This window comes from Coenobita brevimanus, chromosome 29, assembly GCF_032717465.1.
Source record: "Coenobita brevimanus isolate Jiangsu-jjx chromosome 29, ASM3271746v2, whole genome shotgun sequence".
Lineage (NCBI taxonomy): Eukaryota > Metazoa > Arthropoda > Malacostraca > Decapoda > Coenobitidae > Coenobita > Coenobita brevimanus.
This window is the reverse complement of record NC_136982.1, coordinates 42853175-42925263: the sequence shown is the minus strand read 5'-3', so window position 1 is coordinate 42925263 and position 72089 is coordinate 42853175. Positions and strand designations below refer to the sequence as shown.

Below are 72089 nucleotides of genomic sequence, written 5' to 3'. Positions count from 1 at the left end.
TCTGCTTGTCCTAATCGCATATCTTTCAAACAGTTTAACCCATTTTGTTTTTATTTGTTTTGAGGCTTAGTGCATTTTTCTGAGGCTTGCAAATACTGTAAATAAATTTGTGTTTTATCAAGTAACATTGTGTTTGTGCACAGTGGGAGTTACAATGAAATATAGATAAAAATGAAGCCGAAGCCAGGTCAGATCACATCGCGACGAGGTAAACAAGCTGCGGGCCTGACATCATCTCCACAAACGGCATGACCACCCGCCTCAGCCAATGCCTCCTACACTGCAGTAGGGCGCTCGCACGACTCTCTTTCACCCGGCCGGTAACGCGTAGCAAGATGCCGTTTTACGCTGTTGCAAGGGGCACGGTTCCAGGCATATACGAGTCCTGGTAAGTTGTCATGTGATATTTAATGTGCAAATAAGGGTACTTGATCTTAGTTGGATCTGGTGAAAGTTGGTTGCATTCCGTGGGTGTCACTTTTAGCCTTCAGTTTCTAAGCGTGCTGTCACTGGATATATGGAGTAGCAGTGACTGTGGTACACGAGTTTTCTTAGTAATGGGCATGATGTTGCATTGAGTGTCGTTTTTGTGTGCTTTGTTTATCAAGTTTCACCTCAGATTTGGGTATTTCTGTATCGACCTCAGGACCTTGACCCGATTGAGGATGTTGAAAAGCAGTATCTCGGTAACTGCAGTCAGTTTTCCTAATACTACATCAGTTGCAGTGTATGATACTAGTGATCGTATTTAGGGATAAGAAATGATGCAGAAACCTAGCTGTTGTCAGCTGGAGGTGTTTTCAAGTTAGCTGAGGGAGGGTCTGAATAGGTATGTACAGTAGGTTATTGGAGTGATATATGCAATTTGTCATCCATTTTTCTATATCTTATTTTTGATGGGGTTGGGAAGGTTATATTGCCTGAAAATGCTTTAAAATCCACCTGCTAGAACTACCTGAAAATTTTGAAGTTAAGGGTATTTATAGCACTGTTGTTTGCAAGTGTTAATGTACCATTATTAGTGAAAATAATTCACCTGCTAGAACTACGTGAAAATTTTAAAGTTAAGGGAATTTATAGCACTATTGTTTGTAAGCGTTATTAATGTACCAGTATTAGTGAAAATAATTCTTTTCCCTTGTAATGTCATCCTTGATTGTGAACCTGAAGATCGTATATTGTGTTAACTTTTGTTTTTGTCCAGGCCTGAATGCCAGAAACAGATTTTGGGCTTCAATGGTGCTCGCTACAAGAAATTTGCAACCAAGGCTGAAGCAGAGGAGTTTGTTGAGGAAAACAAGGCGAATAATCCTGTTGTTGATCGACGACCAAAGAACGAGGAAGCTGCAGGTGAAGGGGAAGCCAAGAGTGAGTCAGGGGAGAATGCACCAGTAGCTAGTTGTAAGTAGCCGCATAGAATGCCCAGATAATGAAAGCAGTCCTCATTACAAGTCGAGGATGAGTCCCAAAATATCACACCTTTTTTTTTTCATTATTTGCTGAGAGTTGTAAATTGGGGAAATTGACAAATTTGCTTCAGGGTAGAGTTGTATCTTCAGTAGGTAGTTTTTCTGTACACTACAGTAAATCCTCTTTATAATGAATCTCAGTTCAATAGAGTTTGGCTTTAATGAACTGTCCTGTCGTATACTGAATAAGGTTCAGTATGCCAGTATAAGGCAGATCCAGCTGATCAACAGCATCAGTTGTTCCTTGCACGACATTGTGTGAGCCCTTCCATCATCACCTGACCAGTTACTTAGTCACTGTTATTGTCGGACTGGTGTGTAATTTGTTATTGACTGAAAATTTTTAGTGGTTTATAGTAGTAGTAATGGTTTATAGCAAAAAAAGTATGTATACAGTATTGTATTGAATTCTACAGTACTTACCATGATGAATCCAACAATATAGGGGAGGTATGTATGTAATGAGCCTAAATTATGTTATCTGCAGTATCGAACCTTGGATTTAATGTACTTTTGGGTGTAATGACCCACTCTTCTGTTCAGCTGATTTGTTGTATAAAGGATTTACTGTACTACACCATGGACTCAGCAGCAATAAAGAACACCATAAAAAAAAAAAAAAATGACTTATAATGAGGACTTCCGTACTGTTGCTGGGTTCTGAGATGTTTGCATTTGGGTGTACACATGCCATACAGTACAGATGGTCCCCTACTTACGAATGGTTTACTTACGTTTTTTCAGCTTTAGGAATGTAGAAACCATACTTCAGAATTTGATTTTTGATCTTTTCCCAGGCTAGCAATATGCGGTACAATGCAACGGCAACGAGCCAAGTCCCAGTCTGCCCGGGCGGCTGTTAGTTATACAGTCTATGCTACAATGCTCTACAGTGTTCTGTGTTTTTCTTTTTCTTTTATACCCCCCCCCCATATCTATGTTGTGTTTTGTGCATCCATCATGTCTCCAAAATGCCCATCTGTCTTCCCTGCTACTGGTGAGAAAAAGAGGAAGACAACTACTCTTGAGATGAAACTCAATATAACTGCCGTGCATGAAGGTGGCAAGTCCGTATTGGCCATTGCATGTGGACTTGGACTTTCGCAGTCTGTGATCTCAGTACAGTATTCAGTAAATGAGATATTCAGCACATTATAATAAAATAGGGTTTATGTTAATGTCTTTGCCCAGCAGTAGGCTAAAGTAAGTGTTCAAAGCATGTTTAAGGTAGGCTTGGCAAGGCTATGATGTTCAGTTGGTTAGGTGTATTAAATGCATTTTTGACTTACGAAAAAATCAATTTCGAGCAGTTTCTCGGAACATAACCTCTTAGTAAGTGAGGGACCACCTGTATAACATTGTTGTGAATTGTGTATGTATTATGTTGTGGAAGTACTCAAAATATTGTTGGGAAGTTTTTATTGTTTTGCTTGTAGATACGGCATAGAATTTGGTTGATGTAATTTTATCTTCAGAAATCAATTATTCTTTTAGCTTCAGTTGTCAGTTGTTGCTTGCACATCATACCTGTTTAGGATACATTTGGAGGTTGGTGCTGCAGTTGGAAAATAATGCATCTAATTTGATGATGATTGGTGTAGCTAGTTACTGTGCATATTGCACAGTTGATTTTGGTACTTCATACATGTACTACACTCAGTGGTAACCATATAACAAATTGTGGCACCTGGGGATTTAGTGGGTAATTAAGATGCTGCAATTGGATTTAGCAAGTGCTGGTTTATATCCAGGGGTTGGTTGGGGTTTATTGCTCATATAATGCCACTCAGGGATGAGTGAGGTTGGTCACTTTCATCTTAAATGTCAGGACTTGCTTAGCCCCAGGCTTCTATGCTCCTCTTGAACAGCACTGGATTGGATGATGAATGAATGATATGTGTATGCAGTACATTATGTGCATTATGTATTATTAATGTATACATTTTCTTTACTACATTTATTGTAGCATGGTATAACAAGAATCTGCTGCAAGAAGGTACGGTAAGTGTTTTGCTTTGGGGATTGACACTCTTTATGTCACAATCTGGCTAAATGATAACTGTCTATGCTTTGTCTAACTTGTACTGCATATGTTATGTTTGTGACAATAGGATTTGTGTTTTTTGTACATCCCATTTAGCACCTTGAGTGTGGTGAAGTAACTTTGCAGTTTATTCTGGTTTCCTAAAAACCATGTTATTTAGCTTAATCAGAGAAGTCAGGTTGGGAATGGCTTAATGGAGACTGTTTTTAATCCTGTCTGTACAGATTATTTCTCTAAATTAATGAGAGTTCAAAAATACGTGGGTACAGTGATGGAAAAGAGAGGAAAATATGCAAAAGAGGTGGGAAATACAGTGACACAAGGAAGGAAAGTAGCTGGTGCTATGAAGGCCTTGATGAAAAACAGAGGCTTGAGTGTTGCAGCTGCATGAGGCTTACATGAAGGTGTGTTAGTGCCATCTTTAACATATGGATGTGGGACTATGGTGTGGCATGAAAATGAAAAGTCAGAAGTGAGAGTAATGAGATGAGACTGCTGAAGAATGTATGTTGAGTACAGTGAGTGGATAGGATACAAAATAATGTGATTCATGAAAGATGCTGAGTGAGGAAGTCTGTGGACACTATGATCGAAGAGAGTGTACTGAGATGGTATGGTCTTGTGGAGAGAATGAATAACAATTGAATGGTGAAAAACGTATATCTGAGTGAATTTGAAGGTGGGAGGAGGTGAAGTAGACCAAGGAGAAGGTGAGGGGATCTGGTGGATGAGTGTGTGAGCAAGAGAGGTATGGAAGTTGCTGAGGCTAGGGAACTGACAAGAAATCGAGCTAGCTGGATGAATGTTGTGAGAAGAAGTGCATGGTCAGGGATTTGGTACCCCTCTTTAACATGACAACTTTCAGATTGACTGTATTGGATACGTTTATGTAAAGCAGCTGAATGTGGTGAAAGCTTTTGGCATATTAGATAGAGCCAGGATTCATGAGTGAATGGAAGCATGGCACATTAGATTGGGCAAACTTAGGCTGTCTGGATGTTGCTACTCCTCATCCTGCCCTAGGGTGGGAGAGGAGGTCTGGATGATGATGATAAGAAAATCACCAGGAGGTAGTAAGAATAAACTAGAACAATATGTCATTGGATTTAAGGAGTTACGACGACACTTGAGGATGGCAGAGAACTTATGGTTGTCTATATGTAAATACATGATATTCTTTCACCATCAAGCCCTGCCTCTGGCTAGAGGATAGTCATTACCAGGGTCACACTGAGTAATAGGTGATAAATTGCCTTATATACGCTAACTGTATTCTAAAACAGTACTGACTCCTTCAATATGGTGACACATTTTATTGGTTTATTCTTACTACTGTATCTCCAGACTATTCTGTTGATCCAAGAGATCTCTAGTAGTGAAGGGGTAAACAAAGGCTGTATAGCATGTTGAGAGAATGGAGGATGATAGTTGGGTGCAGAAGGTTTGAAATGTGAATGTTGGTTGTAAGATTGCAAGGGGCAGACCAAAAAAGACCTGGGAGAAGGTCATAGTGTGTATCTCAGGAATATTTGACTGAATAGGGAGGTTGCCGGAGAGTGAGCAGCATGGAGAGCCACAGTTAGGTGACCAAGGCCAACACATTCAAGCATGATGAAAACTTTATAAACAATTCGAACGATACTATACGATTGCATCTAACTTTTCTAGTTCAGAAAGTATCTCTAATTCGGAAGAAAATCATCTGGTGAAACCAAGAACAATGAAAAATAAATCTTTGAATTGGAAGGGGTTAATCACGACATTAGTTACTGGCACTTTGACTGTCTACAGATCTGTCTTTCTTTTGCGATATTCACAAAATATTAATGGGGAATTTTTTTTGCGTTGGAGGGAGAAAATCAGGAGGAGAAAGTATGCTGTTCATGTTGTTCCTTCATTAATAATCCAACTCAGAGTGATTGGAATTTGTCATGAGAATATTACGGTCATCAACAGAGTGTTGGTTCACTCATATGCATATGTTATAAGACGTTTCAGGAGACCTTTGGATGCTTTGCCTTTGATAAGGAAAGAAACTGTTGTGTAACATAATTGGATCTTACTTTGCAGGTAAGTTACATTTATCTGATGTTCTAATCCATGATAAAGTTAATGCAGTGCTAATGCGCATGTTTCCCTGTGATTGTTGCATTTTCCATGCAAGTTTGTTTAACTGGTTAGTTCATTGCATTCTTAATATGCCAGCATTTGTCAACATATGAAATTTATACTGTACTGTCCACATACCCTAATATCTTCTTTGTGTATAGTTTGGATAAGTAAATATTATAGAAATATATACACAGTAATTTAACATTAAATTTGGATTTTGTTCATCTGTGCTTTATTGCTTATGCTACTCAGAGGTCATCTTCATGTAACAATGTAGGTGGTATACACTAATTTTTTTTGGCAGGGAATATAGTTTGGATGAGAATGATATACTGTACATTGCAAAAGAATGTTGGTCAGAATTTAGAGGTAATGCTGATACTTTAGGTTTGAAACAGCATTAACAGTATGCTTACTGGTGATTAATATGAGCTTCTTTAGCGTATTAACAGAACTAAGGAAGGAGCAGCAGTCCACAGCTAATGATGAGAGCATGTGCCACTTGTTTCCACAGCCAGCTTTCATAATGGAAGGATCAGTCCAACCCTTATGAAAATGCAAAAAGAAATGAAGGAGCTGCAGAAGCAGCTTTCCAGCCTGCGAACACAGTTTGACCTGTATGTGTCTCAGAGAATGGTGGGTCAGGACTTACCCTGGTCTTCCTCCGCAGCTGAGAAGAGGAAGCATGAGGATGATGATGAGGAGACTGAGAGTGAAGGGACCAAGAAGAAACTCAACACAGGAGAATCGGCCACTGGTGATGACAAAAACAAGTTTGCAACAGACAGCGAAGGCTACCTTATAGTGTACACTGATGGCTGTTGTCATTTCAATGGGAAGCACGGAGCACAGGCTGGCGTTGGAGTCTACTTTGGCAAAGACCATCCTCTGTAAGTATATTATCATAAGTCCATTTAAGCTCTGTCCTTTGTTAGTGCTTTTGCTTCATCATTTTCCATACTCTGCTGTCTCACACACAATTTAACCACATGGAGTGACATTATCATATGCAACCAGCCAGTGCATTAGATGCCTTTCATACCCAAGGACACTAATAGAAATTTTTGTGAAATTTTATGTTCGAAATTTCTCTCAAATTTCACATTTGGCTTTCAGACTGAGGTAAGTATCAAATACAGCACAGTATTGTTTTGTGGAATATCTGTGAAAGGTAACATGTATTGCATAGTGGAGGACTCTAAACATATTCCATTTGTACTGTACTGTTGGGGCTGGAGAGGAATGCCTGCATGCAGTGGCAGTGGCATAATCAATCAGCAGAGACAACCCTCAGCTCACTCCCAACTCTCCCAAAGGAGGATAATGGACTACAGGCGAGGGGCAACTTTAGCCTATGGTATATTGTGTTCATGTTCAGATGAGTTTCGGGCCACAACAAGCAACAACAGTTTTACAGTTATCATTGGCAGGCTTATTAATTTAATTAAAGCTTTGTAAGTGTGGGTTACTTTAGGTTTTGATGGAAGTGTTGTATTGGAGATGCCAACATTTAGCAGTTAGAGATTTAAATTATTAATAGGTATATAAGCAGGCCAAGTGTTACCATAGTTATGACAGCATAATGGGGTATTGCTGTTTGTTTATAGATGTTTTAATTATAATATCTGTAATTCACAAAAAACAGTTTTCTTCATGTACATAGTATAAATTTATTATCTTGTGGAAAGCTTATAGGAATTGCTTAGTTAGGAATGCTAAAGCGGTGTGTGGTGTGGCAAGAAAGGTACGGCATAGTGGGATGAAAAGGTTAAAAGAGCAGTGGAGGAAGCGAGGAAGAAATGGTTAGAGTGGATGCAGGACAGGAGTTCAGCTGAAAGAACTGAATATATTTAGAGCAAGAAACACGTAAAGAGACTGGTGAAGAGGAAAAAGGAGGAGGTAAATGAAGATCTAGGAGAAAAATGAATGCAAATTACCCTGAAAATAGGAAGTTATTCTGGAAAGAGGTGCAGAAATGTTGTAGTGACAATGGAAGGAAGTGTGAAAGTTTGAATGATGTAAGTGGTAGATTATTAACCTATGGGGATGAAGTAAGGACCAGATGGAAAGAATATTTTGAAAGTCCTATGAATGGGAGTGGAAAGAGCAGAGCAGTTGTAAACATGATTGGTTTTGGGGGTGGGCAGAGAAGGAATGCAGTGCCAAGAAACTTAACACTGACAGAAGTGAAAAACATTGTGAAACGGCTGAAAAATGGGAAAGCAGCTGTTATGTGTTAATGAGATGATTAAGTGTAGTGGAGAGACCAGAATGAAGTGCATGTTGGAGATATGTAAGAAGGCATGGATGAGTGAAACTGTGCCAGTAGATTGGGAAAAGGCTGTGAATGAATCCTTGCACAGAAATAAGGGTGGGCGAAGTGAGTGCAAGAATTATCGTGGCATAAGTCTATTGAGTGTTGTTGGGAAGGTATATTTTAGAGAAAGTAAGAGAGGTATCAGAAGGCCTACTAAGTGATGAACAGGGCAGCTTTATGAATGTCAGAGGTTGTATGGATAAAATATTTGCTGTGAGACAAATAATGGAGAAGGCTTGTGAGATGGACTGTAAGGTGTTTGTGGCATTTATAGATCTGGAAAAAGCATACGACAAAGTAGACAGGGAAGGATTGTGGAAGGTTTTGCTTATGTATGGTGTAGATGGTAAGCCACTAGGTGCCATCAAGAGTTTTTATCGTGGTAGTGAAACGTGTAAGGGTAAATGGGCATCCAAGTGAATGGTTCACGATCATTGTGGGCATGCGGCTGGGTTGTGTGTTGTCCCCGTTGTCCCCGTGGTTCTTCAACAGAAATATGGATGGGGTAATGAGTGAAGTAAAATCACGAGTAATGGAGAGAGGAATGGCATTGGTGATGAATGGTGATGGATGCAATATCTCAAATCTGATGTATGCTGATGATGCAGTACTACTTGCAAATACTGGACAAGAGCTTGGTAGACTAGTGTAGTGTTTTGTAGATGTCTGTGAGCGTCGTGCCTTGAGAGTGAATGTAGAAAAGAATAAAGTGATGATTATAGAGAGAGAAGGTGACTCCCAGTGTGATGTTACAGTGAATGGAGAGAGACTGGAATTGATGAGAGAGTTCATATGCCTGGGCATAGTGATAGAAAAGAGAGGAAAATTTGCAAAAGAAGTGGAAAGTAGGGTGACAAGAGAGGAAAGTAGCTGGTACTATGAAAGCCTTGATAAGAAACAGAGGCTCGAGTGTGGCAGCAGCACAAGGCTTACATGAAGGAGTGTTAGTTCCAACTTTAGCATTTGGGTGTGAGACAATAGAGTGGCATGAAAATGAAAAGTCAAGAGTAAGAGCAGTAGACATGGGACTGTTGAGGAATGTATGTGGAGTACGGAGAGTGGATAGGATACAGAATACTGTAATGTGGTTCGTGAAAGATGCGGAGTGAGGAAGTCTGTGGACACCAGAATTAGAGAGAGTGTACTGAGATGGTATGGTCATGTGGAGAGAATGGATTACCATAGAGTGGTGAAAAAGGTATATCCGAGTGAATTTTAAGGGGGTAGTAGGCAAGGTAGGCCAAGAAGATGGAGAGGTATGGTGGTTGAGTGTGTGAGGAAGAGATGTTTGGAAGTTGGCGAGGCTAAGGGACTGACAAGAGATCGAGTTGGCTGGATGAATTTTGGGTGGAGAAGCACATGACCAGGGATTTGGCACCCCTTTTTAACGTAACATTGTTCAAATTGACTATCAGATAGGTATATATAAAGCTACTGTACATGGTGAAAACTTCTGGCCTGTCAGATGGAGTCAGGAATCCGTGGGCTTGAATGATGAGTGAATAGAAGCGTGGCCCATTGAATTAGGCAAACTGTGGCTGCGTGGACACTGCTACTCCTCACCCCGCCCTGGGGTGGGAAAGGAGGTTCAGATAATGATGATGATCTGTACACTGCATAGTGCTGAGAATTTCTTACTGTTGCAGAAATGTGTCTGAGCCAGTGAAGGGAAGAGCCACCAACAACACAGCAGAGATCCAGGCCGCCACCTATGCCCTAGAATTGGCTCAGGCCTCAGGTTAGGCAAGCCATATCTTGTTATTAGTCAGCATCATGGGGTAAAAACTTCATTTGTATCAGTCAGTCTTCGCTGTAAGGAACCAATTTCTGATGTGATGTACTGTATTGTGTTTTGGATTGTGTTCTTACAGTAAAACCTCAAAATATTGGGGAAGACTTAGTCTCACGCAGTAAAGTTTGATGTAGGCAAACTCTCACTACATTGGAATTTTTTTGTTTATAAATGAGTGAAAAGTCCAGTGCAGCTGTGTTATTACGAGATCTATCTATTGCCAGGTGCCTTAATCCCATGAAGGGTGGCCATAAACAAATAGTCTTCATGTTGCCCTGTTCCCCGCCATTTCACTGCCTTGCTCCCAGCTCACACCCCTCTCTTTCATATACCTGTGCACTCCATCTCTCCATCTCATCCTTGGTCTTCCCCCTTCCACCTCACTCACATACACTCTCCTTGTCAGTCTCTCACTCTCCATCCTCTCTCCAAAGCCTAACCACCTCAGTGTATTTCTCCTAACACTTTCCGTCACATCCACACCACAATGCTATTTTATGTCCATTGATTGCTTGGTTGGTTAGAAATATCACGAGACAGTTACACATCTGTGCTCCATGGCAGACAGTCATCCTTGCAGTACACAATGTACCCCTGAGTGAGTGTAAGGGAGGTGTAATATACAGGGTATTCATTGTATACAGTTGTATATATGAATGGGATTATGACAAAGGCAAGGACAAGGGTTATGGAAAAGAAAGTTAAGCTGGTAAAAAATGGTGGGGTAGGAGTATTTCACATATGATGTTTGTTGATCATGCTCTGGTGTTTGCCAATTGAGAATGGGATCTTCGCTTTGGTTCAGACATAAGTGGATGTCCGAGTGTTGAAAACCAAAAACAGTTATAGGTAAAAGTTCTGTAAAGTGATGACTTCTGAAAGAGAGGGTGATATACTGTAGATTGTGTTATGGTGATGAATGAAGACAGACTTGAATTAGAGGAAAAATTTCAATTCCTCAGTGCAGTGATAGAGAAAAAGATAAATGTGGCTGAATGAAAAGTGTCTTGCTGATTACACCTTCAGTCTAATTATTTTGTACCCCATCCATACCACCAGACAGTTTTAGTCAGCTTAGGAGGAGTTGTTTGATAATGAAGGGTTAGTAAAAGTTACATTTGAGACATGTTGAAAAGTTTCTCTGGCTCAGTAAAATTACCAGGCAGAAGTAGAAATAAAAAATAAATGTCCTCTAGATGGAGAAATTAATGACGACGTAAAACAGGACTGATGAGGAGGCTGCAAGAGGGCATTGTGAAAGTGTGTCTGTACCCCAGTCAGTGTATGGTTTTGAGATGTTGGTAATGGTGTGAGATTGAAAGTTAACAGTGTGATTTGTGGGAGTGGGACTATTAAGGAATGTATTTGAGTTGTGTTAGTTGGACAGGTTAAGAAATGTAGAGGTTAAGAAAGGAAGATTTTTAATCAGATCAATTGTCGGGTAGAAGAGAGTGTGTGGTACCTAGATGATAGTCATAGTGAGGAAACTAAACTAAATAGGGTGGTGAAAAGGGCATATGTAGGTAAATTACTGATTTTGATGAGACATGGAAGGTCAAGAAGAAGATGGCTGGATATGGGAAATGAATTTTCAGAGTGAGGTATAAAATTTGAGAAATCTGTTAAGTACTGATGAAGAATAGAGTTGGATGGATGCAATGTGTATGGAGATGCATGTAGCAAAGAATGCAGCTTTTCCAGGTCAGTGTGAAGTTCATCTGTAAAGAAGAAAAAAAAAATGCAGACAGTAGGGTTTGTAAGGATTCTGGGATTGTAAATTGCTTCTTTGGTGCATTTCACTGGTTATGCTGTTGATAATTCTCCCACTCTCATATATCTTCTTTCCTTGTTCCTGGAGCCTACTTCCCATCCTTAGGTGAAAAAGGTTGGGATACTGGTGTTGACAGAAGTCAGTGGGATTGCTGTGTCCCACAAACATTTGAGGATCATACTTATCCCATCTAAAGAACATTTTATACTTAAGAATTGCTTACCTTTACTTTTTACACCCAGGGTTCTCAAAGGTGGCAGTGCATACGGACTCTCAGTTCATGATCAATTGTATGACCTCTTGGTTGAAGAACTGGAAGAAGAAGGGGTGGGTGAAGAGTGATGGGGAACCAGTGAAAAACAAGGAGGACCTCATCACACTAGACAAGGCCATGGAAGGTCTTGCCGTCAAATGGGTCAGTTGTTTTGAATGTTATTGTGGTCAGTCATTGTTGTTGTTGTGACTCCATGCTCATGCGTACATGAACCTGGTGAACTGCAGGCTGAAGTTGCCCTTCCCTTGCAGTCTGCCATCCTGTTTTCAGGGGATAAGGAGGAAGCTGCAGAGCATTTGCCAGTTACATCAGTGTCACCAGATAAAGGCATCCTTCTTCAGCACCTGTTGTGGTCAGTAGCAGTGGAAAACAGTACAGGCATCCCTTGCTTGTGGTGAGGTGCTTGTACTCAAAGACTATTTATAGATAAGATGTTTAAGGAAGTTACGTTCAAGGCTTTTGGATGGTGACTAAGGCATCAGTAATGGTATTGTATCATGATTCAGTAATTTGTGGTGCATACATTTGTGTTATTTTTAGACTTTATTTCATTATACTTTTATTGCTCAGATTTAGTAGTATGGTAATGTGTGTAGGTGAGTAGAAACACTGACTGAGTAATTATACACATACCTTGCAATGGAATTATCTTTTCAAACTGATGACATATTATGTGTAGAAACACTGATTAAGTGATTATACACATACCTTGCAATGGAATTATCTTTTCAGACTGATGACTTATATAAAATATATAACATTTATGTTGTAACACTTAAAAATTATTTTCATGTTGTCTTGTTCAGATGAGAAAAACTGGTATTAGTCAGGAGAATAAAACCTTGCACACTTTACCTTTTATAGACCAGTCACATATGTACGGTATGCTTTTATTCCTTGTGGTTTTACAGTATTTAGCTGAGAAAAGCCTTACAGCGCTCAGAGGGTTTTTATTAGATGGTTACCAGTGTGTGATTGGCAGAGGACATCACCATCCACTCACTAGTGTAATTAGTTCCTCATCCAGGTGGCTCTACAGTGAGTGGAAGGCAAGATGGATTCCTGTTGTTGAGGAAATGATATAATTAATGCCATGGTAGCTGCATGGCCAACAAATGAATGTGCGTTGTTCTAATGAATAAAGGTGCTCCAATTGAATATGTCTTATAAGTGTGTAAATCTAAGGAATGGTTAAAATTTGTTGCCTTTTTTAAGGTCTCTCAAAGGCAAGTGAGTAACACTTTCATCACAGATATCTAGAATGAGTATACTTCCATGATTTGGAGATATGGATTGAATGATGATTGGATGGGTGGATGATAGTAGTAATAATAATTGCCATCTGAGTACTTACGTTTACATTAAAAGAATGAAATGTACCGGCATGAAATTACTTGCCTAGCACTGACCACTGGAAGGGCAGATAGATTGATATGAGTACTATAGATTTAATGCAGAGGTTTCCCATTCCTGGAGACTTGTGTGGTACATAGATGCAGCCTTTATTAACCTCATTACAAGCAGGAGACCCTTGTAAACTGAATAAAATGACCTTGTTGTGGTAAAAAATTAATTAAAAGAAATCCATGGTTTACAGAAAGACAGGTGTATCAGTGATCTTTAGCAATCTTTGTGGAATCTGATTATGAAGCAGTGCATTGATTCTTACAGTTCAATGATGTCTATGACTGATTAACTTAGGAAAGATCTCTTGAAATGAATGGGTTAATTTAGGCCTTATCTGTCCTGTTCTGTCAAAAATTCTCTTAACCCAACTAAAATCACCTGAATGTGTCAAGGATAAAATGGAAATAAAAAAAGTTATTTGAGAGAAAGGCTTAAGCTACTACAGTATTAATTATTGATTTTTTTCTTACAGGTGCACGTGAAAGGCCATGCTGGGCATGAGGGAAATGAAATTGCTGACAAGCTGGCCAAAGCAGGGGCTAAGCTGTACAAGGCTGAAGCTTAAGCCCTCATCCTTCTCATCCCACCTCTGAGCTACTTATCCTGCCCATACTTTCCTCATGTTTTATGATTGTCAAGCATAGTGTCTACTCACTAGGGAAGCTGTAGCCAAGGATTCACACCAGCCATATACCTGTTAGCAGTTTGAAGCTTTTCTAGATTGCACAGATAAAAGTGTCATCGTAAGTTGTTCATTGTGTATTGTAGGAAAGCTCTGAAGTACCTTGTATGTACTTTATGCTGAATAACAAGCCTTCATTTGTTCATTGATAAACTCTGGCTGTGGTATCTTTCTGCCCAGGAGTAGAATTAGTGGGTGAATAGGAACTATGTTTCACAACTGAAATACTTGCCCTTAAAACTTAACGCCTTACATTAGAACCATCTTTCTCATAACTTTTCTTTTTTCGTTTTCTCTCTTCAACCATTCTCTTCTCTCCGCCTCTCTTTGTTCATGCAGATTAATTTGCAGATATTGTATAACCAAATCATATATGAAGAAGCTTCATTTAGACTTTAAAACTATTTCACATTTAGGAAGATATTGGAGCTCAGGTTGTTCATTTGATATTTTTTGTGGTAGTTAGTTTTCTGTGTTCAGGAATAGTACAGGATGACACTGGTTCATATTTTTAGTAGACCTGCTTGCATCTTTTGTGAACTGCCAGCTTTGCTTTCTCTGAAGTGGTACAATATGTTATTTTTTAATGTGATTCCTAGGAATCATTATAAATCAGTCCAAAATTTTGCTCATGATTCATTATCATTCATAAATTGAGCTCGTACTAAACACTACTAATTGTGATGTTTATGCCTGTTTAAGTCTATATCACTGACAAAACTTATCTTTTCTGTTATTGTGTTTTGTATTACGAGGTATCGTTCATATATTTTGGCAGATTTATAATGATATGTCACCATTATGTTTCACAATAAGTGACAAAAGTTTACAGCTTTAAGTTTGGTTGCCAAACTGAGAGACCTGATTGATACACAAAGGCCATAGTCATAATCCGTTTAGTCTTGTGATACAGTTTGTGTTTTACTCTTTCACCAGACAGTTTTATTCACCTTAGGATAGACTGTTTAATCTGGAAGGGTAAGGTATAGGCCTCATTATCATCTTCAATACAAGGAGCCTTTCCTAAGGTGAATAAAACCATATGGAGAAAATAAGGATACAGTCTATAAATACATCATCGGATTAAAGGGGTTAATTAATATACAGTACAGTACTAAGGCCATAGTCTGATTGGGTAAGGAGGCTTCCTAGCACCTCTTCTTTGCTTGTTTAGTTCTCCATACGACACATTATTATTCCATGGGAGATTACTGAGGTGTAAAGGTGTAATATGTAAAATAAATGGCTAAGGAAGCAGTACTAGAAAGCTTCTCTGTCTGATGAGAATACCACTCTTATAATAAAGAGCACATCAGCAACTGTGTTTAAGTGCTGTTGTCAACAGAGCCAAAGTGTGCCTGTAAAATGGTGCTGTTTTATTATTATCATTATTACTGCTGACCCAACATGAGTTAATTTATATGTCGTAATAAAAGTTGGTGACAAGTTGATGTGTTGCCAAGTACTGTATGTACTGTAATATTTTATATTCATGGTGCATATTAATTGCACCTCTTGCCTTATGCCATAGCATAATTTGGCAGATCCAATTTGGGTCATTGTTTATTTTTATAGGATCCATATTTGACATACACAAATTATAGAAAATATTATAAAGTCTAGAAGTACCTGTACTTAAGTTAAACTTGCACCTGAGTTATGGTACCTGTATGCTGATTTTAATTTGAAGTTTTGTTTATTATTTCTTAAATTTTCCATAAGACTGGGAAGTTCGTTTTAGGTCTGTAGTTTTTAACATTATACATGGGAATCTCTTTTGAGTTGAATAGAGTGGACAGTTTATATCATTATTATGGTTGCTTCATGGAGTTTTGTCTGTTTATATTTGTTTTTACATCCATTCTGGTACATTTCTCTTAATATTATTGACTCTTCAAGAGGAAATGTATCTGTTTTTTATGCATTTTGATATAACTTCAAGTCAGGTGTGCTGTTGAGTGAAGATTATTTAAGTTGTTTATGATTAATGAGGGTGAAGTTTTCTGTAAGAGACATACAGTATTTGTTAAGGGACTGTTATATCCAGTTAACCTGAGTAAGTGGACTATTATCTCTACTGAACATCAGTGCCTGTGATTTTTACAGTATGTTTCCTATTCAAGAACAGTTTTTAACCAGTTCACTTTGGTAATGTTTTTTATTTTTGTTCTTCCTATATCCAGATGATTTTATTAAAAGGTAAGACCTCATACTGTAGGTGTTATTAAAGAACGTACCTAACCTCTTTAGTTCAGAATGCCAGTTGTATTATAATTGAAATAATTTGGAGATAGAAAGAATAGGAATGAAATAATTGTTTCCTTGGGCTACAGGGAATGATTGGTCTGTAGTTTGATAATCAACTAAATCCTTTACTTTTTATAGTCATACATGGAAGCTGACAGTAAGGAGCTTATTGTAGTTGTAAAGTAAGTTGTAGCTAACACTCTCAGGCTCGTGTGTTTTGCTATCGGCTGAATAACAACATTTGCCATTTGCTGAAATGGAATACTAAAGTTGTTCTGATCTTGAGAGGGTTAATGGTACCAGTATTAACACTCTCAGTTTCTGTGAATCATTCATATGAATAAAATCATCTGTCATGAGCTGGAATAAATACTGTACTAGAATTTTCTCAACAATGAGCTAGTTAACACACACATTAAAATAACAAATTTATCAGATAATGGTATGGTCATTCAGTAATTTTATTGTACAGTACTGTATGTCCTTAGTGAAAACTAAGGAAAACTCAGTTCTTAGTGAAAACTCTTTTGCAAGTTCTCTTTGCATCACCACAATTAAATTTTGATGGCATGGTATAACATTGATTAATATTGTTTTTGAAATTGATGCTATATTTTTGTAAGCATTCTTTTTTTGTTAGTAGCACTAGTAACTAAAATGTTATATTCCTCATACTGCATCATTAAAGTGGAGATGCAAGCACCTTTTTCTCTTCACAGTTTGTTTTACCTATATCCTTCCTAGGTATGAGGAACTGTTCCATCTAATGGTGATGTTCCATCTAATGTTGATGGCAGTATGACTAGGAGAGAGAACTGAGGATGGAATGTGCTTTTAGGCAGTACTGCATAGTGTTGTAATACTGGATGGTTTATATATTGTGCCTTCCTGTCTTGTGTGTTGTGGAAATGGCACAGCCTGTAGATCGTAAGAAATGCTCACCTTTCGGCTTCTTTAATTTACTGTAATTTACCATATGATATGAGAACAAACAGATTGACCAAGTGTCTGGTTCTAGACTGGAAGATCTGTTCTCCCTCAGGTACAACAACTGACTCCATGCTGTTTTGTGACTCGTCTCGGATGATTAGAAATGTCCAAGTACCCACCCTAGATATCTGGCCTGTGATCTTCATTATTGAGTCAAGCATGTCATATAGAAACACAGTTCATTTGTTTAACAACAGTAAACAGTCACACATGGTACAGAGAAGTATAGAAATATAAACATTTTAAATGGGTGGTTGTTTGCAAGCATATTCTCTTAAAGGTCAAGCACAAACACTATCATTTCCCCCCCTGAAGATGGCAGTTACTCAAGCACTTATAAACTGTGTATTAAACTTTGGTTAATCACTTTAGGGAGGTGATAGACTTTGGGCTGAAAGGTACTGGCAATCGAAAATTCACACTTTTAAATGAAAATCCCTGCAAAGCTCACAAGGGTAATGTCATCTCACATGAAGATTTTGGGTCATGTTCTCATGGTGAAGGAAGTTCCAAAGCACCTCTGCATATGGCACATTAATAGATCCTTTTATGTTGTTTATGAGAAGATGTGAAGAGGAAGAAGGACACCACAGTAGATCAATCAACTGAATTCCAAGTAAAAATTGGCCACACCTCCATTCACTAAGATATCATTCAAGCCTTGGCTCCATTAACTTTAAGCCTTAGAGAAGATAAGCATCCACTCCCGAGCTGAATGAAATTGTCTGATGACTGCAAGAATAGAATGGTTAACCCCCATTATTAACCCCCCTGTATTCTTTGTGGCACCCACGAGAACAGCTAATTAAAGTGTTTTTTCCTACTGTGTCACATGCCGAGTTAAGTTACTATACTGTTTTGATGGATGCCGTCTAATTTGTGTGGATGAGTGTTGTTTTACACAGGAGAATGAAGCTTTGCTAAGTGGTAGACCTCCATGTTTCAGTTAGGGAGGGACCCCCCGGGGTTCCCACCCCCTTGAGAGAGGTGATATGCAGGGGTCCTGACCAGTGCTGATATACACACTCATAGTTTGTTTTACCTATGAACATGAAAATTTGAATAGTGGTAGAAACATCCACAGCAGACTTTAGGTAATCATCATCATCTAATCCTGTGTTGCCCCATGAGGAGTGTAGGAGCTGGAGGCTAGGCAAGTTGATCCTGACATTTAAGATGAAAGTGACCAACCTCACTCATCGCAGAGTGACATTACGTGAGCAATAAACCCCAATCACCTATTGGGTATAAACCTGTGCAAGCTTAATCCGACTGGAGTGCCTTAATTGTCCACTAAACCACCATGCACCATAATTTGGTTATACGGTTACTATTCAGCATAGTAAACGGTTTTCTGGTGTACAGGAAGCCATTTGGCTTGTCATTCAGTGTACGGGGGTATCTTGAAGGGCACAGCCCATAGGGAGATGGCCCCTAGGAGTCCTAGGCAATACAGGTATGCACATTCATTTAAAATGAAAGTTTGCATAGTGGAAAAACCTCCATCCAAACCAGGTACTGTATTAGGCAGGGCTCCTACTCCTTGTGGGGGGTCGGGGAGGTCACAATTGGAACATTGCCATAATTTTTACCTAGAAACACAAAATTTTTAACAGTTAAGACTCCACTCAGACCAGAATTGACGTAGGATGAGATCCCAGAGGGTTGCCACCGTGGGAAGGTGTCCCCTGAGTATCCCAGGCAGTGCAAGTATGCACAACTAGTTTTTTTTTTTTCTCTCTCTCCAAGAAACCAAAATTTTTTGGAAGTGAGAGGAGCGGAGCAGGATTGGACAGGAAGCAGATAGGATTGGCGGGGACTGGGTCAGGAAGAGTTGACGAATGAAGGATTAGGTTTGGAGGGAAAGAGGATTGGTTGGGAGGCAGACAGACAAGGGGGATTGTTCAGAGAAATTACTCTTCTATATATGGTCAGAAGGCAGAGAGATTGGGGAAGGATTGGTTCTGAAGTACCGGTACATCGAATTAGGGTAGGTATGGTCAGGATAAAGAGGACTGGAGAGAATTGGTCTAGAGGGAAACAGACCGGAAAAAGACTGGTCTTCTAAGGACTGACTGGGAAAGGAGAGGATACTGGACCAAGGCAGGTAGGGTTGGTAGAGAATAGACTGGAGAATGGTGGTTGGATGGGAGAGAGAAGAATTAAAAAAAATGTCTGGAGGGAGAGAGAGAGAGAAAAGACTTGTCACCTGGAAGACAGAACTAAGAAGGTTTTCCAGTGAGTAAATGAGACAGTGATTGGAAGGAGCATAAACGAGAGAGGAAAAGGAGAAAGGGCGAATAGGAGATATCCTGGTTTGGAATAGAGACTGGTAGGATTGATGAGAGGGTAAATGGGAAAGGATTGGTTTGGAATGAAGATTAGATGGATAGGAGGGAGGGTGATTGGGAGTAGGACTGAGAGGGTAAATGGTAGTGAGCTTGGTGATTGGGAAAAGATAAAGATGAATAGGACTGGAGAGAGGATGAATGGGAGAATGATTGGTTGGGAACGGAAATGAGAAGGCTTGGATAGAGGGCGAATGAGGGGATTTGTTGGGAATGGAGATGGGAAAGACTGTAAAGAGAATAAAGATGAGGACTGGCAGGGAACAAGCGAGAAAGATTAGACGGAGCATGTGAGGAGGACTAGAAGGGAATGGACATGACAAGGATTGAGGAGGATAAATGAGAGAAGGCTGGTTTGGGAAAGGAGGTGATGGAGATCGAGCAGAGAGAAAAAGTCTGATTGGGAAAGGGCACTGAGGAGGGGGAGGGGAAAGTAAGTAATGAGAGACGGATTAGCTGAGACGGGAGACGAGGAGGATTGGAGAGAGAGTGGGTGGGAGGAGGATAAAAGGGTTGGAGAGTGAGTGGGAGGAGGATAAAAGGGTTGGAGTGAATGGTGGGAGCATGATTGGTTGGAAAAGGACATAAGAAGGATTAAAGAGTGAGTAAATGGGAGAAGGAAAGGAGACGACAAAGCCTGGAGGGAGTGTAAATGTGAAGAATGGTTAGTAGTGGAGACGAAAACAATGAATCCCATTCCAGTTAAAACGCAGCCTTAAAGTAGGGGGGCAGGTTGGGATGTGGGTGTTCCCATAGAGCTAATATTCTTGAGTTGGGGATCAGTAGGTAGGAATGGGTTCTCGTAGGTTCACTGGAGTGCAATGGGAAAAGTTCGACTCCAACCTCGGGTGCTCAAGCGAAGTGGAATACCCATGGGTTGCTGAAATTGCCCTCCCCGCCTGCAGTGGTCCACCCTGGATACAATTTCCCAGTTGTTATTTCCCTATCACTTTGGGATCACTCCCAAAGAATGCTTTAATTATAGTGAAAGTTGGCAGTTATATGGTAGTGGAAAGTGAGTCATGTGCAGGTGGTGGTGATCGAATGAATTTGAAAGAATTTACAGAAAACTGATAGTGAATGCAACAACAACAAAAAAGTACTTCAGTGAAGAGAATGGCTTAGTTCTGACGTGCAACACAAGATAGAGAGGAAGCAGAATGGGTTGCAAAGTAAACAAAAGAGAAAGTGGTTTTATGTACGGTACTTGGGATTTGTGTTGTGCATGGCAAACTGGAGTGTGAAGTTAAAGAGAGACCTTAAAGGTGCCTGGTGGTCGAATGGTTAGAATGCGTGTGACGAGCTTGAGACGCTCCGGGGTTTGAGTTCCAAGAGGTGACCAGAGGGTTTTCAATCATGTAATGCCGTCAAGTGAAGTACTGACGGCTGGTCATCTACCCTTAAATGTACCGGACTGTGGTAGCCTAGCCTCGGCCCCTTACACCTCGAAGGAAATAAGAAACGATTGGATTTTTTTCCTTGATACATATATAATTCTTCCATTTGAACAATTCACGGCTTCTGAATAGCCTATACACTGCATACGTAATGGTGCTCTGTTGCAATGGCCTTTGCCCTTTGGCTCGTACGCCTGACTTCCTGTTCCAGTACTTGTTTTTCTTCTCTCTTCATCTTATTGCTTCATTTGTCTCTGATCCTCCTTGGGGTCTTCTTCAACATACAGGTACTTGTTTTTGCCATGTGTGCTCCATTAAGGCTATTCATTCATATACTTGTTATTATGACCAGAATAACTTTGTCACTGGGATTATGGTGGTTTTTACTATAGTTATTTTCGTTTTTTTTTTTTTTTCATGATTATTCTCACTGCCTGTCTCCGAAATGTGATTATTTTTTAAAGCGTGGAGGGCAAGTGTGAAACCCCGTCTATCTAAGCAAGATAAACACACACACACAAAAAAAACATGTTATTATGAAATTTAATGATGCGATTTTCCCTTTACTTAAAGCTAGAGGAGTTTTTAACATGACGGGCAAGTGTGGACAAGTATGGAGCTCTGTCTAGCTAAGTAAGACAGACACAGCCTTCGAATAAACGCATCCTAACGTAAATATGATTAGTGCGATAACAATTTTCCCATTTTTTCAGCTGACGATATTTTTAAAGCATGGCGGGCATGTCTGGAGCGGCCTCAACAGATGGCGCGGCCAGCTGTCAGTGACGTCACCAGTTGAGTTTGTGTGGCCGACAGTGTTTGGGAAGCAGCATTTTCTGATATTCTCCTCTACATGGGAACTTCTTGACCACCGGCGGGCTGTAGAAGGTAGATACCAAAAAATTCATTGGCATAGTGTGATATCTGAACCATGTAAATGTGGGAAATGAGCCGGAGTTCTGTAAAGTAAACAGTTTTTCATATTCCTATATTTACGGAGATGAATCACGGGTGGTGTGGGATTGTGCTAATAAACGTGACTCCTGTCGTTACTGGCCTCGTTATGAGTTAGTAAATGTCGAGGAGGGCATCATTTTTGAGTGGGGGCCCATTAACAAACATTATAACCCTCAGGAGAAGAAAACGACAAATGGCACTGTCATCGGCCCAGCCCATTTTTGCTTGGCATCGAGGAGTGGGAGTTTACCCCTGCATGCTGGAGTTAATCTGGGAAGGTCGTTGATCCTGCATTAGTGGGGGTTAGCGGGATTATGCTGATAAAGACAAGAGTTAGACCTGGATTGTGGGATTTCTTGAAGTCACACTTGCATGGAGTTTTTCCCTATTTGTATTTGTGGGAATATGGGGAAACCAAATGATGGGATGAGTGTAATTCAGCTCAGTTGTGTATGGGTTTAGTATATATTTATTGATGCATCTTATTTTCCAAGCCAAACCTACCCAGTAAAAGTCTGTTTAGCATTATATTGTCATGGTTCTCCAGCTCTGTCAAGTTGATCCATCTTTGGAATGGTTGTCATACACATCCCTGAACAGATATCCTATGTAAATCTACAGTATGATATCTTTTAATGTTTAGATAATTTAGGCTGAGTGCAGATATATGATCTACTGTTAGGTCAATGTGATTTTTTATTATTAAGCTGTGTATACTCTTAGGGTAGGATGATGTCCAATACAAAGGCTGTATCTATATCTGTCTATCTATCTATCTATCTATATATACATAATATCTTATTGTAGGCTTACTGTAAATACATAATTTGGTGTTGTGTGGTGTTTCAGTATTAGGCTAAGCTGTAATTCAGTAATGTTTTAAGGTGGTACAGTAGCTGCCTTATATGTCTTGTACAGTAGTTATTAGGAGGCTAACATAATGGATATTTGTCTGACAGTCTTGTACACATATCTCTTAAGGTGATATTGGTGTTTGTCCAATACTCTGATCAGATAAACATGAGGTGTTATTCATTTGGATGTTATAGCATACCTACAGATTTACTGAAACATATTGTTTTTCACAAGTAGTTATTAATTTTTATAACAGCATAGAGGCCTGCATGGACATCCACTCTTTTAAATGAGGTGTTACTGGTATTCAATTGGAGGAGAATGCAAAGAGACCTAAATGAATATTTGCTCTTTCATAGGTTGTGTTACTTGGATGTCATATGCATATCCATCCTTTTTAACTCGCATCCTAATCTGAATGCAGCTGGTTATTGTGAGAACGGTTTTTAAATTCAAAGCACATATGCTACTGATGATTATGAGCTGTGACTTTTTATGTATGAAGACATATCAGTGTTAGTAAAATGGAAGCGTTATTGTTAGTGGAGACTGACATAGTTATGGTAAAAAATTTTAATGTATCTGTGATGATATTAACTGTTATTTAAAATTAAGTAATTTATTGTTAATGAAGGTGGATAGATTGCCATATTGGAAATGTAAATGCAGGTATGTCAGTGGAGACTGGCACCTGAAGAGATATGAAACCTGATGAATTTGTATTAAATCATGAAACGAAAACTTTGTTTGCATGCACAGCCTTGCATTAGTTTCATTTATTAAGGCTCCAACATGCTTGCATATGTCAGCCCTGATCACCTAGGCAAATGGCAGCTTAAATAAAAAAAATATATATATATAAAAATATCGATTAAAAAAATGCTCAGAGATCAAGTGCTTATGTACCACTAGGTTGATGCATAGTGCGTTATTTCCTGATATGGAAGAAAGTGAGAAAACATGTTGAAATACCCATCAGAATGGGTGCAAAATGACAGGAGTCAAGATTAGTGCTTGCCAGATGTTATGTTTTAGTGGGTAACCAAATATCTAGTGGATTCATGGTTTACTTTGTAATATTTACATTTCAGTTTTAAGCAAGACTTTTATAACTGTCTGTCTTTATATATACAGTAATCCCTCGATTATGTGATGTAAGAGCCAAAGGCTTGTCCAGAAAGTGGATCCATCTGGATAATGGATTGCTCCCCTGGCTCCCCTTCGTACATAGCTGAACTTTGAAAGCCATTGTAAAAGGCCTCAACAGCACATCGTACAACACTTGTTCCCGTTGTTTAACACTACTCTGTCTGGCCAAGCAGACCTGTAAACCACAGCCAAGCAATTACCATGGTCAAACAAACCCATTAACCACTGACAAGCAGTCATCATTACAAGGCCATACCCTACAGTGACACAGAAAAAAAAACATGAAAAAAACGGCTGCACAAGAAAAGGCAGTGGGCACACAAAACATAATGGTATAATGGATTAAAATCAGGGTACAGTACACTAAGCTAGAATAAAAGTCAGCACACGATTCCTCGCAGGGCATCGTGCTGAGTAACCGCCTAGCTTTTTGACTCAGACTGTTTCACTACGGCTGGCGAAGCTGTTGCACTGCTGAGTATATCCCGTGTGGCCTAGTGGTGTACCCTGATGAGCCTGAAGCAGTTAGGGAACAACCACAAAAGCCACCATGGGCTACGCCATGACAACTGTCTGAGAGGAGCTGTTTGCTACACAGTCGCTGGGCGGGAACTGGGAATGATCTAGGGGGTCTCAAGCGGACTCTGGGTGAACTACTGAGCCAGACAGCATGGTGCTGCAGGGCTTTTCTCACCCAGGCGGGCGAAAATGTTCAAGCGGCCATAATTTCCACCCGGACGCAAGCATTTTGTTTGGATAAAATGGAAAATGTACGTATAATGGTATAATACAACCAGATCACAGCGTCAGGGTAATGGATCGTTTGGATAATCGAGGGCATACTGTAGCTATATAGATAGATATAGGTATACCCTGTCTATTAACTTAATCTGCAAAGGTTATAGTTTGTGCAAATTATTACAGCCCTCATCATCTCTGTTTTATCTCTGTTTTCCTTGTAGCATGGGTCAGACAGATTCATAGCACTCCATCTTGCTGTCTAGTTGTTGTTGTTGTGTATTAGCTCCAATCAGTCTGGCTGAGCAGACCCTTCAGCCACAGGCAAGCATCTGCCCCTGCAGGGTTATCCTGTGCAGTGAATAGATGATCCTTATGGCTGACAGTGCCTCACCACAGAGAGGCATGGGGAATAGTGTGGAGGTTTGATTCCTGGACGGACACCACATTTATGTCTCCACCCAGTTAACAGGGGCACCATAGCAGGCTCTACTTCATCCTGCAGTTTGGCTATATGTTTAATACCCAGCATTGTAAATGGTTTCTTGGGTAACAGGAAACAGTTGAACATATTTAATGTGGATGTATTGGTGCCCCTCCCTGTAAAACAACTAACTCAATGTCAAATGGCCACCCTTTACTGGATTATGGTGTCTGGCAATAGATAGATAGATAGATAGATATGGCTTGATGTCCATGATGTTCTGGCTAATTTTTGCATTTTGTTGAGGGTTTGTTGTATTATGAAGAATTTTTTATAATTTTCTGTACTGGTACCTTTGAATGTAATTTTTTTGTTAGGCTGACAGCTATGTGATATTCCCTGTTATGCGGGATGTGGTTTTGTGGTTAATGGATGTTGCCTATTGTGTTTCTGAACATTGTCAGCTTGTTCATTGTTACTGGAAGATGTATCATCAGTAGTGTGTGTTTTCATATGTAGGTGAAGGTAGTTTATACATGTGGGTCTTATTAATGAAATATTAGTGGTCTTTCAGATTTACTGTATTATTGTTCTTGTGGGTTAGGGTATTAAGGAATGTTACTGAGTTACTGTATTCAGTTTATTCAGTATGTTTAGATCAGTACGTTAATGGTGGTCTGGCTTTTTTTTTTTTTTTTTTTCCAGCTGGGAATGTTGTGAGAGAGAGAGAGAGAGAGAGTCTGTCTTTGTCCTTATGTTCACTCTAGCAGCAGACTTTAGGAAAGTGCATGGTAGCACCAGTAACATACATTTATTGTATACTAAGTATATATTCTGAGGAGTATTTGCAGTTTATGTATTTTCCCATTTCAGGAATTTTTAAAGGAAGTGAAGTTTTGGTCCCTGCCTTATGCCAGTGATTGTGGCTTGTCTTCTTAATGCCATAAAGATACCCCAGGAAGGAGGAAGTTCATGGCTGACAAAAATTTAAGTGTCTGAGCATCTAGGCTGCCCGAACAGAGATGAGAGCATGGAATCCAGGACGTGGGTGACACTGGCAATGGTCTTTACAAGAAGACAATGATGCATTTAGGGCAGCATTTAATGTGAAGGAATTCGTGAGAGGTGAAGCCTAGAGGGACAGACGAGGGCGTGAGAAGCAAAGGCTGGGAAGGCTGAGGGTGACAGGCAGTATTGCTTGGATGTCTGCTTGATCGTCACATTGAGTACTTTTGGCCACCCCCTCCCTCCTTCCCTCAGCATGTCTGATGACGAGGATAAACCTCCAGCTCCACCTGTCAGATTAACATCAACGAGGTAGGTCACTCATATGCGTATTGTCACATGTTGGGATTTTTCTTTTTTAGTCTATTGTTACTTGTTTTTTATTTATTTATTTTTTAATAGATAGCAGAGAAACTCAATATTGTTAGTTTTTGCATGTACTGTATGTTAATGACATATAATACTGTACATCATCATATCCTGTGTTGCCTCATAATGAGTTAGGAGCCTGGGACTAGGTAAGTTGGTCCTGACATATAAGATGAGAGTCACCACCCACACTCATCCCTGAGTGGCATTACATGAGCAATAAACCTCAACCACCCCTTGGATATACCGCTGTACAGGCTAAATCCGATTGGAGTGCGTTAATTACCCACTAAACCACCAGGCCCCATAATTTGGTTATATGGTTACCACCCAGTATACAGTAGTAAATGGTTTCCTGGTGTACAGGAAACCATATGACTTGTCACCCAGTGTAGAATCACCCATAGGCAGAAGGAAGAGGAAAGAATGAAGGAAAAAAAGACAAAAGAGGGAGTGTAGAGTCACACACAGTCATAAGGAAGACTGTACATACAGGTTATAAAAGCAATAAGTGTATTGTAGTTATGTTGCTTTGTGTAATTATGTTGCATGAATTAGATTTAGTATACCATGTAACTCTCAAAAAATAAAGAGAAAATAAAGAAAATAAAAACTTCTTTATGGCCATGCACCATGCTTCTGATAGGACCTAATGTTGGTACAGTACTGTGTAATGCGGTATCTTTGGTGCTTTACTTGTTAACACCTAAACATGATTAGAGTTCAAGAAAAAAATTAAGGCTTATGAATCTCCTCTTTATTTTTTTGTACTATGAAAACTTTTTCTCTCACCGATATGGTGTATTGTACTGTGCAGCAGCACTGTAGTGTATCCCTTGTTTCAAAAAGGTCTTCCTCTTCCTTCCTGACATATAACCTCCTTTGTAAATTCTTCTAGAGTAGTTAGTTACTCATATCCTCCTGTGTTGTTTGAACTTTTGTGTGTTGCATTTTCCTTTCCTTGTAAGGTCATATCAGTTTTAGTAATCTAAAGCTTTATTCCTTATCTTTTGTACCATGAATTCCTCCTCTTATGAGCTGTTGCCCTAGTACCTTACATCTGGTAAGTACTGCTTGGTTACTTTGGACTGTTTTTTCTCAGTGAGATTCTGGCAGACAGTCGATTGGGTTTTAATTGTTACTGGTACTCAGAGTCTGTTAGACTCAATATTTGTTTTTTTCTTCACCATTATAGTTGTAACTGTTATAAATAGGATGTGTATTATGTAACAAACATTGCACTGTTTCATATATAACTTAGCAGCTGATAGAATGGTCTTAATGTACTGTACAGGTGTGAGAGTGAGTGGATATCAAATAATTGAAATATTTGCATGTATGACTCATCTGGGCACATTGTTGATTTTTTTTTTCTTCTTCTTCTTCTTCTTCTGGTACCAATGCACCCAATTTGTTACCAGGAAATTAGGTGCAACTTGTGATTGTTAAATATATAGGTTCTGTATACAGTATTGTATTGCTTTAATCACACTCAACTTTTTCTGGTGAAATAGAGCGGAAACGACAATAGCAGTAGACATGCGGCCACTACCTAAAGAGCCTGAGTCTGAGAAGAAGAAGCATAAGGGCCACAAAGGAGGAAAGAGGCACAAGGAGAGTGATAAGCCCAATATCTCGTATCCCACCAACTTCGAGCATACCATCCATGTTGGCTTCGATGCCTGCACAGGAGAGTTCACGGTGAGTAATTTGGCAGTTCTAGGCCTGCGAACATACGAGCACCCAAACCTCCACGTTGCTTACCCATGTGGATGAGTACTCGCATGTCTCTGCCCCTATCATTGATTTGAGGAGGAAGTACAGTTATTTTTACCCATCTGCAGCTTATAACACAGGATGTCTGGTAGTTAGATTTTGACACCAACACAGGAGTTTGAAATAACATTAGCCTGGTTACAGTGGAAGTAGATGTACAGTGCAGTATATGTGTGTCTTTGAGTTTCAGTAGCTCTTGCTTTGTCAATTTGACCCGCTGAATCTGGTTGATGTCCTTTTTAGTTTGCTGTTGCTGCGTCCAGATGATTTTGTTCCACTTAAGAAAAGCCTTGCATACTGGAGGGATTTGTCAGTGCAATATGGTATTGAAGCCCTCCAGTTTTAAAAATCATCCTTAGCTGACTAAATTTTTCAGGCGATGTCAAAGATAGAATGAAAAGGGTGTCTTTGGGCCCAGTGGATAATGAATTTTACTGGTTCTGTGTATGTACCTGCAAAGGCCGTATTTTTAGTTTCATAGGAAATTTTGCAGTGTCTTCTTTACTGATTCTTTTTGTATGTCACCCCATAATAATCCTCATGTAGGTTACTGATGAAAACTGTATTGATGTGAAGCTGATATACATAAAATAGAAAAGAAAGTAAGATGTAAGATAGGAAATAAATATTCATGGAGGAGTCACTACAAAGTCTCCTATGCCAGCCAGGATATGGACATAAGATAAATACAGTTACTACACCTAAAATAAAGTGTTTTATATTTTGTTTGTACAGTTAGCATCAAGTGTTCTGTTGGCTCCTGCTTCTCTCTTCATGGACTAGAAGATCAGTGTGGTGAAGTTGAGGCAACCAATTTTGATCTTCAACCAAATAAAGATCTGTATTATAGGTAGCTTAGCATGAGGGGATTTGTATCAAGTCTTCCCTAGCAGTTTATTTTACTTATTACTCCATGACATTCTCCTGTATGCTGTTTGCATCATTTTAATACTGCCATCGTTTGTGTCAGTGACACAAGAGGATAGTGAGGTGTATTGTGTTAAACATATCGCTTTGGAGGAGATATTACAAAATATCCAAAATCACTTAAAATATGACTGAAAGTCATCAGTGTTGGTTGCTAAGGGTCCCTCAGACTAATTTGCAAAATTCATTGAGGGAAAAGCATCAGAGGTGACAGGATTTTTTTTTTAGCCATGTTTTATTTTTGCTACAATACGTTTTGTTAGACAAGTGGCTTAACTTCAGTAGTATTTTTTTTTTTTTTTTTTTTTTTTTTTTTTTTTTTTCAGGGGCCAGTCAAGATGTACCCTGGCATTTTTTTTTTTTTTTTTTTTTTTAACCATCATTAATCTGTATGCCTTTTGAATTTGAGTATTTTATTTTTATTTTATACCTTTTGACTAGTAATACTATATCAACATTTTCATTAACCCCTTCAGCTTGTGGATTGTCTTTTTCTTTACAGGTGTATTCTTGCCATCATCAGATAATTTTGTTCAGATCTGATGAGACTTTTTTGAGCTGGAAGGGTTAGATATAGCTTTCATTGACCCTGTCAGTAAGGGAAGTCTTTAATAAATTGAACAAATTCATCTGGAAGTAGCAATAATAAACCAGTTAGCGAATATGTAATTTGATTCAAGGGTTAAATATCGATGTTGTAGTATCATTGTTTGATATCAATGCTTTGTATTTTTGACAGGAAAAGTGTTTTTTTACTGTTTTGAATACACTTTTAACTATTTTGGAAGACTTTGTAGTACAAATCTATATCCATATTCTGTGCTTTACTCCTTCACTATGATGGGGTGAATATGTAAGTTATACATCATTAGGAAAATCAGTATGGGAACATAACATGAAGTAGCTGAACCTGTATTGTAAAAGTTTCAAAGGAAGGAGGATCTGAAATGAGACCCCTTTCCCCCCCCCCCCCCTTTTTTTTTGTGTGTCACCAAAAAATGAGTTTAATTTGTTAGTCTCTGTCACCCCATATAAACACAGGCCTTTTATGACTGATCGTATCACCACAATATTGTTTTCACGAGAAACATAGTATTGTATCAACCTCCACTGACATCAGTGACTTTGGCCTTGAGGATATTCTTGTGTATGTTTGGTCAGGATCCTCAGGCATAGGATGACTTTATTTAATTTTTGGTACCAGCAAATGCTTTTATTCAGCCTAAGGGAATCCCTTGGTAGCATAGGGGCTAATGAAGGCTATACCTAACCTTCCCATTTTGGAAAATCTTTCTTACACATGATGTAATTGTCTGGAGGTAGTAAGATGAAAATAAAAATAACGTCCTCTGGCACAAGAGGATATGTTGCTTGCCTTGACAAAGTGTAACAGGCATCTTAATTTAGTTTGTTTGTCTTTGTAAGTGACCAGAAACAAAGCTGAACCTCAGCAATAGCATCTCTTTGATAAATTTACTTAAATTTTGAAGTTACACAAAATACAATATTTTGAATTTACTGTAAGAGGCAAATTTTGAATAGCAAATGAAAAGGGGGTATTTGGGAGGGAGGTGTCACAACCTGGTATAACAGAGGAAGTATGTGCTTTTGAAACCCTCCCCATGTGAAACTATATTCTGTTCTCCATAACCTGACAAAATTGCTGTCTCTCCTTCTTGAGTGCTGAACTTTGAGAGAGGAACAATAGAATATGACGCTGTGGAAAAGATGTAGAGTGTAAGTGTTGTCATATTCTGCAGTTGAACAACTGTAGCTTAGTAGCATTAGGTAAGGCCAGAAACCATGACACACAGTTGTAGGTGTAGAGTATGATATTGGGTCAATTTCTTGTTACCAATACCGTCACTCTCACTATCTTGATGTAACAGACTAAAATCCCTTTCAGATACTTGCAAGTTTTTTTTTCTCTCTTCACTTTGATTTTCTCACTTTCAGCCAATGCTCTACAGGGAGAGAATGATGTTTAGATTATTTAGGCAATCATAATACTGTATTAGATTATCTTTAATGCCCATGAAACATCTTCAGTAGGTGCATATAACAAATTTTTAGTGACTATTGGGCACATGCAGAAATTTCACAACTGATAGGTAATCTCCGTAAGTTAGAAGACACTGTAGAGAAAAGTGGATGGTTACTATGAAGATGGGAAGTTACCATATACTGTAAATGTGTGTGAAAGAAAGTAGGTGTGTGCAGGGAATGCAGAGTTAGTGGGAGTAATGCTTACTGGATCTAACCATTTTGTAGTGCAGGGAGTGTATACTGGATGTGACCACTTTGAAGTACAGTAAAACCTGATATAACGGATTTCAATAGACCGGAATTCACTTTTATGGGAATCGAGGAGCTACCAGACTAAATTCATGTATATCGGAAAAAGTTTGATAAAGCCAAAAGCAGTCTGGACTGCCTGACCACCTCAACTATGTTCATCACAGTAGGGTAAACAAATGACATGTTTATCAGTGTACAGTACAGTATTATTATATACAGTATATTACAGTATGTACAGTATATATTGATATACCATTTTATTATTGTGATGAATGTATAATATATTACAGTACTGCAATAGTAGTAACAACTGTTTAAAAATCCATGGTGTGATCTGGACTAATGTCTGATACATCGGAAAAAGTCTGGGTTAGCAGGGGGAAGTTCGGATGTGCTTTTATCGGAATTTTGCTTTTTTTGCAATGGCTTGGGCCCCAATTAGTCCGTTATAGTGAGGTTTTCCCGTACTGTAATGTGCTTTAAGTTGCAGTATCAGCTAAAGTGGTAAATGATAAATGATTTCTTGGAATTACAGGTACTAATTAATGAATTGAAAAATGCAGCTCACAGGTGGCATGGGGGAGAGAGAGAGCCCAAACGTTTTTATCCCTGCTATGGGATGTTTGAGGGTGCTTGTAACACAAGTGTATGGGGGTGGGGTTGCTGGATCCCTGTCCTGATAGCAACAGCAGAAAGTGTAGGGGATTCCAGTCTCAACTTCCACTCTTACGTTGCCTTTTATGACATTACGTCCCCAAGGATAAGATACTTTTAACACTAATTCAGTTGTACAACTTAGTAGAATTTTCTACTGGGCTTGGGAAGTAGCTTCAGTGGTAATGGATTAACAAGTTTTATACGGTACATTACTAGTAAATGAGATATTCTGTGTACAAACATTGGCTTAGAGGAACCAGTTTTTACCAGTTTTATGACAAAATTGTAAATCTTTGTACTTAGAATAAAGCTTACTTTTAAAAGTGGCTTCATATTTTACAAATATAGACATATGGTATAATTCTTTGCAGAGTTGAAGCATCAACTTACCTACAGCTTTATTTTTGTTTGAACCAAGTTATTAGAAATATGTGAAAAATTTTAGGAAAATTATAACTTGATAACCATGTAAAAAAATGCACATAATGAATGGCACAAGTCCTCTGGCAAGCCTTAGTTTCTCTCGACCCTCTAATCCTACCATGGCTGAAGATGTGTTATAATTAAGGCTTCACACAGACTTCAGACCTGTTATCCAGTGATAAACTGGTACTTTGAAACCTAGTTAGACTGCATGAGCTCCAGTTTGTGGTAATACTCTTGTAAAGTCTAGAGAAGACCTAGACCACCAACAAGTCTCCATTTGTTGTATCGTTGCTGTGTCTCTGGACGAATAGTGGACTTCAGGCTGAAGTTGCCTTTCCCTGCTGTTCATCATCCCCATTTCGAGGGATAGGGAGTGAGTTGAGGGATGTTTGTATAGTCAGGCAGCAGAGCTGCTGGTAACAGTGCCACTGTGTGATAGTATTCCTCCCCAACTCCTGTTTGGCATGCACCTCAGACTGTGACTTCCTTTCAGCAGGAGTAAGATCAGAGGGAGGGCAGAAACTAGGGTTTATCAGTTCAGTTATCCCCAAAACTTGTGTAGATGATCCCAGCTTGAGCCTTCACCTTCAGACACCTGACCTACCAAATCCGTTGGCTGCCACCAACCCAGAATCCCTTATTCACTCTCCCTGGAAGTATTCTGCTTTTTTCCTGCTGTTTCAAAATAACTTTCTTACATTTATGTGGTTTGTGGCAGGTTCTTATCAGTGACTCAACTTGTGGATGACTGTAAACTTCTTTATTGTAGTTTGTAGGGCTGTGAAAAATTCATGGTTTTGGGCCAAGTGGTTAGTACTGTAGCCTTGCTGACCTCTTTCTCCAGTTTGACGCTGAAGGTAGTGATGCAGCTCAACCAGAACCAGAGCTGCTGCAGGTGGGTTCACACATACACCCATTGAACCATGGGGAATTATAAAATGGGTGTGAATAAATTTGCATTGAAAACTTCTCTAGCTAGTTGCAAATTCACTAAAATTTATGCCCAACTTTTTTGATTGAGTAACAAATTTTTATTTTTGTGCCGTGGAACACACATGCTTAACACTACATGAGACAGCTTTACTTACATTTAGCTAAAACAGTTATAAGCCACAACTACAATTTTTTTTTTTAAATTAATTTAAATTAGGTATCAACTAAATATAAATTTTTTAATAAGCCTTACACTCTTGGAGAAAGTCCTGAGTAAATTAAGGCTATTCACGGAGGTTGATGCCTACTGTACTCTGTTTAAGAATTTATGTACTGGTAAAGGACTGTGTAAAGCTGGTTCCTTAATCAAAGCTTTTAATATTTTTTCATGTGTTAGCCACCAAATGGCTGAATTGTCACGACTTAGGAGGAATATAAAATTGCACTCACATGTAACAGTATCAGGATGGGAGTTTACAAGATTTGTAAGACCACTGGAGCCAGCTGCATAATTATTGTACGTTGTTTATTAGTGGAGCCCCTGCTAGTAAGATGCATATCAACTGGACCAGAGTCCAGCCTTAAATAATGTCATTACTGTACATGCAGTTTCATTTGTTTACACCCAGTCATGGTTTCCTTGCATTTGAATGGATTCACAAGCATTGCCATTGCAATAAAACACACCTTTTACATGCACTTCTTACCTTAACTTTCAAAAGTCTCCTTCAGTTGTACCCAATGTGAAGCACATACAGTATAGGGATGATTCACTTTGTCAATGACAAAGTGGTGGCCGTGTCCCCTAACTGAACAGTGTCCCATCAGGACCTATAAAATGCAACATTCATTTGTATAGTAGAGCTTTCTGGCCTTGTGAAAGGCACTACACTACATACATCCAGCTTGTCATTTTACACCATGTATTACTCTTTTTCATTGTAGTTTGTAAATTGGTGTATATTAGGGCATTTTGTGTAGTATCAGTCTAAAGATTAAAATTGTATTGCACTGGAATGCTTATTCCCATGATTATAACAGGATGTCGCACAGTATTTTACTGTATAACTCAGATGACACTACAGTTGTTCCATTATTCAGTTCATCATACAGTCTTTTAGAACTCTGTCAGAACTCTATTAACTCGGAACTAAGTTAGTCCAGACATTTAAGCAAGAGTAATGATAGTGTTGCAAATAATGGAATATGTGATAATATTCAGCTGATTTTTATTGATAAATATAGCATGATGACTAATGCTTTTAGCAAATGTAGAGAGATCATCTCCCCCCCCCAAAAAAAAAAAAAAAAAAAAAAAAAAGAAAAAAAGAGCATTTGCAGATGCAGTAGCATACAGGAACTTATACAAACAAACCCTGGCCCATATTCTTGTTGGTTAAGGAAGCTCCCTAACACCTCATCCTGGTGATTTATTTTGGATATGACTGGTTAATATCTTTTTGTACATTTTTTTGGGAAAGTATTGCAGAGTTGGCTGGATTTATGTAATACAGAAGACAGTAAGGTGTATTAAACAAAATAAATACTTTAGGAAAAGATGTTCGGGAGCTTCCTTTACCCATGAGCATACCAGCCTTACTTAAAAAGCAAATCCTGGGTCATATTCCTGTCATGTGAGGAGGCTTTCTGACATTTTTAGCAGTTTATTTTGCATACTAATGTTTACCGTACAGTTTTCTTGATTAGTATATTGTTGTTATAATTTTTTTTATCAACCTGGGCTATATGTAAAAAAAAAAAAAAACAGGTACACAAGTAAGCAGATAAGGAGAGATGCTTGGAAGCCTCCTTTATTGATGAGACTACAGCCCTTGTGTTTTAATGGCTTTGCGTGGTTGTGGTTGTGTGTATATGTAATGCTATTAACCCCTCCAGTATGTTTTTTTTTTTTTTAGGAGCATTCACTTTTCCACTGGTGATTTCCCCCCCCCCTTTGTATTTGCAGATTGTGTTCATTAGCATAAGTGACTTTTTTTTTTTTTTCTCTCCTAAGTGGAAGGGTTAAATATAGGCATCATTAACTCCTCCACCATGAGGATCGCTACTGAGACGAACAAAATCATCGTACAGTACAGTAAGCTTCAAAAGGTGTCATGTGGAAGGAGTTAACAGATTGAAAGCCTAAAAGATGCTTTGTAGTGCAACATAATGTACCCTCTTCAGTCTGATGTATTTTTTCATTTCATTCTTGCTCACCTGACAATTTTATTCAGCTTTGGAGAGATTTTTCTAACTGGTGATGTTAGATAAAGCCTTCATTTATGAAACTCCTTCACAATAAAAGTCTCCCAGAAACTAAAATTCATTATCTGGGGGTTGTAGGAAAAAATAATTAAAACACATTTTTTGACTGAAAGGGTTCAAACTAACTCTCCCTCATGGTATATTATATTCTTGAAAAAAATGTACACTCAATAAAAAATTATTTGGCATACTGTATATATGGTATGATACAGTATCATCCATGGACTAAGAACTCCAAATTACCAGCACAACCAAATGAACACAGTTTCACTTTGCTAGTAATTTCAAAGGTGGTCACACCCACAAGTGCCAAATATATATTTTTTTAGTGGGTGCACAGTACTCCTACAGTACAGGTACACTGAAAGGGAAGACGTATTTACTCTAGATTTTTGGTGTCAGCTATCCCTCTTGTTTTAAAAATGATTTATACAAGGTAGTACTAAATTCAGGTGTTAGCCACTGTATGCATACTGTAAATACTGCTTGTGTTGTTAGTCTGTCTGTACATTATCCTGAGTCTCGTGTCAGTCTTGGGAGCTGCAGCAGTTTGAAGAATTTGCACATGAGTTAGCTTGGTTTAGTTGGCAGTTTCTTACACAGCAAGATTATTAATTATTATGATTAGTTATATTGGTATTATGTTTTAGCAGTTATATAGTTTTAGCTGTATCATTATGTTTGTATTTAAGTATCATACAGTAACTGCTAAACTTAAATAGATTTTTTTTTTTTCCAGATATTTGTGAATTACAGTGTTGAGCATTGTTTCAGGCTGTCAATACTGCTATAGTACTTTGTACTTGGTATTTGTCGGTTATCATGCCTGATGCACTAACCTTTTAATGACAAGTAATTAATGACATGGCTGATGAACTGGTTGCTTTGTTCAGAGGGCTAAAAGTTTGTCATAAGAAAACCCACAGCCTTTCATTTTTATTTTAGCATTTATCAGGGTGTCCTGGAGCATGAACGAAAACTTAGCCTAAAATATGGTAACGGCCAGTCTTTCTTTCCGTAATTCCTAACTGATAAGCATACGATATCAAGCATTACCTTACACCTGTGAGAGCATAGGTGGTGGAGTCCTGGATCAGAATCTAGGTGGCATAAGAGAGTAAAGAGCACCTTTTTCTCATCTCTTTATTATGCATTTTACGTGTACATCATTTTATCCTTATGTAATAACTGAGGCAATCAGTGTCACTACAACGGATAAAATAAATGCCGTAGCATAAAATAGAATATAAATGTGTAATATGCATAATAAGTTGCAGAAAAAAAAAAAAAAAAGATGCTGTTACATCTCGTATACTACTTGGGTCCTATTCCTGTCAGCCTGGGAGGATTCTTTAGCATCTCTTTTGTAAAGATTTATTTCTCCATGTAATGCATTGACTCACTGAATCTGGTGATGTATGGTACTGTGTAGTTTATTTGTGCTACTTCCAGATTATTTTACTCTATCAGAAGTGCCCCCAGGTAGTAAAGGGGTCAGTTAAGAGAGTACCTACATCCAGTTTGAAAAATCTCCCCTAAGCTGAAGAAAATAATCTGGAGATAGCAAGAATAAACAACAAATTTGATCACAGGATTCATGGGGTTGATATTCTCTTATATATCATTTATACAATCTATGTTGATACGAAGAAAACATAAATGCTTTTCAGGAGCATAATTGGGTGTAATAGGCAGAATAAATCAATGAGTAAGAGATGCTGGACAGCCCACTAAGTCCGAAGATGTATTTTTTGCTGCACTCTTGCCATCTCTTGTTAATTTTTTCAGCATAGAATAGACTTTAGAATTGAAGGGTTTAGATACAACCATCCTACATATCGTCAGTGCAAGAGTCCATTCCTGAGGTGAATAAAATTGTCTGGTAGCAGCAGGAATAAACTAAAAAGAACATAATCTGGATTCAGAAGCAATCTGTTTACCATCTTATTCACTTGTAGGCTAACTGTATGTTCTGTATCAACATAGATTGTATTAATAACATACTCGAGAACCTGCATGTAAATTGTGTGCAGAAGAAAATATTAACTTCTTTAAATAACACTATAAGAGAATATTAACCATCCATATGCAGAAATAGAAAAATAAAGAAGAGGTGCAGGGGACCCTCCTTTGCTGACAAAATTATGAGCCCTAGAGTATGACCACTAGTCAGTGCAAGCCAGGCTCTTATAACACCCCCAGGCCACCCCCTCCCACACCCTCCCTCTGTACTACATTACTGGTTCAAAGTTTTTCCCTGTGATATGGTAGTTACAGCTTCTCCCTTTCAAGTAGTACCATATATTAGGTATATACCTCTACATATACCAACTTATTTCTTGAAAGTTGTCCCTCAGCACACCCTTTAATCTAGTACCGGTGCTGTATATACAAGGGCCCCCTTTGAGAAATAGTTTATATACCAACTTATTTCTTGAGAGATGTACCTTTAGTCCCCCTTTCATCTAGTTACTATATTTACAAAAGCCCCCTTTGAATAATAGTTTTATATACAGTATATATATATATATATGCTACATATATATTTTCCCAAGTTGCTGATCACTGTGCTAATTGAACACCTTCCCTAATCCACCATAAGAACCCTATATCCCCACTTTTTGGATACAGGTGCTCCCTCCAGAATACCCTTTTTGCCGTGCTTTTAGCAGGTGTTTCAAAATTTATGGATCAGCACCTTATTTTGTGCATATGAAACATTTGACATTAATGCCCCAAGTGGAGGTCCTTAAGGCTCGTCATGCAGATGTGATTCCTTTTTTCTTTCATGCAGCCTACAGGGGACCATAGCAGTTGCCAGGTGCACCTTCCATTTGTTTGCTTGTAATCCTGCTTGGTTCTTGTGTTTAGGGGTCAATATTCTAAGTGGCTTTGGAGATTTCCTAATACCACTTCCTTCACTGTTCATTTTGCATATTACACTTTAATATTCTCTTGTGTGTATTTATTCCATATACTTTTAATATTTAACTAGATGCAAAAATAACACTCAAGAGAAAAGTAAGGTTTATATGCAGCTTAAGACAGGGAAGAGGTGCTGGGGAGTCTCATTAACTGTTGAGAATACAGCCCTAGATCTGACTATGGCTCTTGCTGGGAGCTGGCTGGTTCATAAGTGGCTGGTCCTTTTTGAAGGTATTTGGATGCTCACTGGTTTCTGTAGAGAGAGCACAGGTTTTGGTTTATGAATGCTGCTGTGATGTAGTTGGAGGAAAAGAGAGCATTTATTGCTTCTGTTCTCATATGCTAATGGCAAATTCTAGATCTCAGCCAATAGTCTTTGAGAGTGGAATTGTTCTTAATGGCATTATTACGTTAGGGGCATAGCTTTGTTCAAAACATATGAATAACAAAATAAAATGAAGCACAGGGCTAGTGCTGCTGCATTGGTAATCTCAACCTTTGATGGAACCCTGTGCCTTGTTTCTTCATGTCAGTCACATGTTGCAGGCAAGTGTATTAATGTTCTGAGGGGTATATAGTGTTTGTCTGTAACTAAGTATTATTGTAATAGAGTAAACTAGAATCTTGTTAGAAGACTTAAAGTATATCTTCTCTTTTCATCGTCATCCTAATGATAATGTAATGGTATAAGCCTGCTCACCTTTTAAAGAAGCTTTCTTCAGATTGTGCATATGAGGCAAAGCAGGCTGTGAAATCAAGCATGTATAGCTTTGCCAAACAAGTTTGTGTCTTCGGTATGAGCACCAGCCATTTTATGGACCACTGGAATCCTCATAGACCAAGCCATTGCTGTATAAGGGGTCATTTTGTTATTTATATTTTTATGAATATTTTGAATGAAGCTGAAGCAGGGCTTTCTGTTTCATAAGGGTAATTATAAGCAGTGATTAAATTTTCTGACAAGGATTATATATTTCTTCTCATTACCTATTAGTTTTTGAATGTTGAAATCCCATAATATCCCTCAATATTTTTTCTGTTATTTTGCAAAATTCTCCTGCATCCATTGCTATCTGGTGTATTATCTGATTTGATATACCCAGCTTTAATAAATAAGGTATGATATGCCCAGGAATTGGCCACTTAATGTCATGTTGACAGCCATTTTGGTTAATTTATTTTTTATTTTTATTTTTTTCCACAGAAAGCCTTGTGACAGGTTTCAGACTAATTTTTTGTGCACATTTTGCTTCTTAAATATAGTACTAATGCACGCTTTGTCATATTAGTTATTTTTAATTGGTGTACTGTATTATTAGGGGAAAGGAGTTTTCTGTATTAAGCCATAAAGGATAGTTTATAGTTACAGTGTTGCAGCTCTTACTGTAGGATGTGAAACTTTCTATGTACAAATGAAAGTGAATTTATGTAGGGCCATGAAGTATTTGTAATTTTGAGGTCAGAGTTGTTATACAGTCTGCTGCTGGTGTCATGGGTTTAACATACAGGTAATGTCACTTTTACTATATATTTATACTTAAGATAAAAGCAATGTGTATACTGTACAGAATTTGACTGTCTTTCATAATTATCACTGTATACACAGCAGACTTGACCTTAACCTTACACATGGCTGTGTAGATGATTTGTTTTGTCAGTTGGTGTGGGATGACATTTGACTGTGAGGAGCACCCTGCTTAGTTTAGATAGTGTCTTTTACTCCAGAACACTTGCACGTCCCCTATTACGTATAAAAGTCAAGCAGTGTGCACATAGAATAGCCCTCAACTAGGTTTCCTGTTATTTCATCGTATGCTAGTGCTGTAGTGTTTGGAAATATGCAGAAATACATTGTGTTTCACACTGCACCCTAGAAAATGTGTGAGTTAATTACTCTTGCCTTTACATCAAAACACATTTTGCTCTTCTGGTTAGAAAACATCAGTGTTGCTGTACCTTTCACTGAGAAAGTGTAATAAATGTCAATTAAATTTCAGCAACAGATATGAATTCAAATCATTTGCATTCATGCAGATTTTAGTGAAAGAATCTCCTCATCATGAGCAGACATAAGGTTGGATGGTATGATGTCGGTGTGTTGTTATGTGCGGGGTTGTTGCTGCCAGTGTTAATTGTGGTGGTCGACTCCACATCATACTGTATGCACCCTTGCTTGTTTATGTTAAGTATAAAATTGATATATCTACCTTTTGCTAGTTTCACAAAGCACTCTTAGTGCTGTTGATGTTAATCTGTATATTCCTCTAAAAAAGAGAAAGTTCTGATTAGTAATTTGCTTTCTTTACCTAATTTTTAAACTTGTATTTATCTTATTTTTTTTTTTAATTATTATTTTTTTTTGTGGTACCAGAGGGCAGAGATGCATCTCTGCCTTTTCCCTTCACCCCAGTTTGTAGATGTGTTCAGACTAGATGACACTGATGCTCTCAAGCTTAGTCAATATAGTTTGCTTATCAGTTTACATTTCAACCAGAGTGAAAGTTAATCCCTTCAGCCAGAGGACGTATTTTGTCTTGTATTCTTACTGTCTCCAGATTATTATTTAGGAGATAGATTTATGGAAATTGAAGGGGGTTGGAGATAGTCTTTATTAACCTCTTTAGTATGAGCGTTTTTTCCTAAGTTGATTAAAGTGATTTGGAGGACACAGGAATAAGCTGAACTAATACGTCATTGCAGTGAAGGGGTTAATGGAAGTGAGAGATGTACAGTAGTGATTTTCTTTTTTTTTTCTGGGCATTGTATCTGCAGGGAATGCCCGACTCTTGGACTAAGCTGCTGTCCATCTCGAACATCAGTAAGCAGGAACAGAAGAACAACCCTCAGGCAGTGCTAGACGTGCTCAACTACTATGATGCATCCACCAAGGACCATCAGACTTCCAAGTTCATGACTGTGGCAAAGGCTATTGGTGGGTACCTGTTGGAATTTTTGGATGTAGTTTGTTAGCCACTGGAGTTTTTGGAGATGCATTGTTATTGTAGTTGTGGTTCCAGGCTCAACTAAATAGGAACTCAGTGGACTGGAAACTGAAGAAATCCTTCTTTTGCAGTCCATCATTCTCATTTTGAGGAATAGGGAAAGAGTTGAGGGATGTTTGTGTAAACCAGGCATCAGAGCCACCCAACTGTATTCTTGCCCCTAGTTCTAGATTGAAATAGAGTATAGAGAAGACATTATTTTGATATCCAACATATTAATCATATCATATTTCTAAATTGAAATAGAAAACAGACAAGGCATTTGTTTTGATCTCCACCATATTATTTCTGTGTACCTTCCCACAGACCCCTCGCCGCAGCCGAGCTTCCAGAGTCGGGTGAATGTGGGAGGCTACCCTGTCACACCCTCCCCTCACAAGATCTCGGATGCATCCTCTGGCTCACCTTCCACTCCGGAAACTTGTTCTGAAGTCAGTGTGAGTCTCTCTGCACAAAGCTTTTTATTTCAGTTGTGGTTTTATTTATTTTTTCAACCTCTTTACTTCAATGATATGTTTTTTATTTATTTGTTTTAAAATATCTCTGAATGATTTTCATCTGTTTAGGGAAACCTTGGAAATGAAAGGATTGAATGCAGCCTTCATTAACCCTTTCATTACTGGAGGTTCTTCCAGGGATGAATAAAATCATCTGGGGGTAGTCCGAGTAAAGTGAGAAATATATCATCGAGCTAAGGGGTTGAGGATTTGATATTTTACTTATCCATTTAGTTCTAAGCAGATGCTGCAGGTATTTTGCATTTTCTCTTGAAAGGTACAAAAGAAGAAGGCTTTTGAAAAGTTCAAATTTGGTAATTTTCTTTTATTGTTTGGTTGTAATGAAATTTAGTTGCAGTGATTAATGCATCATAGTGTGGTAGTTGCTGAATAATTTTTATTGGAAACCTGTCTGATCTTTGTGAATTTTTGAGATTGAGTTAATTTTCTTTTTTCTTCTTTTGGCTTTCTGCAGTTGTAAACATGCATATTTCTAATAGTGTTTAGTGTTTACTGCAGCAGACCCATTTTGTGCTGGTAATGGTAACACAGTCTCATGTTACCAGTTTTAAAATGTAATATCCTGAGGCTGCGCTATAGTAGGCAGGAACATTTAAGGGTAGATGACCAGCATACGTCTATGATGGCAGTACATGATTGAAAAATCTCCAGGTGCCTCTTGGAGTTTGAACTCATTCACACAAGTTTTACACACTCTGACTGTTGCCTTTAGCTGCTAGAGTACCAGGTGACTGATCCTGGATATTAGAGACAGTGTCAAACAGATATACAGTTGGTAGGAGGTGGTGTTACATGGCATCCAGTAGTGCTGGCTTGGCCATCAGTGGTTGAAAAAGGTCACAGCTTTAAACAAGGTAAATTATGTCAGAGAGATTGTAGCTCAAGTTTACTATTCTTCTTAAAAATTAGTTTTAAAAAAGTAAAATCAGTTACTCTTGTGTCAGCATGTCATGTAATACAGTCAGATGGTAATCTCTGCCATTAAAAGTATGAGTGCATATTAAATTCACAGTTAGGCAGTGGTTGTAACAGTCATGGTGTTAACAGTACAAGCCATTTGATTCTGTTCTGACTTCTGACCAGCCTTTCTGTTCACACTGTTCAAGTGTTGAAGATAATGTACTACCAGATAAAACTTTAGAATACAGGCTTTGATGAGAATTTCTTGTGTTATTGTATTGTAGTCCAAAACACCATTGGTAAGAATCTCTAAGAGGTAGCCTGAGATTTTTCAGTCATGTAATGCCCCATATCTGTTAGCCAGTCACCTACCCTTAAATGTTGTTGACCATCATAGCCTTGTCTTGGGTTCCTGCACCTTGTAAGAGGTACAGTAATGTGGAATTGACTGTTCTTTTGCCAATTTTCATGATGTAGTGAGGAGTAGTGATAGAGGCACAGAGGCATTTTTGCTGTAGCTACTTTAGATGAACTCTAGAACTAGGTGCTCTGGTAATAGATAAGTACAGTGTGATGCCGTAGTTAAAATACTGCTTCACACTTATTTTTTGATATCTTCCTTGAGCTTTTACTAATCGAGCAGTTTACCTGAATGATCCTCACATCTTTGGAAATATTATCCTTAAGAATGATGATAGAATGTGTGATATTTTTACCAGTTTCCCTTGCACATAAATTTCATTGTCAAAGCTCATACTGTCTTGCCACGGGGAAAAAAAAGTTTGGTATAGTTACTGTCAATCTGAGGCATTTTGTGCTGTCTGGAAATTCCAGTGTTTTTGTCTGCAAGTGTATTCCCAGCCCCATCTTGTGTCGTAGCAGGTATGAAGTTGCCTGCTACATGAATGCTGGGTGGTAGGATTGACACATCTGTGCGTCATGTAGAAAGTTTCCCTCCATCCATCAAAGTATCATTGTTGTTTTAATACAAGACATTTATTATGGCAGAAGGAATGACATATCTAATGATCTGCTTGATTTCAGTTAGTGCTTAAGCTTCTAATTAATGTACATTGGCTTCAGTAGAAAATAGTAACAGTTTATAAATACAGTACGTAATAAGTTGTTGTGTACAGTATTATTATTATTGTGCAACTGTTTTATATCAGGTAAGAGAAATGCCATCATTAACAACACCATGTAGATTCACATGTTCATATAACAAACAGTCATCCATGTGTTGCCCCATGACTTCATTAGGTACCACACCGTAAATTATTTACAGATATCTGCCATCCTCACTGTAAATATAAGCTTCTTATGTTATAGTTAATTCATTCAGTTCGATACATATCTATTCTCATTGTTACCAGACAGTTTTATTCAGCTTCGGAGAGATCTTTCAGCTGGAAAAATTAGTTTTGCCATTCTTAAATTCCTTCAGTATAAGAGATCTCTGCTAATTTTAGTAAAATTGCCTGGAGATAAAAGTACTAAATGAAACTTATATCACTCGATTAAAAGGGGTAATTTATGGAAGTTGGGACGTTGAATAGAGAACTCTAATAGGATATCCTCTTAGTTCCAGTGCTCCTCAACAGAGGGCAGCAGTGGGCGGGTAAGCACTGATTCTTTCACCAATATTCTACCACTATTTTGCTGTCTAAATTGTATATTGTGTCAGACTCTTTCTGTCAGTATTGTTTTGTTAAAAGACGGTGCATTGATATTGTGTCATCATAGTTTATTCATTTTGACTGCTGTTTCTCATTAAGGTAATCAGGCCATCAGAAGTTAGATGTAAGAGTAAAAACTGCTTTACTGAGATAACACATGAATAAAAGCACATAAAAGATCTTGTATATTAGCTGAGTCTCAAACAACATTGACAATATAATACTAACTAGTCAGGGGTGCTGTGGTTGAACCAGTGTCACATACTATAAAGTATGTTTGTACCCAGTCGGCTTATGCAGGCCGATTACACTTGGTTCACAGACTACACACACATCCAAAGCCATTCGAACATTACAATACACTTACAAGCACTTCTCACCCTGCATATAATCTCTACCAGACAGCCACTTGGTAGAGATACATTGGCTGTATCGTCCCTGCTTCAGTTGGGATAGGCCGGTCCTGCATTGGACACTCAAGTGGCTGATGAGCGAGAGGGAGAGAGAGTCTTTATTTCAACATACAAAACAGTTATGAAGAAGTAATAAAACAAGCATTTCTTTTAATGTACATTTGAATCCTTTGGAATTTGAGTTTCTGTTTGATTGGGTTGTAAGTTTTGAGAAAGTTATGTGCTTTATCCAGGAATTAGAAACGTATGCATTACTGGCTCGTGGGATATATATGGACATTGCAGCAGTATTAAAAGCGAGTGAATGAAAATGTAAGCAAGCCCCGAATAGATAATTTGTGGAGTACCTGTAATAGTTTGATGTGGTCACCTTACATCCCATGATACACAGTGTAGTAACTCCATCTATCTGTCTGTCTATTGCTAGACACCTCACTCCCTTAAAGGGTGGCCACAAACAGATCGCCTCCATATCGCCCTGTCCAATGCCATTTCACTGCCCTGCTCCCAGCTTCTACCCCCCTCTCTCATATACCTCTCCATTCCAACCCTCCATCTCATCCTCAGCCTCCCCTTCCCTCTCCCCCCCTCCACCTCACTTGCATAAACTCCCCCCGTTAGTCTCTTGCCCTCCATCCTCTCCATGTGGCCAAACCACCTCAGTGTATTTCTCCTAATGCTTTCATTCACATCCACATCCACACCTTGTCAGTTTGCTTGTCTGTGTCTGTCTGTCTGTCAGCAACTTCACGCGAAAACTACTGATGCGATTTTGACCATAATTACAACGATGATGAGCTATGACTTTCTGATCACCTGATTAAATTTTGGGCCAAACCATGTAACTCCACATGCTCCACTCAAATCACTTATTTCCATTTCTCTGACTCTTGACTTGTGTCCTTCTAACATGGTCCAAGCTTCACTTCCATACGTTAGGGTAGGTATCACAATACTGTCATGCAGCGACTTTTTTACTTCCCTACTCACATCCCTATTCCTTATCACTGCTTTTAAAGAACTAGCAACTTGTCTTCCCTGTTGTACCCTTTCAAACACGTCACCCTCCAAACTTTCATCCTTACTCATGTTACTACTCAAGTACTTAAATGCACTCACATTTTCCATTTCCTCCTCATCTAGCCTCTCTGTAACTCGTGATAGAGAAATTGTGGGCATGTTTGATCACTGTTGTATGCTTTGGAAATTATCATGAAAATCTAGGGACATGTACACACCTTCATGCACTCAGTTTTAATAATACGTGCCATAGTACGCGAAGAGACATCTCAGTTTTTACAGATATTTGTCTCCCATGTTTCTTAGTGCTCTGACTTGGCCTGTCAGTTATGATGATGTTCATGCCACAGAACACCACAGCACCATGCATATCAATACTCTGGTTTTTCAGTCAGTCTATCACTCAGTTTCAGCTCAGGTATACTGTGAGTTGAACACTGATGCCTAGCCACTTACAGTAACTATTAACCCTTGCACTCTGGACAGAGGATTTACAAAGGTCTCACAGATGAGTCAGATTCATGATTTTCACTCATCTATAGCTAGTCTTCTTTCTTTGATGGTAGTAGTGCTGCAAAGAAAATAAGTATGTAAAAACTGTAATAAAAACTACGTTCTTCCAATTGTAACTGAACATCAAGATGAGCTGAAGTTTAGTAACTCTCTCTCTCTCTCTTTCTCTCTCTCTCTCTCTCTCTCTCTCTCTCTCTCTCTCTCTCTCTCTCTCTCCTTCCCTCCCAGAAAAAAAAATAGTATCAGAGACCAGAGGGTTGTGTAGACATTAGAGGCAGTCTGAGCCATCCTTAGCGCTGAGTGGCTCAATCAGCACTGAATGGAAGGACAGGAAAACTGTAGGATATAACTGAGTTAAAGAAAATAAGTTTAATAAATACAGTACTGTAGTTGAAAGGTATGCACATTTGAGGACATTGCCAGGAACATGCCACTCTGCATACGAAGATGTTTCCGGGGGTGCAAGGGTTAACATGTACAGTAAACTCTCAGTTATCTGTCATCGCAATATCCAGCCCAATGCAATATCTGGTGCCGAAACAAGATGAAACTGGCAGTTCTGTGCAGTATCAATCAGTCTGTAAATGTTGGCCAACCAATGTTGTATTACAGTATGACTTTATTGTATCTTATACTTAATTTTCATTTTTTACTCCTGGGAAAGTTTTTAAGATAGAGGGTTGAGACAGATAGTAATGGAATATCTGGCTTGGCGCTGAATATTGAGCCACTGAGGGGTACTATGCAATATCCGACTTTTTACGCTATTCGGCGTAGGGCTAGCTTGAATGATGCCAGATAATTGAGAGTTTACTGTATTAATTGCGAATACAGTACATGTCTTGGAGTGTGGATTTGTTACTGGACATACCACGCAGTTTGTTATATCAGAAGCCTGTTATGTGACATAAGTACTTAATTTCAAATCTGATCCCATACAAATCTTTATCAGGCATCTCTTCATATATTTATAATTAGCCATGCATTTTGTTGTTTTAACTGCATCAAAAAGGTGTTAGGTGTGTAGTTATGTTTGTTTGTTTTTCTTGTTTTTAGCACTCAATGCATTTGTGTTATATAGTAGTATATAGTGCATGAGGAGCATGTAGTTGTGTGGATACATTGACAGAAAAATGAGAAGTTAAGGGCTCGCACTATTGATGTGGATGTGCAAGAAGGTAGTAACAGGAACGTCTAGAAATCGTTTGGCATATGGAGAGATGGAGAATGAGAGAGTGGTCAGGAGTCTATGTGAGTGAGGCAGAAGTGGAATGAGGGAAGTGTAGGCCAGGAATAATATGGTGGGATGGAGTTGAGAATTACATGAAGGAGGCTGGTGAGAGTTGAAGAAAGGGCAGCATGATGACAGAGGGCAGGGTGACACGAGGCATTTGTTTGTGGCCATTTCTTTTCTAGGATTTAGACATCATGATACTATATAGATAATAAATGCTCTGCAGCACTTTGTAACCAGAGTCTCTTTTGCTTGTTAATTGTTCAGCCATACCAAGTTACCAGGTCACCTATACAAGGGTTGAAAAAGGTCATACATTTTAACCATAACACACATTTTAACCGTAATTGTTAATTTGATTCAGATATTTGTGGTAGGTGGGGGTGCTCACCATCGACTCACTCGATGTAGTGCTGCTCACGGGTGTCTGCCCTTTCCACTCCTCCATCCTTCTTTCCTTCCATCCTCTTCTGTCTTTCCTTCATTCTTTCCTTGTCCTTCTGCCTACAGGTGACTTTACACTCCCTCTTCTATCTTTCTTTCCTTCATTCTTTCCTCTTCCTTCTGTCTGTAGGTGACTCTACACTGAGTGACAAGCCAAATGGTTTCCCGTACAACAGGAAACCAGTTACTACGCTGAGTGGTAACCATGGCGCCTGGTGGTTTAGTGGGTAATTACAGAGCTCCAGTCGGATTGAGCCGGTGAAGGTTTTTATCCAAGGGGTGGTTGAGGTTTATTGCTCATGTACTGCCACTCAGGGATGAGTGATACAGGTCACTCTCATCTTCAATATCAGGACCAACTTGCCTAGCTCCCGGGCTCCTACGTTCCTCATGGGGCAGTGTAGGATTGGACGATGAATGAATGAATGATTCAGATATAACTCAGAAGTCTAAATAATATTGGTAGAGTAGATGAACTGAATTGCTACATTAATACTGTAATATCGCACCTTGAATTTAATCAGCTTACATTTACTGTCACTGTAGAATACATGGGTTCCATGTATTGTGTCGCAGTATTTGTTTGAAAGTATGAGAAGTGTCTTGTGTTTCATGTACTAATACTCAGTTACTGGTATAGGTTACATGGCATTGCAACTTTTTTCATGTAATGGCATTATTGAGCAAATGCATCACTGAGCAACATTAGCATCTGTGAAGCAGTATTATAAGTTTGAGTATGATGTTACTTCAGTATAATATATGATAATAATCAGTTACATGTTGAGCTTTGTGTGGAAGGTTATTCATTCCATGATGAGAAAGATTATGAAGGTAGTCCTTTCTAGGTAATGGTTTCATATTAAAATTGATGAGCCTGGTAACCTTAAAAAGAAACAGAAATTGTTGAAGCATCCAAATAGCATTAGCTCTTGCTGATGTACCATACTTTATGAATCATAGTCCTTTTTACCTGTAGAAATATATATTAAAATGTTTTTAAATAGTAAGTTCCATGTAACTGATAGTCAATATTTTTTGTGTAATGTTTTTATTGCAGTTTTTCATTAAATATTTGCATTGGCTGTCATATACCTTATTAAGAATACTAGTACATCTGAAAGCACTAATTTCTTCCCCCTTGTAGCTGGAGTTGCAGCCAGTGAGCAACCAGGCGATCGAACACCCCACACCCACCTCCCCTACCCTAACCCCAGTGTAAACATTGTTGGATAGATGTGGAATGACCAAAGCTAGTGATGTTATAATGTGATTGATTTTGTAAACAAAACCAGTAGGGGTAAGTATGTAAAGGCATTTAATGTATATGCTGTTATCCGCAACATATGAGAAAGGCACGAAAATGAAAGAAGACCTACAGTGTTACAACCTATATTATGTTACAATTAAATATAGTTTAGGGAACTACATCTGTTCAAAGATGTGATGTCTTTTCTCATCCATTCCCTCTGTCACCTCCACCACCCTTCTCTCTGAGCTCCCGTCCCCACCAAACGTCTCTCATACCCTCTCCTATCGTTTGTTAACTAATGTAAACTATGATAATGATGAAATTATGTCAGGTATTGATCATAATTATCATACACCTCTGTATAAAGCACAAACAAATGAGTAACATACAATACATCGGTATACCTGCATATTTTTTTATCCTGCTGTAAGCTGTCATGTGACTTACCCACTGCAAGTTGGACCTTGTATTATAAGGACATATGATTGTTTATCGTTAACACAGGTCGTGTGGTGTTGGACATTATTCATGTTAAAGTGGCAATTTACACCGTACATTATAAACACGAAAGGTTTATGTTCCTGTCATTACTGAATGAACGAAATGAATCAGGAATCGGCTCTGATGAACCACAAACTCTCTGCTTTAACGAAAATATTCCGACTTCTTGTTACTACAGTGACCAGTGTCATTATGTATACGGTTGACCCACATTCAGTCGTTTACATAATGATATTGTGTCACTGTTGTGACAAGAAGTCAAAATATTTTCTTTAAAGCAGAGAGTTTGTGGTTCGTCAGAGCCGATCCCTGATTCGTTCCTTTCATTCAATAATGACATTTAGGCCCTTTGTGTTTATAATGTAAGGCCTAAATTGCCATGTTTACATGAATTAATGGATGTCCAAAAACCACACAACCTGGGTTAACGATAAACAACTGTATGTACTTGTAACACAAGGTCCAACTTGCTGTAAGTATGTCACGAAACAGCTTGCAACAGGATGAAACAGCTGGCAGGTAACCCGAAGTATTGTATGTTACTGATTTGTTGGTGATTAATACAGAGGTGTATGGTGATATTAATAGGGTCAATACCTGACAGATAATTCCATCATTACCTTAGCTTATGTTGGTTAACAAAGGGTGGGAGTGGAGGATGAGAGAGTAGAAGAGATGTTCGTTAGAGACAGAAACCCAGAGAGAAGGATGGTGGAGGTGGGGAAGAGAATGGATGAGACAAGACATCATATCTTTCAACAGATCTTGTCTACCACACTATATGTATTGGTAACATTACAATATAGGACGTAAGTATATAAACAATAATAATACATTGTAGGTCTTTCATTTTCGTGCCTTTCTCATATATTGTGGATAAAAACACGCATTAAATACCTTTATATACTTACCCCTACTGGTTTTGTCTATAGAAACAATCATGTCACATTATAGCATCACCAGCTTCAGCTGCTCCACATCTATCCAACAACGTTTACACTGGGGTTGGGGTAGAGAAGGTGGGTGTGGGATGTTTGATTGCCTGGTTGCTCACTGGCCACGACTCCGGCTACAAGGGGGAAGAAATTAGTGCTTCCGGGTGTACGTCAACTGAAAGTTTTGGTCATCTCTTACCTGCATTCCCACATCAAGTTTAGTCATTCATTTAGAACATATGCAATTTGCAGAGCACTGTATAGTACACAGTTAACCTACCATTTTGTTATTTATCACACATATACACGATTACTGCTGGTCTTCTTGATGTTGTGATGTGATTAGACTGGAATTGGTACTAATTACCTCGTTATTATTTTTTAAATGGACAAATTCATATATATATATTTTTTTTTATGTAATACAGCATATATTGTGGATAGTTTATAGTACATCCTTAACAAGTCCTGGATATCTCTAAGCATTGTTATATTTGTAGTTGGAGGTGGTTAATAGGTAAGTCAGTAATGTCAAAGCATGATTGAACCTTTGCATGCATAATTGAATATTGGAAAGATTAATGCACTGGAAATAACTGTAAGAGTTGAGAGCGAGTGATTACTGGCCACTGCCATAGTCACTTTGTTTGCATCTCTGCCAAAAGAACATCCCAGCATGGTAAACTTCACTGGGGAGGTAACTGTGGCAGCTGAGTTAGATTAATGAAGGATTTGTTGGTTTGTATCTTCACCAAAAGCGGTGACTGTGGAAGTGGCTTTAAATGTATGAAGGTATGTGTTGAGGTTTATTTTGTAAGAATTCGCCAGTGTAGTTTCTGATGATGATGATTTGTCTGTACAGGTGGCAGAGGAGGAGGAGGAAGAGCCACCACCACCACCCATCGCTACGAGACCAGAGCGCACCAAATCCATCTATACCAAACCAGTGGAGGATGAGGCCAACGCCAATGGGGCTGCCTTTGACAGCAACCGCAACCCCCAGGCCACCCCCGCCATCACTCCACCACTGCCCATGTCCACCACCAATGCCACTACACCTATACCTGCACCCACCCCTGCTACCAACACAAGGTCAGTTCATCCCCATCTCTAGTTTGTGTGCCTAGCTTCCTTAATGTGATTATTTATTTTTATTTATTTATTTATTTTGTGTGTGTGTGTGTGTTATGTTGTGTCCTCTTTTTTCACTAGGGGCATAGGCATCGCCCCTGGGTAGAGGACTTTGTTAGGATGTTGTTTGTAGGGATAATGTTATTTCTATTTTATTCTAATTGTATATTGTGTACAAATGCCATTTTTCACTACGTAATATATCCAAATTATGGCGCTTGGTGGTTTAGTGGGCAATTGCTGCACTTCAATCAGATTGAGCTGGTAAAGGTTTTTATCCAAGGGGTGGTTGGGGTTGATTGCTCGCATAATGCCGCTCAGGGATGAATGAGGCTGGTCACTCTCATCTTAAATGTGAGGACCAACTTGCAAATTATGGCACCTGGTGGTTTAGTGGGCAATTGCTGCACTCCAATCAGATGGAGCTGGTGAAGGTTTTTATCCAAGGGGTGGTTGGGGTTGATTGCTCACATAATGCCACTCAGGGATGAATGAGGCTGGTCACTCTCATCTTAAATGTGAGGACCAACTTGCCTAGCCCCGGGCTCCTACGCTGCTTATGGGGCAGCGTAGGATTTGATGATGGATGAATAAACATCCATCCATGTCAGGGTCCACAGCATCAACACCATCTTGCTGATATGTGTCATTGTGTGCAAGAATGTTAACAAGATTGACTAACAGTTTATGGTAAAGTACTATGTGTTGTATAAATGTTTTAAGTGCAGTTTTTAGGTAGTTTGAAGTATATTAGTGCCTTCTTTTTGCAGTGCAAGTACGGCAATAGAAAGAACAGCAGAGAAGCAGAAGAAGAAGAAGATGAGTGACGAGGAGATTTTAGAAAGACTTAGAACTATAGTATCTGTTGGAGATCCAAATAGAAAATACACAAAAATGGAGAAGATTGGTCAGGGGTAAGACATCATTATTTCTCTTATGAATATGTTTTGAGTCAGCTTTGTCTTGTTTTTTGCTTGCCTTGAATATTTACATGGAAATTTTTTGTTGGTTGCAAGCTTGGTCAGGTTTAATTACAAACACATAGTGCTAATGAAATACCTCCTGGCAAGTTCTAGAAGTTTCTGTTTTTTTTGCAATAAGGTACTGAGAATACAGAAAATTTCCATAATAAAATTTCTATCTATATTGCCAGTTTGCTAGTTTAGAGCTCTAATTTTAAGGAAAATGTTGGGATATGCCCAGTTTGATACACATCCCAGGCTTGCAGTGAGAATTGGTTGCATATATTTTAATTATTTAATTGAAATTTTGTATTACATCCTTGACTTTCAGCGGGGGTTGCCTGTATAGTCATAAGTCTTGCATGGTTTTCATGGCTGATGAAATATTCACTTGTATATTTATAACCAGTCTCCATAATCCTGATTGGGGTGGTCACAGACAGGTTGACTCTATGTTACCCTTTCCTCAGCCATTGGGCATCCCTTCATCTCACACCACTCTCATCCATAAACCTCTCCACACCATCCCTCTCTCCATTCCATATTGCTTATACCCATATACCTCATTGCCCTGTCCTTGCAGTCATCCTTAATCATCCTTTCCCCCTCCACCTCACTCAAATACACCCAACTCAGTCTCATACTGTCTATATGCTCCCATGTATTGATTTTGGATGTATTTTTTTATCAGTGCCTCAGGGACTGTGTACACTGCCATCGAGACGGCGACGGGGATGGAGGTGGCTATCAAACAAATGAACCTGTCGCAGCAGCCCAAGAAGGAACTGATCATCAATGAGATCCTGGTCATGAAGGAGAACAAACACCCAAATGTCGTCAACTACCTCGACTCTTACCTCGTCAATGAAGATCTCTGGGTCCGTACCTTACCTTTTGTCAGTAGTGATCGTAGAGTTTGGTACCCCTTTTCAGTTACAGGTGTATCTTTTGGAGTATCCCTTTCAGTCAGTCACACCTTCAGATTATTTGGTTGCAAGGGGTCTCACTGCCAATGGCTTTAGTAACACTATTACTCATGGTCCTGTCAGTATAGTACTTTCATGCTTGTTACTCCTTCATAGTGTACATTCCCAGTTATTATATTTGATCTAACCCCAGACATGATTATTATTATTATATTTATTTATTTTTACTGAGCTAGAATGTTAAAAACTCACTTTTAACCTCCCATGGATGGGACAGTACTTGTATTCTGTTCTGCTTTGGGTAACTACATTTGTACAGCATTTGAAGAATGAGCTGTATCCCTTTATTTATTAACCCTTTGACCACAAACAGAAAAAATTTGTATACTATTCTGGTTAGTGTTATAACTTGAAAATCTCCCACAGCCAAATAATTAGCTCAAGAATGAAAAATGTAATTCACTGTTGTCTTTCAACACTATTACTGTCTTGGCACTCGATTGTTAGGTTGCTTGCTTGTATGACCACAGTCTTTGTCAGTGTACAACTTATTTGTACACTCTGGTTACAGGTAGTGATGGAGTATCTACCAGGTGGCTCCCTCACTGATGTGGTGACTGAAACTTGTATGGATGAAGGCCAAATTGCTGCAGTGTGTAGGTGAGTCAGGTCATATCCCCAGGCTCCACAAATAAATACCAATCTGTCCATTGCTTTATTACTGATTCGGCCTCTGGCTTGCAACTTAAGTCTTAAGCACCGTAGCTTATGAACTACACCTTTATCTATTCAAGAAAGCTGTTGTGATCATATCACCTCTACTGTGCTTCCCCGTACCACATATATGATGCTATGACAACAGTGATACAACATATACAGTTGTACCGTTGGGAAACATTTATTTTTATTCCAGACAACAATGGGTCCTCAAAGCCGTAAGTTTGTAAAGTGTTTAATGTGGGTTTAAGGTAGAAATCAATTAATTTTTCCTGAAGCGTATGATGAGGTGAGATAACATGCACTGAGTCTGAAGCTTTGTTATGAGTGAGTATCATGTTACTTCTTTTTTGTGAATAAATGAAGGAGAGGATGTGGAATTGCATACCAAAAGAAGTATAGTGGAAAACCAGGCAGCATGAAAGTGATGAACGATAGCAAAGGCTGAAGAAGTAAGGGAATGCCCAAAATATTAGGGGATGCCATAAAAGGAAGAATGTGAGGTGCATGAATTTGTTAGAATATGTGACAGTATATAATTTTTTTCATTATTTATGTATTATTTTTCTTTTTACACATAGTCAAAGAAGAGCACACGTTGATTTTGGAAGAAGTGATTATTATTTGAATTAGTTGAGGGGTTACTGGAAGAGAGTGTATACCAGTGATTGTGGAATGAGTAAATAAAGAAGGAGACAAGAATAACATCTATGCATTTTGCAAGACAAAAACATGAAGGCAAAGTAAATGTGATGGATTTCTGCTTTGGCCATTGTGTATTGTAGGATGATTAGGAGAGGCCTGTAGTGGATATAATGAGTTATTGATAGACTGAGTGAATAAAAGAGGGTGGATCTATAAATACAAAAGCTTGGCTGGAGACATTCCTGCATATTAACCCCTAACTGCCAGATGTCAGTCGGAACTGATGAGAAATTAGTGGCGCGACTGTGCCGGGTGTCGCTTGGGACCACACTTGTTTTCGCGCCACAGTTTGAAGTGGCCACCACTTGATCTCGTCACCAGTAACTAGGGAGAGACCCACCAGCTGCACCAGTCATACCTCAGTCGTCTTTGTGACTTTTCCAGGTGTAGGACAATGCTTTGTTAAACCTTCTCGTTCAGTTTGATTCCTGTCTGACATGGAGTTTCGTCTCATCCACCCTTGCCGAGCCTCATTCCAAGGATACTAGGAAAGGCCTCAGTGATAGTGCCATAGGGCATGCCTTAAACACCACAGTGTGTAGTTTTATCTAGTTATGGAGAAGTTATCACATTGAGAACGAAGTCATAGTCGGGGCTGCACGCACACACATCAAAACATCCTGCCTCTCATGCCAAAAACTTCTCCTCTTCCTCACATCTTTACTCATTCTTCACAAGAAGAAGAGTTGGTGAATAATAAGGTCTTTAATTTGTTTCCTTAACTGCTCTAGTTTCCAAGATATTAAGGATTGAAAACAGGCTATTTTTGGAAAAATGCCTGTACTGAGAGAAAGACTGTGCTATAAATAGCCCGGCAGTTAGGGGTTAAGTAATTTATTTGTGGCAACGGCCACCCCTTACAGGATTTTGGTGTCTGGCTGTAGATAGATTCTCTTTGATCTTCATTGTCAGTAAACACCTTTTATACTGTATGTTCTTTTTACCTCACAGAGAAGTACTTCAAGCCCTGGAGTTCCTTCATGTTAGTCAGGTTATTCACCGTGATATTAAGTCTGACAATATCCTCTTGGGAATGGATGGCAGTGTCAAACTCAGTAAGTACAGTTAATTGTTTTTAGCCTAATTTAGTTTTATTGTAACAAATTGCCATTTTTTAGTGTGCATCCTCATCACTGTACCAGTTTATGTGCCATGGGGTGGAATGATTTAGAACAAGGGTCAGGGAACTTTTCATGGTATTGCCCCAAAATTTATTTGAGTAAAATGAAATTACTCCCATCTGGGGGGGAAAAAAAAAAAAAAAAAAAGCCACGTCGGTGTACACATTTGTCAACAGTATGGCAGCTGACCAACAAATATCATTAGACATGATACATGGTTTTACATCTTGTTCTCAAACTTACATCATTTATGTGAAAAATCAGTAAAATACCGCATACATTACCTCTTGTACCGCAAGCATTACCCCCCAAAGTTTTAGATTAACCCCATTTGGGGTAATTTTCTCCTGTTCCCCGACCCCTGATTTAGAACATGGCTTTTTAATTTCACATGGAACATGGATTTCAGGTGGAGGAAACCTTAGTTGTGGTCACAACTAATTCAAAGGCTTATTATTATAAGTATTTCACAGTAACATTTTATTCCAAGTATGTGGATGTTATATGCAGTGAGCTGTACATTGCAGGGCTCTTGTTTGGTGAGCCACAGCTCGCAAATGAGAGTATCTTTTCCCTTCGGTGAACAAATTTTACATGCAAGTTGCCCTTTGGTGAGGAGAAAATACATCCACTTCAAAACCCAGTAAACTACAAAATAAGTAAATCTCACTTAAATAAACAAAAAAACATGTTGTGATCGATTATTCTTTCCGTGTCGCCATTGTTAATGTTTAAAAATAGACAATGTGTAAATAAGAAAATAAATATATTTATTGCTCGCAAAATATTTCGGCTCGTAGTCAGTTTGGCTACTAAAAATTTATTTGGCTCGTAAATCTGAAACCTTAGGAGCCAAATGGCTCACAACTGTCGGCAGTTAGCAAGAGCCCTGCATTGAAACTCATTGTTGATGCTTTTGTGTTTAGGGAACCCTTAATGTTGAAACATTTGTTGCTTCTGATTTTATTACATTGTTGCCAACACTCATCTAATTTTGAGATGGAATATTTAATTACACAGGCTGCCTGTGGAACATGCATAACTCAGTGAAGCAGCACCACACTGTTTGTGGTGATTTGGCAAATTCTGAACTTTGAGAGATACATTATTTTACAGCCAGTACATCTAATAGTCAAGAATGGCAACATGTTAGATTTATTGCATACTTTTAGTGACATGGAGGCGATTTGTTTGTGGCCACCCCTTACAGGATTAAGGTGTCTGGCAATAGATAGATAGAAGTATAGTTAAAGTAGCAGTTTCTAAATTAATCAGACCACATATATTTATGAGTTACTTTGATGATGGCAGTGATGGGGATTCTACAGTCTTGATGTAATTTTCCCCTAACAGCCGACTTTGGGTTCTGTGCACAAATTTCTCCCGAACAAAACAAGCGTACGACGATGGTGGGGACGCCATACTGGATGGCCCCTGAGGTGGTCACGCGGAAACAGTACGGCCCCAAGGTGGACGTGTGGTCACTGGGCATTATGGCCATTGAAATGATAGAAGGTGAGGCTTGGGATATGTAGTGGATCCAGGTTGGGTCAAAACTATTAAATCTCTCCAGTAATGAATGAAGATTATGATGATGATGATGATGATGATGGTGAGAGTTGGCAAGGAAAATAGAGTAGTTGAAAGAGCAAGGGAGTGTGTAAGGATAGACCGACTTTGAGACTTGTATTGTCAATGGCCATCCACAGTGGAGTAGTTCGGAGGAAAGAACAAAGTGTTGATGAGATACAATGCTTGCACCAGCCTAGTGCTGGAAATAACATACCACATACATTTCCACCCTTATCCATAGTATTCAAGGGGTAATGGTAATTGTACAGTACTTTTAATATCTTAGTTATCTAAACTTAGATACAACGTAGCACATAATTATATACCTGCACAGCTTTGTTGTATTGCTGCTGCTGTTCTCACCTACGTGATTTTGGATGTGACCTGTCACGTACCTTTCCAATGATCAGGAGAGCCGCCTTACCTGAATGAGAATCCCCTACGAGCGTTGTACCTGATCGCCACCAATGGGAAGCCTGACATCAAAGAACGAGAGAAGCTTAGCCATGTGTTTCAGGACTTCCTGGACCAGTGTTTAGAAGTGGATGTGGAGCGGAGAGCTACTGCGCATGACCTGCTCAAGGTGGGGGTCGTCATTTTTCATTGAATCTGATGATGTGGTTTTAATTTTCATCTGGCCACTACCATACAATATTATGAAGCTTAAGGGAGATGTTCATGACTGTTGGGTGAAGTCAGGATTTAACAATTTGTAGATGAGAGGTGGCAAGGGAAGAAGAATGGTTGAGAGAACACAAAGATATATGACAGGCTGGAGTAAACTGGCTACCTCTCACACAGGCACCCTCCCCACACAGTGGGAGTTACCAGGAGAGAGAAGTACATCAGTGAGATTAAACATTGCATTAGAATAAAACATTGCACTTATACAGCTCAAGCTGTTTATGTATGATGACTGCCCATCTGTTGTAGTTTCATTTTTAGATGTTAGATCATAGCTTCTATGTAAGGTGTAAAGATAAGATCATCGTAGTGTAAGTGTATGATAATGGTAAAAGAACCAACTTCAGTAACTGTGTGGTAACAGTATTGACTTAAGAATCTTTTGCAGTCTGTTTGCCTATATGTTCATTATATTTATTCCACTGTCTTTAGTGGTACCATTTAGCCCTTCCCCTGTTTCTCTCTTTTCTTGCTTTCTGGACTCTACCTCACCCCATCTTTGGATGGGAAAAAGAATCTGGGATGGAGGTGATAAATAAAAATACTTTACTTCTCCTCAGCACCCCTTCCTGAAGCTGGCCCGACCACTATCCAGCCTCCACCCTCTCATAGTGGCTGCCAAAGAAGCGGCCAAAAATCACTAGGTGATCATACCAGCTCCACCTGTTGCCTCCACTCTCGCAGTGGCTTTGATGGAGGGGCACAGAGGCCGGGGGTTGCTGGTCCTTCAGTGCTACCCATGGCCATTATCTCAAACTCTAGTGTGTTCATATGTAACAAATTATATTCTATTAACCAGCAAAATTGTGTGGATGTACTATAATTATTCTAGACCCAGTTTTTGGATTTTTAACCATCAGTGTCCTGAATTATGGGAAATTAGTGGTAGAATAGTTTCCCTTTTTGTAAGTGAATGGCAAGTCAGTGTGCTGACTTTAGTATTATAATTTGCTAATGCATTAGTAGGTGATTGTCAAATTATATGAGATTTTCTATATTGATTCAATATGAAGAGTAGAAACTGAATTTGATTGATTTCTATGAGTATTATTGTTCATTAGCTGGCATTGTATCAGCTCAGCTGGGTTGAGAATAATTGTAGTAATCTTTAAATTTCACACAAAGCTTTCTCAGGCATAGAGGACATAAATCTCTTCAGATAGTGACTTGTAATGAGGCACAAATGTATCACGATCAGATCTTGAAGAGAAGTGGCAATAGTATGATAGAAAATGGACAACATATCAGAGTGCAGCATGTGGCAAAGAAGAGCATCAAGGAGTGTTTGGATTCAGGAAGCAGATGCAGAGATGACACAGAAAACAGTTGCTGTGGACTGTGAGATGGTGTGATGTGTGGTGGCCTGTGGGGATGATGGCAATGGAAGCAGGTTGATCCACAGCTGAGAAGTCTTGGGTTTGATTCCCAGGCTGACCACAAGACCTGGGGGTAGGATTTCTTTACCCCAGCCTGTTTTCACCTAGAACTGTAATATGGATCTAAAAGGTAAACTTAATGGTTGCTTGTCATAGTCTGGGGAACTGTTGGGGCGTTTTCATTGACAGTGATGCGAGGCGGCTTGAGGAAAGCAGTGAGCGCAGGCGAGGTGAGTGATCCGTGTGCCAGCAAGTGGGAGAAATTGATGTCTTAGTAATCTCTGTTTGATCTAAAAGTGTACTGTTTGTATGTGTTCACTTAACTCTTGATACCCTTAACATATAGATAAAGAAAAGAAACTTTGTAATAATACCGTAGATTTCAAAATGGAGCTTGTAAGTTGTACGTAACTGGCAAACCCATTCGTGTCTGTTCCGTAAAACTTAAGGGGAAACTTAGCAGGTGAACTCAAGTCACTCAACATTCTGTGGTTCTTATGTCAACAAGCTATGCACCAAATACTGGCTTCAGGGCCACTTAGTATTTTGTATACATTGAAGTGAAATCTCTTATGCTCTGGTTTTAGAAATCAGACTTGTGAAAGTGAAGAAGTACATGGTGAATGTTTTGACGATTGACTCGATAAATGCAAGTTATTTAAGTATCTCCCTTGAAGATTTCTTTTTAACACTCTCATGGTTAGAACAAGTCTAGTATTCTATGGCAGCTAACACAGAGGATTTTATTCAGCCAAGGGCGAGTCATAGGAGTGTTATGATTACAATAATTTCATCAATATGAATCCCGTCATTGTTGGAACAGCTCTAATAACTATACTGTTCCATCTAACGCCAAGCATTTTATTAGATGAATAGTGAGCATAGGGGTCTGAGAGTCATCACTGTTGCCATTCGTTCTCCCATGGTTTGAAATAATAGTACTGTATTACAGCTAACTGCAGACGATTATATTCAGCTGAGGGTGAATCATTGGTGCCTGAGAGTGTTAAAAAGTTCCATGAAGTCTGAAGGGGCTTCCCGACCATTGCTGTATCCTCATGTTCCAGGTATTCTAGATCACCAGAGTCAAATGTCTTTCACTCATTTATTGCCTAGTTCATTTTATGGGCTGCCATATCTAACCCCTGGAATCCAAGCGATGTTCTTTGCAGTTTATTCTTGCTTCATCCAGATAATTTTAGTTAACTTAGGCAAGACTTATTGCAGTCAAGGGGTGTATTAAGGCTACTGTATATCTAACCCTTCCATTTCTTAGTCTGTCATAAGTTTAATAAAATTATCAGGAGGCGGGAGAAATAATAGGAAAAAGAAGTCGCCAGGCTCATTGGGTTAATTCCTTGCATCAGGTAACGTCTTTATCATTCTGGCCACTACCAATGATTTTATTCAGCTTAGGTGTGCATTCAGCTAGTGAAGGTGTTAGTAAAGGATAGATTTAACCCTTCCAGTTTGTAAAATCTTTCCAAGCCAAAGAATATTGTCTGGAGGTAGCAAGAATTGGAAAGTCACTGGAATCAAGGGGTTATCTTTTGTATATAGCCAATATAGTACAGTACATGTAAAAAAAAAAAAAAAAAGGTAAGCAGCAGATTTGAAGTGTTTTGTGTCATCTGAGATTAGTAGTTACCAGTTTGAGGGAATATTCTGGGTTTGTTTTGAGTGACAGCAACAGTGAAATGGTGGTAGTAGAGGCACCTGGTGGTTTAGTAATTGGAACACCCCAATTGCAGTGACAGCCATGCATTTTTTGTGATCTGCAAGAGGTGACTGGAGGTTTTTCAGTTATGTAATGCCATTAATGGAAGGAGGTTGGTCATCTGCCTGTAAATGTACTGGACTGTGGTAGCCTGCCCTTAGACCTCACCACCATGAAGGGAGTTACATGGAGTTGGCCGTTACCATTTTATTTTTAACGAGTGAAGTGATAGATGCATATGTGGATATATATTGAAGTACATTACTTTGCTGCCATTAATAGCTTATATATACTTAACCTGTTCACCTTGAGGATGTCTTTTTAGTTTATTCTTGCTTCCAGACTGTTCCGTCTAGGTGTGTAGAGGTTTTCTGAACTGGATGGGATAGCATTAGCAAACCCCTTTTGTATAAGAGGTTTTCCCAAGTTGAATAAAATCATTTGGTAGACTGGTGCACATTTTACACTAACTTGGCTTAAAATTGCCATCTTTTTGTACTTAGTGCTGACTTATAACAGATAACATTAGAATCTGATACTGGTCATGAGAAGTGCTATAGAAAGGATTGTCTCTGCCAGTGGGCTTCATGAAATAAGCTACAAGAGGACAAAAATCTGGGCCAAGTTAGAGTAAAATGGATATAGCAAGAATAAATTAGCTAGGACATCACTTGGCCCTAAGGCGTTGAAAAGCTAATGTGATGAGTCTGCTGCAGCTTGGAAGTGTGTCGGTTACACTGTGTATGAGGCGGTACCCCCTCTTGTATATAGAAACTAAATATTTATTTGACGTAGATATACAGTATATAGATAATAAGAGTACTCTTAGTGCCTATGAAATGTAGGATTGGACTTGAGTACAGCTGCTGAGTGTGTCCCCCAACTATCTGGCTGTATCAGTCAGGGGTTAATTGTGATGGCTGTATGATTAAGCCTTAGATCCGGTGATATATATTTTGTGCTTGCTTCCTTCAGATTGTTTTATTCATCTTATGATGGACCATTAGTAGAGAATGAGATATTAAGAGCTACTGTGTATCTAACCCCTCCACTTTGAACTCTTCAGAATCTCTGTAATTGTGTGATGGTAGCTGGAATAAAATAACACTTCATCATTGGATTGAAGGGGTTAATTCAGTCAGTCCGGTGATATGCGTTCGTTTTTGTTTTCGTTTTTAAAGGCTCCAACATGCTTGCATGTGTCGGCCTTGGTCACCTAATGGCGGCTCTCCACGCTGCACGATCCATTGCAGCCTCCCTGTTCAGTCCCTTAACCCTAAGGTCACACTTAATGACCTTGCCCATGTCTTTCTCGGTCTACCCCTCTTAACCCCACCCCCAATATTAACACTTCTCACCTTCCTCACCCATTTATCATCCCCCATCATCTCCACATGTCCAAACCACCTCAATCTACCTCTCCTCATCACAACACCAATACACTCCAGTCCCATCCTACCTCTCAACTCTTCCATCGTAAACCCAGCCCCTCCAGGCCTTGGACGCAGGGACGCACTGCACATCCACCTAATCATTGTCATTTCTGTACGTCTGAGCCGGCGAATATCTTCCTCCTTCACTGCCCAGGTCTCACTACCATACAGCATTACACTCCTAACATGCTGCATACAAAGACCCCTTAGCACGTATGGAGAGTCCTCTCAATGTCAGGAGAGGCAAGAGCTCCCTGAACTTCTTCCAACCACTTCTCACCCTAGCCACAGAGCTAGCTCCAGCCCAACCTCCAGCACACAACATGTCTTCCCAAATAACAAAACTCTTCCACACACTCAAGAGATTCACCAGCAAGTTCAGTCCTTTCACGTCTGACAATCTCCACCTGCTCACCCTGACATGCCGTACACATAAAATCAGCATTATCTCGCAGTCTACTTCTGATACCACTACATCTCTTATGCACCGATTTATCACACACACCGCACAAGATGGAATTACTTCCCACGCCCTTGTGGCAAACTGCACATGGCCACTCTCCCTCGTCTTTGACAGTACCGCTACCAACCCTAGATATCATCATTTTTGTTTTATCTGCATTTACCCTTCAACCCTTTTGCCCCAGACCATCTCTCCACTTCCTAAACCTTTCCTCCGCCTCCCTTTTGTTCTCTGCAATCAACACCAAATCATCAGCATACAACAACTCCCACGGGAGTCCATTTCTAAAGTCATGTGAAAGGGCTTCAGGTACCATGATAAACAACATGGGACTCAAGACTGACCCCTGATGCACACCAACATTCACGGAAAACTCATCGCTCAAATCTCCATTCACTCTTACCTGGGTGTGAGCACCCACATACATGGCCATAACCACCCTAACCAGCCACTCCTACAAGCCAAGCTTTCTCATTGCCCACTTCACCACCTCTCTAGGGACTTTGTCAAAGGCCTTTTCCAAATCAACAAAAACAAAATAAAGATCCCTTCTCCTACCAATATATTTTTCCTGAAACTGTCGAACAATGAATATAGCATCAGTGGTCCCCCTACCTGGCATAAACCCAAACTGCATCTCATCAATATTCACTCTTTCTCTAATCATACCTTCTAAAACTCTCTCTATTACCTTCATTATCTGATCTAATAGCTTTATACCTTTATAATTTCCTCTTTCCAGGGCATCATCCTTCCCTTTTAAAGGCTCCAACATGCTTGCATGTGTCATACTGCCCTCAGATAATTTTATTCAGATTTGGATAGACATAGAAATGGAAGGGTCAGATATGTCCTCATTTATGTCTTCTCTAGTAGGGGGATTTACTAAGCTGAATGAAATATCTATGTAGCAAGAATATAGTGGGAAAAATGTTACCGGATTGAAGGGGTTAAACCTTAAATTACAGAGGAGAAAGAAAGTAATGATTTTTTGACAAACAAATATGAAACAATTACCGTATAGTTATTAGATATATAGGTAAGCCCTTAAATTTTTTATGGTAATTTGCGAAACACCTGTAGTTATTAGATTTGTGAACAAGGTCCTAAGTTTTGATAGACATACGTGGAACACCTATCATTATTTGAAGACAAACCCGTAAGTTTTGATGTACAGAATACATATAGAATGCCTGTGGTTATTGAATTGGATCAGCCTACTTTCCACATTATACAGTGCATTAAGTAACGACACAGAGAAGCCAGACACAGTCCATCTTCATCTTGGTCTATGCTTTAGAAATTATCATCAAAACAATTAGACTATTACTTCCCCTCCATCATCATCATGTACTGTACTTTTGAAATTGTCATCAGAAAATGAGAGTACTACTTTCCTTCTGTGATTTAAGGCTAAACCGTACAGCCATAAAGTCTCACAATTATGCATTATGTTAAGATAAGTAGTCACAGACTTAAAAGTAGAGATAGATATTTAACATTTAACCTGTGCCTCATTTTGACATGGAGATTTTTTGGAATTAGGCATGAGCATCATATGACACTGGGGTGCAGGTATGAGCATCATTGACTATTTTTTATCCGCGGGTGAAGTTCTCTGTGATGTATTCTTACAGGTGTCAGACTTTTATTCAACATTAGGAAGGCTTCTTGTACTGAAGGGGTTGATTAAGGTTGTATCTAGCCCCTCCATCTTTAAAAAACTTTAAAAACCATTAAAGACTTGGGACGAGGTCATTGAGTGTGACATCAGGGATAAGGGACTGAATAGGGATGCTGCCAGAGATAGAGCAGCATGGAGAGCCACCATTAGGTGATCAAGGCTGACGCATGCAAGCATGTTGGAGCCTTTAAAAACAAAGCAAAATGAAATGATGTAAGGCTAAATAAATTTTCAGAAGACAAGGAAATTTATTTGTGCTGATATCAGTTTTACTCCGCTTAGGACAGGCCTTGTACTGGAGGGTTCGTTAAGTCTATATCTAACCCCTTCATTCAAAAAAGTTTGTCTAGGCTGAGTAAGACATCCCCAGGCTCAGTGGGTTTGATCCATGAGATGGCATGTTATGCAAGAGGTCTCAATTGGTGGTTATCATCGGACCACAGGCTACCATCCATAGCCTTTACAGTTATCAGCATTCTTCAGTACAGTAACTCCTTGTTATGTGTTGGTGACGCATTCCTAAATTTTGCAATTTTTTCTGTACAGCTGGTTCTGTATATTTGGGGGAAACTAACATCTTCAGCTTTATAGGTACATGTACTTGTACAGTAATAGAACTTCAGCATCTAATGTTTTTGTAAATTACTGTTGACTCTGCCCCATGAATCCAGTGATGTTTTTGTTTTATCAGCCTATTGCCAGGTGACATTATTCAGCCTGGGGGTATCTTGTGATGGGGGTCAAAGATGGCTATCTCTGTCCTCTGCTGTTTAAAATAAGAGAGAAAAAAAAACACTCACTCACTCCTACTTTGAATAAAATCATTTGGAAATAACAAAAAAAGGTAAAAAATTCATCATTGGACTGAAATCTGGAACTTCAAAAAGAAAGTAAAATAACACATAATAAGGACTTTCTATACAGTCAAGCTACATTATAAACTACGTTTTGTAACATTTCATTTTTACTCTTAAGGGCTTAGTAAAGTACAGAAATTTGCTTGTTACCACCTTCAGTCATATGACATTTTTTTTGTTCAGGCTGTCTGCAGTCGTTTGTATTCAAATTACGAAGGATCAGTAGTACTGAAAGGATTAGTGAAGGCTATATCTAACCCTTCTGCTGCAGCAAGTTTATCCTAAGGTAAACAAAATCATCTGGAGGTAAGAAAATGAATAAATATTGTCACTGGACTGAAGGGGTTAACCATTGGTATCTATAAAGCTGCTGTACCAATTGGAGTGGGATGCCTTCGAGTGGTGGCACCAAAACTGGGTTTCTCCGTTGCTCGTTTATGCAAGCATCCCTCTGCTCCCTCCCTTTCCCCCCAAAAGGAGGAGGATTGATAATGGGAAAAGGGCAGCTTCAGCCTGCAGTCCATCCTGTTGCATTTCAGATGAACCTGGAGCCACGACAACAACAACATCTGCTTTCCCTCATTTTATGGTTTCAGTTACAGTTCTGTATATGCAAAAAGTCACTGATTTTAAGAACACATCCCACACTTATAACGAGGATGGCCTGTTATTCCGTATCCAGGTTTAAAATATCAGCATAAAATAAAAGATACTGGTCATGAGATATTGGCCAAATACAAGTTTTCATGTTGTATGGAACTGTGCAAGTACTGTAATGGAAAGAGTTTTCATTAAGAATCAAAAGTTGTGTAAGTTGTTTTTGGCCATAAGTGTATTTGTACTGACCCATTCTGTTCCTAGAACCCTTTTATTTGTAAGTGAAGGTCTTTGAATTTTGAGTGCCAGTTTAACAGCAAAATATTTTTCATCTTGACAGCAAAATATATTTTATCACTGCCTGGATACTTTACCAGTTTTATTCAAAGTTAGCCTAAAATTGCTATCTCTTCATCTTGAATACTGAGTTGTATTAGTAGATAAACACTAGAATATTATGCTAAACACAAAGAAGTACTGTGGAAGGATGTAGCACCATAGTATAGTCTTATTTTGCCATTAAGCAATGTGAAATAGGTGCAAAAGAAAAAAAATTGCAAAGTTAAGGTAAAAGGAATATAGCACTGGTAAATTGTACTGCATTATGTTACCAGGAGAGTACATTTAAGCTTGTGCCATTAGCCTGTGCATAAGAATTAGTCCTCAGTTGATTGTTGAACATGGTGGAGAGCATTTTGGGAAATACGCATGTAAGTTAATGCTGTTAAGTCCAGTACCATTTCTTCCAGGAATGGGGCTTATATTCTAAGTGGCTTTAATGATTTTGTAGCACATCTTCCATAGCTATATATTTTGAGCATTACAGCTCAGTATCCTCATTTGCATTATGTTACTGAGGCAAAGTATGTTGATATTAAAATGACAGATACCTCCCCCCAAAAAAAAGTGGATATCAAGGTGTTCTTTTTGTTTATAAAGGTTCCAATGAAAGAAGTGCCTTGATATCCTCTTTTTTTATATGTGTGTCATTTTTATATCACTGTACTTGGCCTTAGTAGCAAACAAGAGGGTACTCAGCTGTATTGTTCAGAAAGCATAATGACTTGTTAAGGAAGAGCTGCTACAAAGCCTCCTATCCCACCTGGAAGACTGTCCCAGCATGGAGAGTTTGCCAGTCTTGAATATTATGGGACTAGTAAATGTAAGGCAGCCCTGATTTAGGTAATGGACCCAGTGAGCCCAGAGATACGTTTTTCCTTACAGTATATCCTTGCCATCTGACTATTTTTATTCTTCCTAAGATAGACTTTTACACCAGGAGGGGAGGGGTAGTTTTAATAAACCCCTTCAGTATGAAAATCCTTTCCTGTGTTGAAGAAAATCACCTGGTAGCTACAAGACTAGATTAGATTGGGGATCACTCAAATTCAAGGAGTTAGCTCTTTACTTTGATGACTTAAAAATAATTCATGTCATCAGATGATCTTATCCTTGTTAGGAGAGAGGCTTCAAACTTGGAGAGGTGTGACAAAGCCTTCATTTATCCCATAACTACAAGAGGTCTCCACAAAGCTGAGTAAAATTGTCAGGAGGCAGCAGGAATTATACTGGACAGATGTCATTGTGGTGAAGTGGTTTAATATTGCATCCCTTCTCTGTAATGATTTGTTTTATTCGTGTTACTGCCAGATGATTTAATTCAGCTTTGGAGAGATTTTCAAAAGGTCAAAAATAGCCTACAATAACTCTTCATTACATGGAGAATTATTTTCATTATTATTATTATTATTATTATTATTATTATTATTATTATTAACATTGCTGTCATTATTATTATCAGTACCATATCGGTCAACATCAGTCATCTTTACCCTAAAAATATTGGGTGGAGGTCTTTCCTAAACTGAATAAATAATTGGTGGTAGTGAGAAAAGAATAAGTAAGACATCATTATAGTGATGGGTTAAGATTAAAGGTAAATAGTCAGTGTTGCCATTTATCCTGTATCTCTAAAAGTTTCATAGCAAAGTTTAATTACAATCTCGCATTAAGGTACAGACGATGCAAGTGTTGCTTTGTTTATTATTGCTGGGGGCATGCTGTTGATAGTTCTTCCTCCTCCATGCTTTCTCCTTTCTTGTTCTCTGTATCATACCTCACCCCATCTCTGGTGGGGTAAAAGCCAGGATGATGATGATGGTGGTGATGAATATTTATTTTGGAATTGGTGCCATACTTATCTCTGCCATTTTGATAGTGTATTTTTTCACTCAGTTTTTTTAGTATTAAAGCTTAAATATTCTAGTGTGTATCGAAAGTTACGAAGGTGGTGTGCCTTCTAGAAACGTTAATTTTTGTGTTTTCAGAAACTTCAACATTCATTCCATAATTGAGAAAGTAGATATTGTCTATAATGTAACAACAGATAAGATGCCATAATTGTTTGTGTAGTTGATGCCTTTTTAAAAATTATTTTTCGAGGTAGGTGATATTTCCACTCTTCCTAACAGTATTGTTCCTGTAACGGACTTTGGTGAAGTGGTCACGTCAACCTGCGAAATGGATGTTAATGTCACTGATATGTAGAAACATTTCAGGTCCTTGCGCTCTTCCTTTTGAATCAGGTTATGTATGCTGTTGGTATGTTCTTGTTATCCTCCAGATGATTTTATGTAAGTTATGAGACTTTGCTAGTAGTAAAAGAGTCACTGCTTTTTACATGACAATATATATTTTCAGGGCTGCTCGCACACATCTGATGTGGGTGGGCAGCTACATTACACGTTCATGCTGTGTTTTGAAGGGGTTAATAGAGGCTGAGTGTAAATGTTCAAGCTGGGTTTAGAAGGGATTTACTGTATTAAGACTCTACATCTTTGTGCTGTTTTGAATGGTTTAATGAAGGCTCTGTGTAAGTGTTCAAGCAGGGTTTAGAAGGGATTGATGAGGGCTTTAGATGTTTTTGCTGTGTTTGGAAGGGGTTAATGAAAGCTCTGTCTAACCCATTTAGTTCCAACTTAATAATAGGTTAATAAAATCATCTGGTTGCAGCAGGAACAGACTGATAATGATGTACTTGGGTTGAAGGGGTTAATAAGGTAATCAGGCTATGATATGGTTTTCATAACATCTTTCTTTATTACTAGTCATTCTTGTTTGATTTATTATGTGGCTTCTCCCACAGCATTACCTGGAATTTGTATTGCTTTTGGCACAGTTTATATTATCCCCTGTACTATTTGCTGTAATACCAGGAGTTTCTTTTGTACAGTATACCCTTAAAATTTACTGATAAATGATTTGCAGTTCTGACTTCACATGGGGTTACTGTTGCAGCTTTTCATCTCTTAATTTATCAAATGAGTGAGAATTACTTCAGTGCAAGTTTTTGCTGCTGCTGCTGCTGCTGTACTATACTGTATGCATTTGTGCATGTTTGGATTGGTGAGTATGTAATTTTTATCTATTTTAAATTTACTATATTCGTTTCTTAATACTGCTATTCATTTTTTTACCCTGCTCTGTGTACAATATTTGTTATGACATCTGTTTATGATGTTTTAGGGAAGGATCGAGCTAATAAGATGGTATCTTATATGCTGTTTACTGTGTAATTTAATGACCAAATGGCTTTAGTATGACTATCAGTTATTGCAGAGCGAATTTGCCTGTGAGGAGTCTGAAGTTTTTAGTTTTTAATCTAGTGCCCCATGAATTATCAGGGTATACTGTTTGTCTGGTAGCTACCAAATTATGAAGCAGGTTTTCTTGTGGAAAAAAATATCATTTCATATGTAACCAACTACATATTTGCCATAAAATTTGCTCTCTGACTGCTGCCCAAATTTTTATGTGGCTTATATTACTTATTCTTTTTATTCTTGATTCTGAGAAGGTTTGATTTCAGTGGGTGTTTATTTATTAGGTACTGTATCTAAAAGTATATTAATTTTTTTTGGTATTAATGTAGTATGTGGAATGGCATCATGTTAATGTTGCAAAGGAACTCTTTGTATATTATTTCAGCCGTCTCTGTACAGTTTTAATCAGCTCAAAGGAGACTCTAAATGTGAGGGGTTGGGTATAACTTTCACGAACTCCTCCTCTGGTGAAGTCCTTTTTTGAACTGAATGCTGTATAATTTTAGTAAATGCAAATATTAACTGCAATGAAGTACTTAGGCTGAAGTTACTAAATGTGCCTGGTTCATGGAGAAAGTATAGGGTTAGTAAGTCCTCATTATATATTGCCATTTTTACTTTTATTCATTATTAATAGATTTATTTATTTTCTTTTTACTGTTAACTTCTTCAGTCCTGTAGCCTATTTGCATTATTATTGATACCTCTGGATGATTTTATTCAGCATAGAAATTGTCTTTAAATGAAGGGGTTAATGAAGACTGTGTCTGACCACTCTGAGATGAAAAGTTTCTCATAAATTGAATAAGGGTGTTTACAGGTAGCAAGAAGAAATTATGAAGTATTTAATTCTATACCCTGTTTAACATGGCCTAAAACTGCCATTGCCTCACCTTCAGCACTGAGTTGTAGCAATAGATTAGCACTAGAATTTGATACTAGTTACAAAGAAGTGCCATGCAAAAAATGTAGAATCTTAGCATCATCCTTTTCTGCCTCTGAGCTATGTGATATAAGCTGCAAAAAGATGAAAATATAGGCCAGGTTACATTGAAGTAACAACAGTGGAGAGGGTAAGACCACAACAAATTACAGAGTGCTTATTAACTAGTCTTGTATGCTGTGTTCTTACATTGAACATTTGTACAGTATTTAGCGTAGGAAGACATTTTGAACTAGAGGGTTTCATACCACTTTCATTAACCCCTTCATTAACAGGAGATGAACTGAATAAAATAGTCTGCAGTAGCAAGAATAAACAGAAAAACGAGAAGAACAAAAAGTCAATTGAAGAGGTTAAGTTCCATTGCCACTTGCAAAGTGTAACTTCCAGTTTCTCCCAAAATACACTACCAGTTGTGTGAGAAAGGTGAAGTTAATGTATTAACACAAAACCAAAATATGACCAGGACTTACTGCATAGTGTATTGGTGTTGTATGTAGCAAGTGAGAGATCTTGATGCCTCATGGTTTGGGAGTACAGTACAGTACGTATTTATTTATTTATTTTTTTAGACTGAAAAAATACAATAATAGTACTGTGCGTTGAGCCTATGAGTCGGGATGTCCTCCTCCCCTTT

At 38.7% G+C, this 72089-nt stretch overlaps 2 protein-coding genes across 3 annotated transcripts; both read left to right on the top strand.

Annotated features, from left to right (window-relative positions):
- The first annotated feature begins 253 nt into the window (after positions 1 to 253).
- LOC145395064 (ribonuclease H1-like) lies at positions 254 to 16852 on the top strand. 2 transcript variants are annotated; one of them, XM_080268825.1, is made up of 6 exons: positions 254 to 388; positions 1205 to 1368; positions 6296 to 6515; positions 9589 to 9680; positions 11748 to 11920; positions 13659 to 16852. In XM_080268825.1, the coding sequence occupies exons 1-6, from the start codon at positions 336 to 338 to the stop codon at positions 13749 to 13751; spliced, it is 795 nt and encodes a 264-aa protein (XP_080124951.1). In that variant the 5' UTR covers positions 254 to 335; the 3' UTR covers positions 13752 to 16852. The 2 variants fall into 2 exon arrangements, with proteins under 2 accessions (XP_080124951.1, XP_080124950.1); XM_080268824.1 differs by having other exon boundaries at positions 1205 to 1401.
- A 4814-nt stretch (positions 16853 to 21666) lies between these two features.
- LOC145394956 (serine/threonine-protein kinase PAK 1-like) lies at positions 21667 to 59424 on the top strand. The gene is made up of 14 exons (XM_080268705.1): positions 21667 to 21738; positions 25847 to 26290; positions 27862 to 28048; positions 38424 to 38450; positions 41327 to 41486; positions 41863 to 41993; positions 51825 to 52054; positions 52864 to 53007; positions 53747 to 53933; positions 54553 to 54641; positions 56355 to 56458; positions 57878 to 58039; positions 58507 to 58679; positions 59341 to 59424. The coding sequence occupies exons 2-14, from the start codon at positions 26235 to 26237 to the stop codon at positions 59422 to 59424; spliced, it is 1734 nt and encodes a 577-aa protein (XP_080124831.1). The 5' UTR covers positions 21667 to 21738; positions 25847 to 26234.
- Positions 59425 to 72089: the final 12665 nt, after the last annotated feature.

What these genes read in the sequence shown, in the direction of transcription:
- LOC145395064 (XM_080268824.1), top strand. Translation starts at nt 336, where the DNA reads ATGCCGTTTTACGCTGTTGCAAGGGGCACGGTTCCAGGCATATACGAG. An exon ending in GAATGCACCAGTAGCTAGTT is followed by an intron (nt 1,402 to 6,295) that starts GTAAGTAGCCGC and finishes CTTCCTCCGCAG; the next exon opens with CTGAGAAGAGGAAGCATGAG. An exon ending in AGAATTGGCTCAGGCCTCAG is followed by an intron (nt 9,681 to 11,747) that starts GTTAGGCAAGCC and finishes TTTTACACCCAG; the next exon opens with GGTTCTCAAAGGTGGCAGTG.
- LOC145394956 (XM_080268705.1), top strand. Translation starts at nt 26,235, where the DNA reads ATGTCTGATGACGAGGATAAACCTCCAGCTCCACCTGTCAGATTAACA. An exon ending in GTCAGATTAACATCAACGAG is followed by an intron (nt 26,291 to 27,861) that starts GTAGGTCACTCA and finishes CTGGTGAAATAG; the next exon opens with AGCGGAAACGACAATAGCAG. An exon ending in GGATGGCAGTGTCAAACTCA is followed by an intron (nt 56,459 to 57,877) that starts GTAAGTACAGTT and finishes TTCCCCTAACAG; the next exon opens with CCGACTTTGGGTTCTGTGCA.